At 53.6% G+C, this 71,492-nt stretch overlaps 3 protein-coding genes across 4 annotated transcripts in view; all 3 read left to right on the forward strand.

The window, feature by feature from the left end:
• The first annotated feature begins 1,523 nt into the window (after positions 1-1,523).
• LOC133361128 (inactive phospholipid phosphatase 7-like) lies at positions 1,524-12,717 on the forward strand. The gene is made up of 3 exons (XM_061579994.1): positions 1,524-3,618; positions 8,022-8,203; positions 12,131-12,717. Exons 1-3 carry the CDS (start codon positions 3,299-3,301, stop codon positions 12,715-12,717), a joined length of 1,089 nt encoding a protein of 362 aa, XP_061435978.1. The 5' UTR covers positions 1,524-3,298.
• An 8,848-nt stretch (positions 12,718-21,565) lies between these two features.
• Positions 21,566-60,356, forward strand: LOC133361104 (protein PRRC2A-like). Of its 2 annotated transcripts, none has more exons than XM_061579934.1 (21): positions 21,566-21,889; positions 30,357-30,533; positions 33,220-33,397; positions 34,619-34,754; positions 35,307-35,379; positions 37,458-37,673; positions 38,063-38,460; positions 38,806-38,903; positions 43,307-43,527; positions 44,304-44,388; positions 44,856-45,042; positions 45,799-45,867; positions 46,406-47,259; positions 48,838-49,187; positions 51,026-51,516; positions 52,517-52,838; positions 53,727-53,876; positions 55,486-55,705; positions 57,530-57,788; positions 58,263-58,488; positions 59,677-60,356. In XM_061579934.1, the coding sequence occupies exons 2-21, from the start codon at positions 30,419-30,421 to the stop codon at positions 60,210-60,212; spliced, it is 5,184 nt and encodes a 1,727-aa protein (XP_061435918.1). In that variant the 5' UTR covers positions 21,566-21,889; positions 30,357-30,418; the 3' UTR covers positions 60,213-60,356. The 2 variants fall into 2 exon arrangements, with proteins under 2 accessions (XP_061435918.1, XP_061435919.1); XM_061579935.1 differs by lacking the exon at positions 21,566-21,889 and adding an exon at positions 26,373-26,495.
• A 5,699-nt stretch (positions 60,357-66,055) lies between these two features.
• LOC133361186 (protein PRRC2C-like) overlaps positions 66,056-71,492 on the forward strand; it is a 15,543-nt gene continuing 10,106 nt past the window's right edge. The window contains exons 1-6 of the mRNA XM_061580070.1: positions 66,056-66,061; positions 66,158-66,842; positions 67,031-67,289; positions 67,833-67,911; positions 68,836-69,115; positions 70,555-70,796. Coding sequence (XP_061436054.1) covers positions 66,056-66,061; positions 66,158-66,842; positions 67,031-67,289; positions 67,833-67,911; positions 68,836-69,115; positions 70,555-70,796 — 1,551 coding nt within the window. The remainder of the gene's footprint in view (positions 66,062-66,157; positions 66,843-67,030; positions 67,290-67,832; positions 67,912-68,835; positions 69,116-70,554; positions 70,797-71,492) is intronic.

Genomic DNA, 71,492 nt, shown 5'->3' on the forward strand with positions numbered 1-71,492 from the left:
AATCGGCATTTTACGAACCCCTACTACCACCGTGTAGCAGAATATTATCACGTGGCCAGGGACTCTGTGAGATGATAGCACAATAGTCTGAGTCCATAATTGGCGATAAGTAACGGCAAAGCATTTATACTCTTAGGTTTTTTCGGTAAAGTCACGTAGGTAAAAATTTTTTTTAATAAAAGTTAAATAAAAAATCACGACGTTTCGGAGGCAACACAAGCTTCCGTCTTCAGGTGGAACCGTCACAGCTCGATTGCTGTATCAAGCAAACGTCGTGATTTTTTTATTTTACTTTTATTAATTTTATTTTTTTACCTTCATGACTTTACCGAAAAAACCTAAGAGTATGAATCCTTGCAGTCACGAAAGCTTCAAATCTAAAGCATTTATAAGCGACTCACAGAATTGTTCGCAGTTGCGTATACAGAGTCCACGATTTTCCTGAAGGCATCAACACCTTCAGCGAGCACGATATCGATCACACAACGCGGATCGAATTCGACCCTCGATCAATGGTTGCTGACCAACTCTTCAGCTAACTCTACCTCCTCCCTGTGTTGCTGCTAATCCTACATAATGCACGGGCATAATATGACTTTGAGACCCCCCCCCCTCACCTCCTACGCATTCCACAAGTAGTGACTAATCCCATATCTGCATTTTGCATAAATACGCTAAATTCCTCTGTTGATATGTAAATTTCTTTGTCAAGGCGCCCTTCCTCCCCTAACCCAGCTTAAATATACGCTGCCAAGCTTGGTGGTGTTTCATTCAGACGCTGTCTTTCCGACAGACCTGTTCTTCACCTGAGGACGGCTGCTTGCGTTGTGGCCGAAACGTCGTGAGAATTGTATTTTATTATCTTTTATTTTTTATTATTTTATTATTTCCCTTCTACGTGATGACTTTACCGAAAGAACCAAGAAGATGAATCCCTGCAGTCACGAAAGAAGCTTTAAATCGAAATTTTATTATGTTTTATTTTTATTATTTTATTATTTCCCTTCCACGTGATTTCACCGAAAGAACCAAGAAGATGAATCCCTGCAGTCACGAAAGAAGCTTTAAATCGAAATTTTATTATGTTTTATTTTTATTATTTTATTATTTCCCTTCCACGTGATTTCACCGAAAGAACCAAGAAGATGAATCCCTGCAGTCACGAAAGAAGCTTTAAATCGAAATTTAAGTGGGTGTTGTTGTTGTTGTGACCTGCAGTGTTGGTTGTGGATGTCATGATGCGAATTCCATGGCCATGATTAGAGCCACAGGTTCCAGAAAGGAACTTTAATTGAGATAATTCGACGAAGCTGCAATCGACGCGTTCGATTCCTGGCGCGTGGAATCGATTCCAACATCAACACCAGCTGTTTCATTTGGAGACTCGGGGAGACACTGAGACACGGGGAGAGAGAGACACGCGGAGAGAGAGACACGGGGAGAGAGAGACACGGGGGGAGAGAGACACAGAGAGAGACACGGGGAGAGAGAGACACGGGGGGAGAGAGACACGGGGGGAGAGAGACACGCGGAGAGAGAGACACGGGGGGAGAGACAGAGAGAGAGACACGAGGGGAGAGAGACACGGGGAGAGAGACACAGAGAGAGAGACACAGAGAGAGAGACACGGGGGGAGAGAGAGACACGGAGAGAGAGACACACAGAGAGAGAGACACGGGGAGAGAGACAGGGAGAGAGACACTGCGAGACAGACACTGCGAGACAGAGACAAGGGGAGACACAGAGACACACAAGGATAGGGGAGACACAGAGAGGATAAGGGACAGGCAAGACCATCCAGATATGTAGACTGATAAGAGACAGAGAGACAGAAAAGTGCAGACAGGCAGACGGCATACACCCATTTACACACCCACAAAGACACGAAATTTTGGACAGACACACACACACAGACATCGACATTAATATCACTTGACACACACAGACACCCACACACACCCACAGACACACCTAGCAACACACACAGACACACCTAGACACACACAGACACACCTAGCAACACAGACACACACACCCACAGACACACCTAGACACACAGACAGACACACACAGACACACCTAGCAACACACACACAGACACACCTAGCAACACAGACACACACACACAGACACACCTAGACACACACAGACACACCTAGCAACACAGACACACACAGACACACCTAGCAACACACACACAGACACACCTAGCAACACACACAGACACACACACACAGACACACCTAGCAACACACACAGACACACCTAGACACACACACAGACAGACACACACCTAGATACACACACAGACACACAGACACACCTAGACACACACACAGACACACGCACACCTAGACACACAGACAGACACACAGACACACCTAGCAACACACACAGACACACCTTGCAACACAGACACACACAGACACACCGAGACACACACACAGACACACACACACCTAGACACACAGACAGACACACACACAGACACACACAGACATACAGACACACAGACACACACAGACACACACACAGACACACCTAGACGCACACACACAGACACACCTAGCAACACAGACAGACACACCGAGACACACACACAACCACTCACACACCTAGACACACAGACACACACACACAGACAGACACACACACACAGACACACAGACAGACACACAGACAGACACACACCTAGCCACAGACACACACACAAAGACACACACAGACAGACACACACACCTAGACACACACACAGACAGACACACAGACAGAAACACAGACAGACACACACAAATAGACACACACACAAAGACACACACACAGACAGACACACACACAGACAGACACACACAGACACACACACAGACACACAGACAGACACACACAGACAGACACACACACACAGACAGACACACACACACAGACACACACACATACATACACATACACACACAGACACACACACAGACACACACAGACACACACACAGACACACACACCTAGCCACACACACAGACACACACACACAGACAGACACACACACACCTAGACAGACACACACAGACACACACACACCTAGCCACACACACACAGACACACAGACAGACACAGACACACACAGACACACACCTAGACACATACACACAGACACACACACACACACCTAGACACACACAGACAGACACACACAGACATACACACACCTAGACAGACACACAGACACACACACACAGACATACACACAGACACACACACACACACACCTAGACAGACACACACAGACAGACACGGCCACGCCATGGCCAGCTTCTCGTCTCGCCAGCGGCTGAGACACGGTCGCGCTGTGCCGGAGCTGAGACCCGAGTTCATGTCTCTGCTGGTGCAAGCGACGGCTCGGACCACCACCAGCAACAACAACAACCACAACCACCAGCAGCACCACCACCACCAGCACCACCTCAACCACCTGAACCACCTCCAGCAGCTGAACCAGCAGCAGCAGCAGAAAGGAGCAGCACCACGTGGTACAGAGCATCTGGCAGCGAGGAGAGAGTCAATGAACCTGCCCGAGTCGGACTGCATGAGGCTTAACCCCTCCCTCCGTGGCATCGCCTTCAGGTGACCGTGGTGGTGGTGGTGGTGGAGGTGGTGGTGGAGGTGGAGGTGGTGGTGGAGGTGGTGGTGGTGGAGGTGGTGGTGGAGGTGGTGGTAGTGGAGGTGGTGATGGTGGTGGTGGTGGTGATGGAGGTGGTGGTGGAGGTGGTGGTGGAGGTGGTGATGGTGGTGGTGGAGGTGGTGGTGGAGGTGGTGGTGGTGGAGGTGGTGATGGTGGTGGAGGTGGTAATGGTGGTGGTGGTGGAGGTGGTGGTGGAGGTGGTGATGGTGGTGGTGGAGGTGGTGGTGAGTGGAGGTGGTGGTGGTGAGTGGAGGTGGTGGTGATGTTGGTGGTGATGGAGGTGGTGGTGAGTGGAGGTGGTGGTGATGGTGGTGGTGAGTGGAGGTGGTGGTGATGGTGGTGGTGGTGAGTGGAGGTGGTGGTGGTGGTGGAGGTGATGGAGGTGGAGGTGGTGGAGGTGGTGATCGTGGAGGTGGTGGAGGTGGTGATGGTGGAGGTGGTGGAGGTGGTGATGGAGGTGGTGAAGGTGGTGGTGGTGGAGGTGGTGGTGGTGGTGATGGTGGTGGAGGTGGTGGTGATGTTGGAGGTGGTGGTGATGGTGGTGGTGAGTGGAGGTGGTGGAGGTGGACGTGGTGGTGGAGGTGGTGGTGGTGGAGGTGGTGGTGGTGGTGATGGTGGAGATGGTGGAGGTGGAGGTGGTGGTGGAGGAGGTGGTGGTGGAGGTGGTGGTGGAGGTAGTGGTGGTGGTGGAGGTGGTGGAGGTGGTAGTGGAGGTGGTGGTGGAGGTGGTGGTGGAGGTGATGGTGGTGGAGGTGGTGGTGGTGATGGTGGAGGTGGTGGTGGTGGTGGTGGAGGTGGTGGTGGTGATGGAGGTGGTGGAGGTGGTGGTGATGGTGGAGGTGATGGTGGTGGTGATGGTGGTGGTGGAGGTGGTAGTGGGGGTGGTGGTGGAGGTGGTGATGGTGGAGGTGGTGGTGGTGGAGGTGGTGGTGGAGGTGGTGGAGGTGGAGGTGGTGATGAAGGTGGTGGTGGAGGTGATGGTGGTGGTGATGGTGGAGGTGATGGTTGAGGTGGTGGTGGTGATGGTGGTGGATGTGGTGGTGATGTTGGTGGTGATGGAGGTGGTGGTAAGTGGAGGTGGTGGTGATGGTGGTGAGTGGAGGTGGTGATGGTGGTGGTGGTGGAGGTGGTGGAGGTGGTGATGGTGGTGGTGGAGGTGGTGGTGGTGATGGTGGTGGAGGTGAGTGGAAGTGGTGATGGTGGTGGTGGTGGAGGTGGTGGAGGTGGTGATGGTGGTGGTGGAGGTGGTGGTGATGGTGGAGGTGGTGGAGGTGGTGATGGTGGAGGTGGTGGTGGTGGAGGTGGTGGTGGTAGTGATGGTGGTGGAGGTAGTGGAGGTGGTGGTGGTGGAGGTGGTGGTGGTGGTGAGTGGAGGTGGTGGAGGTGGACGTGGTGATGGAGGTGGTGGTGGTGGTGGTGATGGTGGTGGTGGAGGTGGTGGTGATGGTGGTGGTGGAGGTGGTGGTGGTGGAGGTGGTGGTGGTGATGGTGGTGGTGGAGGTGGTGGTGGTGGAGGTGGTGGTGGTGGTGATGGTGGTGGTGATGGTGGTGGTGGTGGTGATGATGATGGTGGTGGTGGTGGAGGTGGTGGTGGTGAGTGGAGGTGATGGTGGTGGAGGTACTCGTGGTGGTGATGGTGGAGGTGATGGTGGAGGTGGTGGTGGTGGTGGTGATGGTGGAGGTGGTGGAGGTGGTGGAGGTGGTGGAGGTGGTGGTGGTGGAGGTGATGGTGGTGGTGGTGGAGGTGGAGGTGGTGATGGTGATGGTGGTGGTGGTGGAGGTGGTGGTGGTAGTGGTGGAGGTGGTGGTGGTGGTGGTGGTGGAGGTGGTGATGGTGGTAGTGGTGGTGGTGATGGTGGTGGAGGTGGGGGTGATGGTGGTGGTGGTGGAGGTGGTGGTGGAGGTGGAGGTGATGGTGGTGGTGGTGGTGGTAGTGGAGGTGGTGGTGGTGGAGGTGGTGGTGGTGGTCATGGTGGAGGTGGTGGTGGTGGTGGTGGAGGTGGTGGTGGTGGTGGTGGTGGAGGTGATGGTGGTGGTGGTGATGGTGGTGGTGATGGTGGTGGAGGTGGTGGTGGTGGTGGTGGAGGTGATGGTGGTGGTGATGGTGGTGATGGTGGTAGTGGAGGTGGTGGTGGTGATGGTGGTGGTGATGGAGGTGGTGGTGGTGGTGGTGGTGATGGTAGTGGTGGTGGTGGTGGTGATGGTGGTGGAGGTGGTGGTGGAGGTGGTGATGGTAGTGGTGGAGGTGGTGGTGGTGATGGTGGTGGAGGTGACCATGGTGGTGGTGGTGGTGGAGGTGGTGGTGGTGGTGGTGGAGGTGGTGGTGGTGGAGGTGGTGGTGGTGGTGGAGGTGGTGATGGTGGTGGAGGTGGTGGAGGTGGTAGTGGTGGTGGAAATTGTTAATGGTGGAGATGATAAGGAGGTGATTGATGGTGGAGACTGGTGTTGGTGATGGTGAGGAGGGGGTGATGATGGAGGAGGTGGTTGATGGTGGTGGTGATGGTGGTGGAGGTGGTGGTGGAGGTGGTGATGGTAGTGGTGGAGGTGGTGGTGGTGATGGTGGTGGAGGTGACCATGGTGGTGGTGGTGGTGGAGGTGGTGGTGGTGGTGGTGGTGGAGGTGGTGGTGGTGGAGGTGGTGGTGGTGGTGGTGGAGGTGGTGATGGTGGTGGAGGTGGTGGAGGTGGTAGTGGTGGTGGAAATTGTTAATGGTGGAGATGATAAGGAGGTGATTGATGGTGGAGACTGGTGTTGGTGATGGTGAGGAGGGGGTGATGATGGAGGAGGTGGTTGATGGTGGTGGTGGTGGAGGTGATGGTGGTGGTGGAGGTGGTGGTGGAGGTGATTGTGGTGGTGATGGTGGTGGTGATGATGGTGGTGGTGGTGGAAGTGATGGTGGATGATGGTGGTGGTGATGATGGTGGTGGTGGAGGAGGTGATGGTGGTGGTGCAAATTAATGGTGGAGATTGTGAGGAGGTGATGATGATAATGACGGTGGTGGATATAATGAGGTGATTGATGTGTATAATTATTGATTGGTGGACACTGGTGTGGCGTTGGTGATGGTGAGGAGGGGGTGATGATGATGGTGCTGGTGGAGATGATGAGGAAGTGATGATGGTGGTGGTGACAGCGGTGGTGACAGCGGTGGTGGCGAAGGTGTGGAGGTGGTGATGGTGGAAGTGATTGATGTTGGTGATGACGACAGTGATTGTGATAGTGGTACTGTATATGACGGATGGGGTGATGGTTGTGGACGAGATGGTTTGGTGGTGGTTGTGATGGTGGTGATCGGAGTTTGTGGTGGAGGCGATGATGGTTGTGGAGGAGGCGATGGTGATTGGTTGCTTTGAAGACGCCGATCCTCTTGATGTCATCCACATGCAGGTCCCCGATTGCCTCTGTCTGCTTTTCCCCTTCATCATCATCATCATCACCACAGCCCCGATGTATGTGTTTTCCACATGCAGGTCCTTAATGCTTGTGACGTTGCCTCTGATTCCAAGAACACAGGATGAGATGTTACTATCCTTTGTGCAAGCACTTCCAAGAGTTCATGAACAGTGAGCCTGGTGAAATTTGGGGAGCGCATCGTCAGTAGTGAACCTTTGGTTCCTAGGGTGTTTCGGCCTTTCACACTATACACCCTCCCCAAAGGCGGCCAGCGACAGGGTGATCAATCCTACACTTGCGTCCCATTCCCAATTAGTCATAAGAGTTGCCTTGTTGTTGATAGCCAACTTACATAGAGACCCACACAGACTTACACAGACTTACATAGAGACCCACAGAGACTTACACAGAGACCCACAGAGACTTACACAGAGACCCACAGAGACTTACACAGAAACCCACACAGACTTACATAGAGACCCACAGAGACTTACACAGAGACCCACAGAGACTTACACAGAGACCCACACAGACTTACACAGAGACCCACACAGACTTACACAGAGACCCACAAAGACTTACACAGAGACCCACACAGACTTACAGAGACACCCACAGAGACTTACACAGAGACCCACACAGATTCCAAAGAACACAGGATGAGATGTTACTATCCAGTGTGCAAGCACTTCCAAGAGTTCATGAACAGCGAGCCTGGTGAAATTTGGGGAGCGCATCGTCAGTAGTGTACCTTTGGTTCCTAGGGTGTTTCGGCCTTTCACACTATACACCCTCCCCAAAGGCGGCCAGCGACAGGGTGATCAATCCTACGCTTGCGTCCCATTCCCAATTAGTCATAGGAGTTGCCTTGTTGTTGATAGCCAACATCCCCTCTGTCTGCTCTTCCACTTGACATAACCGCAGCCCCGCCGCTTGTGTTTTCCGCATGCAGGTCACTGGTGGCGGTGGACCTGAGCGCATCTCGCGGCCTGGTCGCGTGGTGTGGCTCTCGACAGATGCTTCGGGTGCTGGGGTTGACGGGACACGGAGCGGCCTGGGTCGGGGGGACCGCCTACTGCCTCTGGCAGAGCGACTCAGCGGCCGGGAGGGAAGTCTTGCTCAACCTACTGCTGGGTGAGCTGGTGGCGGCGGTGACGACGGTGATGACGGTGGTGACGACGGTGGTGACGATGGTGACGATGGTGATGACGATGGTGGTGACGACGGTGGTGACGACGGTGGTGACGATGATGATGGTGATGATGACGGTGGTGACGATGGTGGTGACATCGGTGATGACGGTGGTGACGATGGTGGTGACGACGGTGATGACGGTGATGACGACGGTGATGACATCGGTGGTGACGACGGTGGTGATGACGGTGATGACGATGGTGATGACGACGGTCGTGACGATGGTGGTGACGACGGTGATGACGGTGATGACGACGGTGATGACATCGGTGGTGACGACGGTGGTGATGACGGTGATGACGATGGTGATGACGACGGTCGTGACGATGGTGGTGACGACGGTGATGACGACGGTGATGACATCGGTGGTGACGGTGATGACGATGGTGGTGACATCGGTGATGACGGTGATGACGATGGTGGTGACATCGGTGGTGATGGTGATGACGATGGTGGTGACGACGGTGGTGACGACGGTGGTGACGATGATGATGGTGATGATGACGGTGGTGACGATGGTGGTGACATCGGTGATGACGGTGGTGACGATGGTGGTGACGACGGTGATGACGGTGATGACGACGGTGATGACATCGGTGGTGACGACGGTGGTGATGACGGTGATGACGATGGTGATGACGACGGTCGTGACGATGGTGGTGACGACGGTGATGACGGTGATGACGACGGTGATGACATCGGTGGTGACGGTGATGACGATGGTGGTGACATCGGTGATGACGGTGATGACGATGGTGGTGACGACGGTGATGACGACGGTGATGACATCGGTGGTGACGGTGATGACGATGGTGGTGACGACGGTGATGACGACGGTGGTGACATCGGTGGTGATGGAGATGACGATGGTGGTGACGACGGTTACGATGGTGGTGACGGTGATGACGATGGTGGTGACGGTGATGACGATGGTGGTGACGACGGTGATGACGGCGGTGGTGACATCGGTGGTGATGACGGTGGTGGTGACGTTGATGACGACGGTGATGACGATGGTGGTAATGGTGGTGACGACGATGACGGCGGTGGTGACGACGGTGGTGACGATGATGTACAGTGATGATGACGGCGGTGACGGTGATGACGACGGTGGTGATGACGGTGAAGCTGGCAGCCCCTCCCCTTATTATCATGTCCCCGCCCATTTTTACATAAACACACCCACTCAGCCTCTAGCACCTGTATACAGCCATCCCGCCCCCGCAACATAAAGATAGTAGTAGGTTTTTACCCTTTCAACTGGTACAAAAACTGACACCTTTGTACAAGGGATCAATAACCACAACACAAGCAGTCAAATGCAAACAAAAAGAAACAACTCTGATGATGATAATGATATGCACTGCCCTTGAAGTTGATTGGTCCACACCCGAGACAGCTTTTCTTAGAGCCTAGTCTCCATTGGTGTTGGACCAGATGACGCCAAAAGGCGCACAACTCAAAAACAGCGCACTATCAGAGTATGAGAGCTCGAGGTGAAGCATTTACACTATGAGACATCTTTTACCAGTGGCAAAATATAGTGATAGGTTTTTACCCTTTCAACTGGTACAAAAACTGACACCTTTATACAAGGCATCATGTTTGCAATAACCACAACACAAGCAGTCAAATACAAACAAAAAGAAACAACTCTGATGATGATAATGATATGCACTGCCCTTGAAGTTGATTGGTCCACACCTGAGACAGCTTTTCTTAGAGGGCAGTACATATCATTATCATCATCAGAGTTGGTTCTTTTTGTTTGCATTTTACTGCTTGTGTTGTGGTTATTGCAAACATGATGCCTTGTATAAAGGTGTCAGTTTTTGTACCAGTTGAAAGGGTAAAAACCTACTACTATATTTTGCCACTGGTAAAGGAGATGTCTCATAGTAGAACAACATAAATAATCGTAATATAATACCAAAAATACGAATGTGCGCGTGTGTGTGTATATAAAATCGTCACTCAAACAGCAACAGCAGCAGCAGCAGTCATGGTGGCGGCAAAACAACCAGGCCAGAACACCGGGTCCAGGACTGCGTTATTTTCGTCGTCGCCCGTTACGTTTTCGAGAGCTGGGCGGATATTTTTGGGGTTGGCGTTGGCAGTGGGGAGGTGGTGGTGGGTGGTGAGGGTCACGTGGTCACGTGGCCCCGCGGGCCGATTCTAAATAACCTCGCCTGGCGGAGCGAGAGTTTTCGACGCCACCGCCCTCTGTCTGCGTGTGCCTGTCACTAGCACTGCTGCATCACTCCCAGAGCCGCATTCATGGTGACTTGAGACCGGATCTCGGGGTCAGTGACTTGAGACCGGGTCTCAGGGTCGGTGACTTGAGACCGGGTCTCAGGGTCGGTGACTTGAGACCGGGTCTCAGGGGGGTCGGTGACTTGAGACCGGGTCTCAGGGTCAGTGACTTGAGACCGGATCTCGGGGTCAATGTCTTGAGACCGGGTCTCAGGGTCAGTGTCTTGAGACCGGGTCTCAGGGTCAGTGTCTTGAGACCGGGTCTCAGGGTCGGTGACTTGAGACCGGGTCTCAGGGTCGGTGTCTTGAGACCGGGTCTCAGGGTCGGTGTCTTGAGACCGGGTCTCAGGGTCGGTGTCTCGAGACCGGGTCTCAGGGTCGGTGACTTGAGACCGGGTCTCAGGGTCAGTGTCTTGAGAACGGGTCTCGGTCAGTGTCTTGAGACCGGGTCTCAGGGTCGGTGTCTTGAGACCGGGTCTCAGGGTCGGTGACTTGAGACCGGGTCTCGGGGTCAGTGACTTGAGACCAGGTCTCAGGGTCAGTATCTTGAGACCGGGTCTCAGGGGTCGGTGACTTGAGACCAGGTCTCAGGGTCAGTGTCTTGAGACCAGGTCTCAGGGTCGCTGACTTGAGACCGGGTCTCAGGGTCGGTGACTTGAGACCGGGTCTCAGGGTCAGTATCTTGAGACCGGGTCTCAGGGGTCGGTGACTTGAGACCGGGTCTCAGGGTCAGTATCTTGAGACCGGGTCTCAGGGGTCGGTGACTTGAGACCGGGTCTCAGGGTCAGTATCTTGAGACCGGGTCTCAGGGTCGGTGACTTGAGACCGGGTCTTAGGGTCAGTGTCTTGAGACCGGGTCTCAGGGTCAGTGTCTTGAGACCGGGTCTCAGGGTCAGTATCTTGAGACCGGGTCTCAGGGTCAGTGTCTTGAGACCGGGTCTCAGGGTCAGTGTCTTGAGACCGGGTCTCAGGGTCAGTATCTTGAGACCGGGTCTCGGGGTCAGTATCTTGAGACCGGGTCTCAGGGTCAGTATCTTGAGACCGGGTCTCAGGGTCAGTGTCTTGAGACCGGGTCTCAGGGGTCGGTGACTTGAGACCGGGTCTCAGGGTGGGTGACTTGAGACCGGGTCTCAGGGTCGTGACTTGAGACCGGGTCTCAGGGTCGGTGTCTTGAGACCGGGTCTCAGGGGTCGGTGACTTGAGACCGGGTCTCAGGGTCGGTGACTTGAGACCGGGTCTCAGGGTCAGTATCTTGAGACCGGGTCTCAGGGTCGGTGACTTGAGACCGGGTCTCAGGGTCAGTGTCTTGAGACCGGGTCTCGGGGTCAGTGACTTGAGACCAGGTCTCAGGGTCAGTATCTTGAGACCGGGTCTCAGGGTCAGTGTCTTGAGACCGGGTCTCAAGGTCGGTGACTTGAGACCGGGTCTCAGGGTCAGTGTCTTGAGACCGGGTCTCAGGGGTCGGTGTCTTGAGACCGGGTCTCAGGGTCGGTGACTTGAGACCGGGTCTCAGGGTCGGTGTCTCGAGACCGGGTCTCAGGGGTCGGTGTCTCGAGACCGGGTCTCAGAGTCCGCGTCTTCTCCCCGCTCCTGCCCTTGCCCCTGCGCTCCCAGCGCTGATCTTCGACATCGTCGTCGCCGTCACCATCAAGGGCCTGGTGCGCCGCAAGGGCCCCTCCTACTGCGACCCAGCCGCCCCTCACCACCCTCCGCAGCGCGGCGCGCCATCCTCGCCCTTCGCCTCCTCCTCCCCCTTCTCGAGCGCCGTCTCCCTCGCCGCCTCCGCCCCGCCCGCCCCCTACTACTCCTCGTCAGCCTCCCCGACGTTCTACGCCGGCGCCGGCGGCAGGAACCCCGCCGGCGCCGCCGCCCCGTCCGCCCCGTCCCGCCTGCTCCCGCCGCTGCTCCGCCGGGCCCTGGAGGCTTCGGCCTTCTCGTTCCCCGCCAACCAGGCGACGCGCGCCGCCCTGCTGGTGCTCTTCTTGCCGCGCCACCTGGTGCTGGGCTTCCCGCTGCGCGTGCTGCTGCTGCTGTGGGCGCTGCTGGTGGGGCTGCTGCGCGTCGCGCTGGGCCACCACTACGTCACCGACGTGCTGTGCGGATTCGCCGTCGGCTGCGCGGAGGCTCGCCTCGTCGAGGCCCTCTGGGTGTCGGCCGCTGGCTTCCAGGCGCTCGCCAGGGCCGTGGGGCTGCCGGTGTGAGTGGCGGTGGTTGGTGGTGGTGGTGGGGAGGGGGGGTGAGGGGTGGTTTGGTTTATGGGTAGGGTGGTGGTGGTGGTGGTGGGTGGGGAGGGGGGGTGTGCGGTGGTGTGGTGAGGGTGAGGGGTAGTGTGGTTGATGGGTAGTGTGGTGGTGGTGGGTGGGGAGGGGGGGGTGGGCGGTGGTGTGGTGAGGGTGAGGGGTGATGTGGTTGATGGGTAGGGTGGTGGTGGGTGGGGAGGGGGGTGTGAGGTGGTGTGGTGGGGGTGAGGTTGATGGGTAGGGTGGTGGTGGTGGGTGGGTGGCGAGGGGGGAGGGGGGTGTGCGGTGGTGTGGTGAGGGTGAGGGGTGGTTTGGTTGATGGGTAGGGTGGTGGTGGTGGGTGGGGAGGGGGTGTGCGGTGGTGTGGTAAACGGTAATGTGGTTAACGTTGAGGGTGGTAGTGTCAAGGCCCTCGCCAGGGCTGTAGACCTGCTGCCGTGAGTGGGTGATGGGGGCTAAATGGCGCGGCACGGGCTGGAGAAGAGATTGAAACTGATGCGGTACGGGAGGACGTGGAGCTGAGCGGACTTGCCGGTGACCGGTACCAGCGGTGTCAAGATCGCCCTCCGTGGAGGAGGAGGAGGAGGCTGTCGGGCACTTTGAGGCCTCCAGCAGCAGCGGAGGGCTGAGCAACGGCGCTCACAACAACGAGCGGAGCGCCGGGTGGATAAAACGGAGCGAGTTTACAAAGCACGGGCGGTGGTCCATTTGCCGGTCATCTCATGCCGGTCGACCCATCGCACCGCCTGGGTCTGTCCGGTGACCTCCGGCCGGCGGCAGCCTTCGACGTTACCATCTGGGACGGCACAAGCGCCGGCGGTGACGTCACCGCCGCTTAGCGGTGAACGGCGGTCGTTGTTTTTGTCGGTGTCGTCGCTGCGTCTGGTTGGACGTGGGTTTCTTTGAAATGTCATTTTTTTCGAGCGGATAGAATGGGAGGGAGGGAGGTTGGGATATTTGGTTGTGTGGGCTTCGTGAAATCCTAGAAGTTTGTAATACTTTTACACGAAATTTCGTATTCAACCCGCCACGACCACAATGGGGTTTTTTTGAACGATTTAATATTTTTGCGGAAATGGTTTTGACGTCGGCGTTTATCTCCAAGCGGATCAGTGCCTACCTTATTACAAACCAATTCAGACCTCACTGGTCATCCCGTGCCACTTATAAACTCAATGTTCATCCGACAAAGTTCCATCAGCAAGGGAGAAACACACCGTATAGACCTGAAAACTCAATTTCCCCTCTACAAGAATACGGCGTAAATCGTATGGGTTGACAGCTATTCACTACACAGTGTCTCACTACCAGTGTCTCACCATCTGTGTCTCACCACCAGTGTTTCACTACCCAGTGTCTCACTACCAGTGTCTCACTACCCAGTGTTTCACTACCCAGTGTCTCACTACCCAGTGTCTCACTACCCAGTGTCTCACTACCCAGTGTCTCACTAGCAGTGTCTCACTACCAGTGTCTCACTACCCAGTGTCTCACTACCCAGTGTCTCACTACCCAGTGTCTCACTACCCAGTGTCTCACTACCCAGTGTCTCACTACCCAGTGTCTCACCATCTGTGTCTCACCACCAGTGTTTCACTACCCAGTGTCTCACTACCAGTGTCTCACTACCCAGTGTTTCACTACCCAGTGTCTCACTACCCAGTGTCTCACTACCCAGTGTCTCACTACCCAGTGTCTCACTACCCAGTGTCTCACCACCAGTGTCTCACTACCCAGTGTCTCACCACCCAGTGTCTCACTAGCAGTGTATCACAACCCAGTGTCTCACCACCCAGTGTCTCACCACCCAGTGTCTCTCTACCCAGTGTATCACTACCCAGTGTCTCACCACCCAGTGTCTCTCTACCCAGTGTCTCACTACCCAGTGTCTCACTACCCAGTGTTTCACTACCCAGTGTCTCACAACCCAGTGTCTCACCACCCAGTGTCTCACTACCCAGTGTCTCACCACCAGTGTCTCACTGCCAGTGTCTCTGTACCAGTGGTTCACGACCATACCTGTCAACCCTCCCTCATTACAGACCACTCCGTGACCTGATGAATCTTCAACATTCACCCTACAAAGTCCGATCGCAAGGGAGCAACACAAACAAATACCCAATAACAATATACTCGCATTGAAACGGCTGTACACCGTATGAATCTAAAAGGAAAATTTCCCCCGTACAAGAATACGGGGTGAACGGGATGGGTTGACACGGTATGAAGGTTAAACCGCTTGGGGGGGGAGGGGGGAAAAAATAAAAACCCGTTTAGATAGTAATCGTGGATGAATTACACGCACATATTTATATCCGTTTTGCGTTCGCGATCACTGTTACGATTCACAATCCGATCCTTTCCGGGTCCCGATTGCGTCGGTAATTTCATGATCCCTCTCGCCAAGAAAAAGAAACGGAGCGTCGTTGCGAATCGTCGAATCGCGGGAAAGTCACAAGTTCGGCGAGATTTTCAATCGCCGCAAAGCGCAAACGGAACCGTCGACGGCCGATGGGATGTGTTTTAGTAAAAAGTAATATTTAAAAATAATTTTAAAAATTCTAGATTTGAAGCTTTCGTGACTGCAAGGATTTCATACTCTTAGGTTTTTTTTCGGTAAAGTCACGTAGGTAGAAAATAATGAAAATAAAATAATAATAAATGAAAATAAATCAATTAAATCACGACGTTTCGGAGGCAACAGCTGTGACGGTCCCACCTGAAGACGGAGACTTGTGTTGCCTCCGAAACGTCGTGATTTAATTGATTTATCTTCAAGAAGATGAATCCCTGCAGTCACGAAAGCTTTAAATCGAAAATTAATTGATTTATTTTCATTTATTATTATTTTATTTTTATTATTTTTCCCTACGTGACTTTACCGAAAAAAATCTAAGAGTATAATTTAAAAAAACACGCTTTTATGAAATGTACCAGTAATGGCAGAACTCCACGACTCCATGAGGTGGCCCCGAAGCTTGCCACAACGTAAGGGGGCCGTGGTGATGTACATCCAACGTCAGTTGAGCGTTGACAATTAGACCCAAGCCGAAACATAACATGTAAAACATGTAAAAAAATGTTTTTTTACATTTTTATGATAGAATATAGTACTGTCATCAGTATGACATAAGTATACCAAATTTGCAGTCGATGCCACATTGGGAAGTGGGTTAAAATGGAGTTACAAGATTTGAAGATACGACAACAACAACAGACAGAGTGAGTTACATAAAAGCGTGTAATAAAAAAAATCAAACAACACTTCTCGACAAAAACGTCGGTCCAACTTTGGCACGAGGTTGCGACTGAACGTCAGTTCAACGTCGATCCAACTTTGGCACGCGGTTGCAACTGAACGTCAGTTCAACGTCGGTCCAACTTTGGCACGCGGTTGTGAGTGAACGTTAGTTCAACGTCGGTCCAACTTTGGCACGCGGTTGCGACTGAACGTCAGTTCAACGTCGGTCCAACTTTGGCACGCGGTTGCGACTGAACGTCAGTTCAACGTCGGTCCAACTTTGGCACGCGGTTGCGACTGAACGTCAGTTCAACGTCGGTCCAACTTTGGCACGAGGTTGCGACTGAACGTCAGTTCAACGTCGATCCAACTTTGGCACGCGGTTGCAACTGAACGTCAGTTCAACGTCGGTCCAACTTTGGCACGCGGTTGTGAGTGAACGTTAGTTCAACGTCGGTCCAACTTTGGCACGCGGTTGCGACTGAACGTCAGTTCAACGTCGGTCCAACTTTGGCACGCGGTTGCGACTGAACGTCAGTTCAACGTCGGTCCAACTTTGGCACGCGGTTGCGACTGAACGTCAGTTCAACGTCGGTCCAACTTTGGCACGAGGTTGCGACTGAACGTCAGTTCAACGTCGGTCCAACTTTGGCACGCGGTTGCGAGTGAACGTTAGTTCAACGTCGGTCCAACTTTGGCACGCGGTTGCGACTGAACGTCAGTTCAACGTCGGTCCAACTTTGGCACGCGGTTGCGACTGAACGTCAGTTCAACGTCGGTCCAACGTCGCCACGCGGTTGTGACTGAACGTCAGTTCAACGTCGGTCCAACTTTGGCACGTGGTTGTGACTGAACGTCAGTTCAACGTCGGTCCAACTTTGGCACGCGGTTGCGACTGAACGTCAGTTCAACGTCGGTCCAACTTTGGCACGCGGTTGCGATTGAACGTCAGTTCAACGTCGGTCCAACTTTGGCACGCGGTTGCGACTGAACGTCAGTTCAACGTCGGTCCAACTTTGGCACGCGGTTGCGACTGAACGTCAGTTCAACGTCGGTCCAACTTTGGCACGAGGTTGTGACTGAACGTCAGTTCAACGTCGGTCCAACTTTGGCACGCGGTTGCGACTGAACGTCAGTTCAACGTTGGTCCAACTTTGGCACGCGGTTGCGATTGAACGTCGGCCCAACGTCGGCCCAACGTCGGCACGCGGACGTTGTCGCCGCTGAACGGTGACGCGTTCGCGATGGCGTTTCCTTTCGTCGGGGAGAGACGGGGAGAGAGGGGGTGAGAGAGATTTGACTTTGAAAAATATTTTTCTGGGGATTGATGCCCTTTCAGAGTTCACAGGTTGACAACGGTGTTTGAAGGTTGGTTGCTGCATTTAGCCGGGAAGGTGCGGGGGGGGGGGGGGGCGTTAGTTTGGTGTTTTTAGATTTAGATTTGCGCATGTTGTGTTTGTGGAAAGTTTTGCACAGAAATAAACAAGAGATGGTTTATCCGCGTTCTCAAATTCATTGCGTTGGGCTTTCATATGCTATATCCACTGTTTATTGTGGATGGCTTCCTTTATTTAACCATGCCCCATTGAGATTATCTGTGTCTTGTTGCTGGCTTCCATTATTTAACCATGAATTTTGATAAAACTGGTCAACACACTTTTTCTGGCATAAGGTATTCCAACGGTTTTAAGGTAATTTTGGGGTGCTGATTCCAAATCTGGCATCAGTTTTTGTCTATCACATCAGGTTTTTGAGATATCAAATATTGCATTTTCAATAAAAACTGCAGAAGAAAAATATTAAATAAATGTGGATATCTACATAAAATGATATTATAAAGACGTCGTGATTTAATTGAGTTATTTTCATTTATTATGAATTTATTTGTATTACTTTTTCCCTACGTGACTTTACCGAAAAAACCTGGGAGTATAATTAAAAAAAAATCGCGTGACGTCACCGCCAGACGGGTTGGAGGATGCTCACACTTAGCAGGTGAGTGAGTGGGTGGGTGAGTGGGTGAGTGAGTGGGTGAGTGAGTGAGTGGGTGAGTGAGTGAATGGGTGAGTGAGTGGGTGAGTGGGTGAGTGGGTGAGTGGATGAGTGAGTGGGTGAGTGAGTGAATGGGTGAGTGAGTGGGTGAGTGGGTGAGTGAGTGGGTGAGTGAGTGAGTGGGTGGGTGAGTGGGTGAGTGAGTGAGTGGGTGGGTGAGTGAGTGAGTGAGTGATGGATGAGCGAGTGGGTGAGTGAGTGAGTGAGTGGGTGATTGAGGGTGGGTGAGTGAGTGAGTGAGTGAGTGGGTGGGTGAGTGAGTGAGTGGGTGGGTGAGTGAGTGGATGGATGAGTGGGTGAGTGAGTGGGTGGGTGAATGAGTGAGTGGGTGGGTGAGTGGGTGAGTGGGTGAGTGGGTGAGTGAGTGAGTGTGTGGGTGAGTGAGTGAGTGGGTGGGTGGGTGGGTGAGTGAGTGGGTGGGTGAGTGAGTGGATGGATGAGTGGGTGAGTGAGTGAGTGGGTGAGTGAGTGAGTGGGTGAGTGAGTGAGTGAGTGGGTGAGTGAGTGAGTGGGTGAGTGAGTGAGTGGGTGGGTGAGTGGGTGAGTGAGTGGGTAGGTGGGTGAGTGAGTGGGTGAGTGAGTGAGTGAGTGGGTGAGTGAGTGAGTGAGTGGGTGAGTGAGTGGGTGAGTGAGTGAGTGGGTGAGTGAGTGAGTGGGTGTGTGAGTGAGTGGGTGAGTGAGTGGGTGGGTGAGTGAGTGGGTGAGTGAGTGCGGGAGTGAGTAGACCCTAGGCACAGTAATAGAGCACTTGCTCTATTACCATAGTACTATATCGCCTTGAACTTTTATGAACGACCGGGTGTTTAAGGTTAGCGATTTGTTGTATTATCTGGCCGTATAGCAAATGAAATTAACCCGTAAAAACAAAGTTTTTCACTTTAAATCCTTTATATGCGTGGCATCGGGGCGGCTAGAGTCCTCTCGTCCTCTGGCTTGAGATGGCTGCTACCTATGGGTCAGATTGTGTGCCAGCATTAACCAATTGTTAAATAAATATTTAAATATTTTTTCCCTAAACAGTGTAAAATTTTGGAAAAAAATTTCACGAAAATTCATTGTCACGCACAACGAGTCTGTGTGCAAAATGTCAGCTCGACTGGATCACGGGAAGTGGGTTAAAAAACGACCGAAAGATTTGCACGGTCCTAAGCAAGCAAGCGAACTTAATATAAATGATTTAAAAATACAATTACTTTACAATGCAACTTAAAATTTAGGTGTTTTAACATTTATGTTTAAAAATAAATACATGTAGGGCCCCTGTAAAACATCTGCTACAAGCCCTGCACTCGCTCCATCCTGCACTGGCTCTTACCCGACCCATATTAGGAAAGCTACTGGAACTTCGCTGCACTTTTAAATCATCATCATCATCAAATAGATTGACAAACTCATCTCTTCCGAACCGCTTATTCCTGCTGAGACATCTCCTTTACCAGTGGCAAAATATAGTGATAGGTTTTTACCCTTTCAAAGACAATGCACCATTACTGGTAAATGAGGTTCCCATAGTGTAGATGCTTGCCCCGAGCTCTCATACTCTGATGGTGCATTGTCTTTGAGCTGTGCGCCTTTTGGCGTCATCTGGTCCAACCCATGTGAGACTAGGCTCTAAGGAAAGCTGTCTCGGGTGTGGACCAATCAACTTCAAGGACAGTGCACATTATCAGAGTTATGTCTTTTGTTTGTATTATGACTACAGGTATTGCGGTCTATGCAAACATGACTCCTTGTAAAAAGGTGTCAGTTTTGTTGCCAAATAGAAGGGTAAAAAACCAATTATTATAGTGATAGGTTTTTACCCTTTCAACTGGTACAAAAACTGACACCTTTATACAAGGCATCATGTTTGCAATAACCACAACACAAGCAGTCAAAATGCTAAATATAGTAATAGGTTTTTACCATTTCAACTGGTACAAAAACTGACATTTTTATACAAGGCATCATGTTTGCAATAACCACAACACAAGCAGTCAAAATGCAAACAAAAAGAAACTTCTCTGATGATGATGATAATGGATATGCACTGTCCTTGACGTTGATTGGTCCACACCCGAGACAGCTTTGGTCTGCTGTGATTCCCCCGCATCTCCCATTATAAGCGCGGTTTGGATTACGTACGGCGCGAAAGAAGTTCGCACGTGCACGTGCAGAATGAGCTTTGATGTGAATAATTAACATAATTTATGTCGACAGCAGCGTGACGTCACCGCTAGACGGTCGGAGCGCGCTAATAATTAACATAATTAATGTCACCTCCGGACAGGTTGGAGTCTGCCGGATGATTAACATAACTTATCATACTCTTCTAGATTTGAAGCTTTCGTGACTGCAAGGATTCATACTCGTAGTTCTTTCGGTGAAGTCACTATGTAGGTAAAAAATGAAATAAAAATTAATAAAAATAAAACAATAAAAATAGAAATCATAAAAAAAAATTGATTTTTATTTTTTATTGTTTTACAATGCAATAAAGTCACGTAGGTAAAAAAATGAAATTAAAATTAATAAAAAATTAAAACAATAAAATCACGACGTTTCGGAGGCAACACAAGCTTCCATCTTCAGGTGAAACTGTCACAGCAAAAAATCTGTATCAAGTTTTATTGTTTTTATTTTTTTATTAATTTTAATTTCATTTTTTTACCTACGCGACTTTACCGAAACACCTATAATTTATTATTTTATTTTATTTCCATTATTACTTTTATTAACTTTTAATTTTATTTTTACCTACGTGACTTTACCGAAAAACCTATAATTTATTATTTTATTTTATTTCCATTATTACTTTTATTAACTTTTAATTTTATTTTTACCTACGTGACTTTACCGAAAAACCTATAATTTATTATTTTATTTTATTTCCATTATTACTTTTATTAACTTTTAATTTTATTTTTACCTACGTGACTTTACCGAAAAACCTATAATTTATTATTTTATTTTATTTCCATTATTACTTTTATTAACTTTTAATTTAATTTTTACCTACGTGACTTTACCGAAAAACCTATAATTCATTATTTTATTTTATTTCCATTATTACTGTTATTAACTTGCAGTCACGAAAGCTTCAAATCTAGAAAATAACTTATCATAATTTATGTCGACACTCGCGTGACGTCACCTCCAGACGGGTTGGAGGATGTGGACGATTAACATAAATTAACATAATTTATGTCGACGATCCGTGCCGTCACCTCCAGACGGGTTGGAGGATGCCGGACGATTAACATAAATTAACATAATTTATGTCGACACTCGCGTGACGTCACCTGCAGACGGGTTGGAGGATGCCGGACGATCAACATAAATTAACATAATTTATGTCGACAATCGCGTGACGTCACCAATCGCGTGACGTCACCTGCAGACGGGTTGGGAGGATGCGGACGATTAACATAAATTAACATAATTTATGTCGACACTCGCGTGACGTCACCTCCAGACGGGTTGGAGGATGCTCACATATAGCATAAATTAGCATAATTTATGCGAAAGCGGCGGCGGCTGCTGCTTGCGCGCGGGCATCTGTGGGGACCGCAATAGTCGGCCGCATTCCACGCGGGGGCCCGCTTTGCAAAGAGAAAATAAATACATTTGTGGCAAAATAGCAAAGTAAAACACGCAAAAAAAAAAGAACGCCGATCCACCTGCAGTTATTTCACAGCGAAACATTAACGCGTGTTGGTGGTGTTGGGTTGGGTTGGTTGGGGGGGGGAGAAAAAAAAAGCAAGTTTAAAGACATTTAATTGGCAATTGATTACAATCGGCTTAAACGTCAACCACCGCCTCTGTGCCGTCAACTCCCGCGTCTAAGAATAACACTAAAAGGTGAGCGCACCGTCACGTTTGCTATTTTCTTGTAATTTTCTCCCCCCCCCGTCTTAACGCGGCGCGCCTTTCTCTCGTCGGATTACGATTCGGCACTCTTCACCGTTGCTCGCTATATTTTTTGTTTTTTTTCCCTGCCTAATTCGAGTTTGTATTTCCACGTCGCGAAGGGGGTTTTTGTGTGTGTTGTTAACGGGGGTGGAGAGACACCCGTAGCAGCGGCCGCCATCTTAAACCAACGGATGCCGCACAGATTTCCCTCGGCCTGACTCTTCTTTTAAACGGTGAATTTCTAAACAAACCACCCCCCGTGTGTCGATCTATATCTACCCTTGTCGGACATTCACGTCGTTAAAAAAAAGTAGCGAAAAAAATTAACCCCACGATTGCGCCGACTACCTCTCAACCCCCGGGGGCCGGGTGGGGGGTGTGCGGGGGGACCCCCCACGCGGGCAGGCAGCCGATTCAGGCGAGAGCCTAGGGCCCGTATGCGGCCTGGTGTGATATTAATTTACAAAAAAAAGTGACGCATACCAAATTGATAAAGGTGCGATCGCCGCGCTATTAATTTTGCATCGTGCAACTAAAAACGCCGCGTGTGACGGCGCTATTGGGAGACGCGTGAAAACTGAGCGCGTTCAGATGCAGTTGTAATAAGTTGCAATTGTGTTGCTTTTAATTCATTAGCGGTTGTGGGGGGTAGGGGGGTGTCAAAATGGCGACTGCAGACAGTGACTTGAAATTAACGAGAAAAACACATTTTTGTTTACATTTAAACGTCCCAACTCGTAACAACAACAACTATTCGCGTACGAAGAGGCGCTTAGGCGTTGACTTTATTGTAATCGCGGCTGTAAAACGACGCTGGCTGCAGCTTTTAAAACGTGTGCGGTGGCTGAAGCTGACTTAACCGGGCGGCCTTTGTCATTTTTCTCGTGCGCAGGTTAATAGAACTATTGATGCAATCGGCGTTGTTGTTGTTGATTGTTGTTGCTTGCTCCTGCTGTTGTTGTCGTCTTCGCATTACGGTACCGCTGTCGCTTTCACGCGTGATGCGTGGCCGTCAAAACGTCAACGCGATGTGGGATGAAACCCGTGCAGTCACCCCACCACGTTTCTCCCTCCATCCACATTTGCTGCTCTTTCGTTTCGTCTCGTCTGCCGATTTATGTGTGGTCAACATGCACAGCACCACTACCACCACTACCACCCCATCGGCTTTGTCCACTGCTGGATGAGATTGGGGGTGGAGGAGAGATGGGGGGGGTGAGGTGGGTCATCTCCATCATCACGCCCGTATGTATGTCTCATGATGGTGATGATGGTGGTGGTTGTTGTAGGGAGGGGATCTTTAAACATACTTCACCACGCCGGTCATTGCCGATTTAAACGAAGGCGCCTTGGGGCAAGTACGGAATGTGGACTTCTTTCGCGCCGTACGTAGCCGACGAGTGCGGGCGAAGGGCTGCAAACGAAACACAGCCATGCGGTTCTAAAGAAACGCGTTAAAGCCATTTAATAGAGGGAACAACGGTACCGTGTGTGTGTATATATTACGTATCTATGCGCTGCTGTACACTAACGCAAACAAAAAATAAGTATAACCCGTAAAAACAGAGTTTTTCACTATAAATCCTTTATATGCGTGGCGGCTAGAGTCCTCTCGTCCTCTGGCTTGAGATGGCTGCCACCTATGGGTCAGATGATTGCATGGCAGCATTAAGCAATTGGTAATTAAATATAATATTTTTGTCCTAAAAAGTGTAAAATTTTGGAAAAAAATTTTTCACGAACATTAATTGTCACGCACAATGAGTCTGTGTGCAAAATGTCAGCTCGATTGGATCACGGGAAGTGGGTTAAAAAACGACCGAAAGATTTGCACGGTCCTAAGCAAGCAAGTGAACTTAATATATAGGATTTAAAAACAAATGCCCACTCATTTTCCGAGCTCGCAGAACGCATCCAGTGCGAGTGAGATTTGCACCACCACCCCTCCCCAACCAAACCTTTGTGTCACGCGGCCTCTTTGGCGCACCTAGCCTGGCACGACCGCTGCGGCCCAATGGGGTTGTGAGCATAGTGAGTGAGCGTGTGTCGATTCTGCACCCCCCCCCCTGAATTTCGTCGAAAGATGCATCTGGTTGAGTCTAGGAGTGCTGAAATTAACGTTTATCTGGTGACAACCCCCTCGCTTTGGCACAAAATACCATTAACGCAAACGCGTTAGTCGAGAAATGCCTTTTAAAAAGAAGATAAATGTGACGTGTCCCATACCTGTCAACCCCTCATCAGTTGCCGTACCTTATTACAGACCAATACAGACCTTATTGGTGGTCACCCTGTGCCCTCATAAATGTCAACGTTCATCCAATACACTACACTATACACTACACTATACACTACACTACGCTATACACGACACTATACACTCCACTACACACTACACTATATACTCCACTTTACACTCCACTACACTATACACTACACTATACACTACACTATACACTCCACTACGCTATACACGACACTATACACTCCACTACATACTACACTATATACTCCACTTTACACTCCACTACACTATACACTACACTATACACTACACTATACACACTACTATATACACTCCACTACACGATACACTCCACTACACGATACACTCCACTACACGATACACTATACACTACTACACCATACACTACACTATACACCACACTATACACTACACTATACACTACACTATACACTACCCTATACACTCCACTTTACACTCCACTACACTATACACTACGCTATACACTCCACTATACACTACACTATACACTCCACTATACACTACACTATACACTACACTTTACACTCTACTTTACACTATACACTACACACTACACTATATACTACACTGTATACTACACTATACACTACACTACACACTACACTACTACATACTTGTCAACCCCTTATCAGTTGTCCTACCTTATTACAGACCTATTTAGACATTTTTGGCCACCCCGCGTGCCCATATAAACCTCACCGTTCATCCTACAAACTCCCATCACAAGGGAGGACCTCAAACAAATTGACAAACACATTTTTTTTGCCTGGATTCAAACGGCTGTACGTATGGGCCTGAAAAACTCAATTTCCCGGTTCAAGAATATGGGCTAAACCGCGTGTGGGTTGACAGGTATGCGTTTCGGACAAATGGCATCACTTAACAGCACTTTCCCCAAAGGTTTGCTCAGTCTATACAGAGTGAGGGGGGGAATCTTTGTCTATACATACAATGTATATGCACATCTTGTGTGGAAATATCTATCAATATATCTGCATATCAAATGTAGCTCGAGCATTTGATGGGGGAAAGAGCCTTTCTCAGCCTTTGCGTCATCACCCTCTGGTGTCCTCTTTATTTTGTGGAACCAGACGTTTTGACTGAACTAAACTACATATTTCGATTTAAAGCTTTCGTGACTGCAGGGATTCATCTTCTTGGTTCTTTCGGTAAAGTCACGTCGTAGAATGGAAATAATAAAATAATAAAAAATAAAACAGAAGACAGTCAGACTCTGTCTTCTCGACAGACCTGCTCTCCACCTGAGGACGGCTGCTTGTCTTGTGGCCGAAACGTCGTGAGAATTGTATTTTATTATGTTTTATTTTTATTATTTTATTACTTCCCTTCTACGTGACTTTACCGAAAGAACCAAGAAGATAAACTACATATTTTTGTTTCACCATGTAAGGCCCCACTGAACAACGTAGCCTCTTTTTCAGAAGCGAGCTGGATATCACAAATGATAACTCAACGAAGTCGCTCATCATCATCATCACATGGGGATTTAGAGCAGCAGGCAATTCATATTAATGCATAGAGACCCATAGAGGCCCATAGAGACACAGAGGTGCATAGAGACCCATACAGATGCAAAGAGACCCATACGGATACATCGAGACCCACACACTACCTTTAACTGTTTTGATTTACCAGGGAAGGCTCCACTGAGATACGTAGCCTCTTTTTCAGAAGCAACCTGGGTATCACAAATTATAGCTCAATAAAGTGTTTTTTTAAATCCTTTATATTAAGTTCGCTTGCTTGCGTGCTTGCTTGCTTGCTTACGACCGTGCAAACCTTTCGGTCGTTTTTTAACCCACTTCCCGTGATCCAATCGAGCTGACATTTTGCACACAGACTCGTTGTGCGAGACAATTAATGTTCGTGAAAATTTTTTTCCAAAATTTTACACTGTTTAGGGAAAACAAATTAAATATTTAATTACCAATTGCTTAATGGTGGCAGACAATCATCTGACCCATAGGTGGCAGCCATCTCAAGCCAGAGGACGAGAGGACTCTAGCCGCCACGCATATAAAGGATTTAGAGTGAAAAACTTTGTTTTTACGGGTTATACTTGTTTTCACGTGGAAATGTATCGCAAGCCAAATACGCGTGTTGTTGATTTTAAATGTGGAAGGAAAAACCGGAGGACCCGGAGAAAGATCCACGCGACCACGGGGAGAACACGCAAACTCTACATATACAGCAGGAGCAGGCGTCAGGGTCGAGATCGAACCCACGACCTCCTGTATACCAAGCGAGGTAGTTAACATCTCCTAGTGACCGTGGCGAGATGTTAGCTGCCTATGATATATTTCTCATTTTAAGATCAGAATGTTTTTGATGAACTTGATGAGTTTGTTTGGTATTGCCTATAAAGTAATTGTTTTTAGAGGCACCACATAATTTATTCTCCCTGAAAACTGCTATTTGCATGACGGTCAAATTGGTGTCCTTAATTCTCGTAGCTGTGATTTGGTGATATTGAGTGCAAAAACCAACCACATTTACACTGGAGAAGCCAATTGAAGAATGACTGTTGTCTACGAGACGATATAATTCCCTAATGCAAGACTGTGGGTAACCAACCTGCTAGTCTATGTGTCTGTGTTTGAATCTTATGGGGTAAAGCGAGTCTACGGGTCTCTGTGTGAGTTTACATGTCTCTGTAAGCCACTTGTCACCGGGCTGAAACCATCAACTTACTACGCATGAGAATCCAGTTTAATCACATCTCTACGTGACGACATGGGTTTCGATGCAAGACTGTGGTCGTACCTGTATAGTCTATGTGTCTGTGTTTGAATCTGTGGGTTAGTTAGTCTACGGGTCGCTGTGTGGCTGCCGCTGCCTTTCCGCTGGTTTGTGGTTCTTTGTCCACACTTTCTCAGTCGTCATCCTCTCTCTCCGAATCGTCCTCTCTCTCTGCGTTGTCCTATTTCTCTTGTGCAGCGCTGTATCACATGTTGACTTAGTTGTAATTTTATTAACCCGGCAGGGATGATTTGGACCCCCAAGAGGTTGCTTGCCTCCTGTGCGCGCTTGGATTTTGCGCCCGTCAATTATGCACATCGTCGTCATAGTTGTCATGATTTCCATGGTGAATAAAATAGGTACCACTCGCATCAGAGAAATGAAAGCCAGCTGCTGCTGCTGCTGCTTCTGTTTTCCTTGATCAGTGATGGGTAACCTTGGCCCTGTCACAGAAATGTGGACAGCGCCGGATTATCCTCGTAGCAAAAGTAGCAGTAGCCTCGGGCGCCGCACTTTCAAGGGCCCCGCGTTAAACGCTTTCAAGCTATCAATTCCAGTTCAGCGATTCTGCACTTGCTCTATTACTATAGTACTATACCGCCTTAAACTTTTATGAACGACCGGGTGTTTAATGTTAGCGATTAGTCGTATTATCTGGCTGTATAGCAAATGGAAAAATATTATGCAAGTAAAAAATGTGTTTTCATATTTGTGTTTTTGTTTAATTTAGGGCCCCTTTTTAAATCCTTTATATTAAGTTCGCATGCTTGCTTGCTTGCGTGCTTGCGTGCTTGCTTGCTTACGACCGTGCAAACCTTTCGGTCGTTTTTTAACCCACTTCCCGTGATCCAATCGAGCTGACATTTTGCACACAGACTCGTTGTGCGAGACAATTAATGTTCGTGAAAATTTTTTTCCAAAATTTTACACTGTTTAGGGAAAACAAATTAAATATTTAATTACCAATTGCTTAATGGTGGCAGACAATCATCTGACCCATAGGTGGCAGCCATCTCAAGCCAGAGGATGAGAGGACTCTAGCCGCCACGCATATAAAGGATTTAGAGTGAAAAACTTTGTTTTTACGGGTTATACTTATTAACATGTGCTACAGGCCCCGCACTCGCTTAATCCGGCACTGGATGCGGAATTGACCGTGTACACGCGTGCATTGTACGAGACGGCAAGCGGCACGTGCAGCTCAAGCGACTGTTGCGTCTGTCTCTTCTCCCGTGCTTCTGCTGCTTCAACTGCTGCCTCCTCTACTCCTCCTGCTTCACTTTACCTTCCCTGCTTCCGTTCCACTTCACCGCACGCCAGAGGTCGCAAACGGGTTTTGATTCCTTACCCGTACCCGGCCACACCAGGGTCGCAAACGGGTACCCGTACCCGGCCGGGTACGGGTACCCGTTCCGTACCCGTACCCTACCCGAGATGAGTGACAAACGGTTACTCACCAGTGACTCACGGCCTACCCATACCGGTACCCGGCCGCACCAGGGTCGCAAACGGGTACCCGTACCCGGCCGGGTAGCCGGGTATCGGGTAGGGTACGGGTATCGGGTACCCGGTTGCGACCTCTGCCACACGCTCCGACCGCTTCACCTCCTGCTGCTCTTTCTCCCCCTCCAGCTTCCGCTGACGCCTCTCGTTTTTGCTTTTGCGGCTGCCTCTGTTGTCGTTGCTTGTCGCTCGCTTCTTCTCAATCCTCCTGCTGCTGCTGCTGCTCCCATGCTCTCATTACGCACGCGCAAAGTGCTTGCCGCAAATAAAGCACAATATCTTCTTGGTTCTTTCGGTAAAGTCACGTAGAAGGGAAGTAATAAAATAATAAAAATAAAACATAATAAAATACAATTTTCACGACGTTTCGGCCACAACGCAAGCAGCCGTCCTCAGGTGAAGAACACAGACATGCTCTTCACCTGAGGACGGCTACTTGCGTTGTGGCCGAAACGTCGTGAGAATTATTTTATTATGTTTTATTTTTATTATTTTATTACTTCCCTTCTACGTGATGACTTTACCGAAAGAACCAAGAAGATAATCTCTGCAGTCACGAAAGCTTTAAATCGAAAAGCACAAAATCTTGCCGATCTCATCAAGGAATATAAACCATCGCTGTAACTACGTTTGAAGCTTTCGTGACTGCAAGGATTCATACTCTTAGGTTTTTTCGGTAAAGTCACGTAGGTAAAAAAATAAAATTAAAAGTTAATAAAAGTAATAGTGGAAATAAAATAAAAAATCACGACGTTTCGGAGGCAACACAAGTCTCCGTCATCAGGTGGGACTGTCACAGCTAAAAAAAAAACCTTGATGCAGTAATTTTAGCTGTGACGTTCCCACCTGATGACGGAGACTTGTGTTGCCTCCGAAACGTCGTGATTTATTATTTTATTTCCATGATTACTTTTATTAACTTTTAATTGTATTTTTTACCTACGTGACTTTACCGAAAAAACCTACGCGTACTGTAACTACGGTCATCCTCGCAGCGGCTTTTGGCTCGCCGTCGAACAAAGACGGTCACCACGTCGCACGATTTCAGATGTGCTTCTTTGGCCGTCTGGAACGCTCTTCTTCCGATATTTGGAAGCCACTGGAGCTACACATTTTAAAATACAAATAGAACATTCATTTATTTAGAACTCCTTTACGTGTTTAGTTTGTTGTCCTTCTTCCGCACCTCCGATTAGTACCGTTGGCTACGTACGGCGCGAAAGAAGTTCAACACACACACGTACTGGTGCTTCTCATTCTGTTGCTGCTGCTGCTGCCTCTAGAAATTTCTGCCGTTACGTTTTGCGTCTCATTGTACTCCGATTCTTACGAAGGGACTGTGTGTTATCTTGCCGCGGTTCTTGCTGCTTCGCCCGAGCTTGGGAATTGATGTGCCCGTGGCAATTTTAACCTTGCAACAATCCACCTCGCCAACCGCCCTGATAACCGCCGTGGTTGACAAAACCGCCAAGGCATTATGGGAAATGTAGGGGGTTAGGGCAAGCCACGGTCGCACTCGTCAAAAGCCGAACTAAATTGCCGGTTCCTTCGCTAAGCACAAATAAAAACACAAGTGATGTTATAAAAAGCAGCGCGTGTTCAAATCGCCGAATTAACAACGATAACATCATGCGAGTTACCTTTAACTGCTGAGGATTGAGGTCCGCGGTGATGACGTTATTGATGAGGTGACGTGGGAGGAGGTGGTTATCAGAAGGAATAGTGGTTCTGGCCACCCCCTACCTCCACCTGGTGGGGATAAGAGAGTGGTGGTGGGAGCTGCTGCTGCTGCTGCCGCTGCCCCTCCTGCTGCTTCCCCTGCTTACTGCCGTCGCCACTTCACGCTTCCCGTTTGTCGCCGCGCAGGTTGGGGCCGCGTCCTGGGAGCGACGCCGTGAGCCACCCGTACTCAATGATCGCTCTGAGCCATGTCCGAGCGTGCGGGGCAGAGCGCAAAGGGAAAGGACGGCAAGACCAAGTACGCATCGCTCAGCCTCTATAACACCTACAAGGGCAAGAGCATCGAGACCCACAAGACTACCAGTACGTTGGGTGGGGAGTGGGGGGGGGGGGGCGCACATGGGGACACGCACGGGGAGACACGGGTAAAGTGCGGCGAGACACGGGGAGATACGGGGAAACACGGGGAAACACGGGGAAACACGGGGAGACACGGGGAGACACGGGGAGACACGGGGAGACACGGGGAGACACGGGGAGACACGGGGAGACACGGGGAGACACGGGGAACGTGTGGGGAGACGTGGGGACATTCGGGGAGACACGGGGAGATACGGCGAACGTGGGGAGACACGAGGTATACACAGAGAGACACGGGAAGACAAGGGGGGACATACTGGGAGACATGGGGGACATACAGGGGAGAGATGCAGGGAGACACGGGCAACGTGTGGGGAGACACTGGCAACTTGTGGAGAGATGGTGACATGCGGTGAGACACGTAGAGACATGGCAAACGTGTGGGGGGTCATAGGGACATCCGGGGAGACACGGGGAGACATGAGGAACGTGTGGGGAGACGTGGGGACATTCGAGGAGACACGGGGAGACACGGCGAACGTGGGGAGACACGAGGTATACACAGAGAGACACGGGAAGACAAGGGGGGGGACACGGGGAGACATGGGGGACATACAGGGGAGACACGGGGAGACACGGCGAACGTGGGGAGACACGAGGTATACACAGAGAGACACGGGAAGACAAGGGGGGGGACACGGGGAGACATGGGGGACATACAGGGGAGACACGGGGAGACACGGCGAACGTGGGGAGACACGAGGTATACACAGAGAGACACGGGAAGACAAGGGGGGGGACACGGGGAGACATGGGGGACATACAGGGGAGACACGGGGAGACACGGCGAACGTGGGGAGACACGAGGTATACACAGAGAGACACGGGAAGACAAGGGGGGGGACACGGGGAGACATGGGGGACATACAGGGGAGACACGGGGAGACACGGCGAACGTGGGGAGACGCGTGGTATACACAGAGAGACACGGGAAGACAAGGGGGGAGACACGGCCAGACGAGGGGGACACTCGGGCAGACCAACCTGGTTTTTTGTGCAAGTCGCAGGACCAGAGACATCTCCACCACCAGAGGCCCACTGAGCTCCGCTACGGAGCTCTAGTTCAGAAGCGGCTCAGCCACCACAAATGATAGCTCAACGAAGTGAGTGGCACATCATCATAGTGTGGACATTTATAGCAGCAGCAGCAGTAGGAGCCAAATACTCTAAAACCATTAGTCTTAGGTTGTTTGGGTAAAGTCACGTAGGTAAAAAATAAAATTAAAAGTTAATAAAAGTAATAATGGTTGAGAACCAATGGTTTTAGATTCTAGATTTGAAGCTTTCGTGAGTGCAAGGATTCATATTCTTAGGTTTTTTCGGTAAAGTCACGTAGGTAAAAAATGTAATTAAAAGTTAATAATGGAAATGAAATAAAATAATTATAATTTATTCTTTTATTTTATTTCCATTATTACTTTTATTAACTCTAAATAAAATTTTTATCTACGTGACTTTAAAATAAAATAATTATAACTTTTTATTTTATTTTTACCTACGTGACTTTAAAATAATATAATTAAAATGTATTCTTTTATTTTATTTCCATTATTACTTTTATTAACTTTTAATTTTATTTTTTACCTACGTGACTTTACCGAAAACCTAAGAGCATGAATCCTTGCAGTCACGAAAGCTTCAAATCTAGAATTAATACCCTCCTACGGGGAGGAATTTCACCTATTATTTATTTTTCGCCCACGTGACTTTACCGAAAAACCTAAGAGTATGAATCCTTGCAGTCACGAAAACTTCAAATCTAGAATCTAAAACCATTGGTTCTCAACCTGGGGTACGCAGACTCCTGGGGGTGTACGTGGAAATGTCCCAGAGGGTACGCGAGTGTGTTTATAAACGTGTTAAATGATGCACACGAGAGCCCATTGGTGAATTATCGTGTATGAATTTGCCAAGATAAGGTAACTATGATAACAAATTCACGTGGTTACCGAGAACGATATGAAAGACCTTTCTACTAAACTCATTGATCTTAAACAATGCAGGTTTCCAAGGGTAACCGGCAAGCGCGAACAGATGACATCACACTATGGGAACCTCATTTGCCAGTAAAAATATGATAATTGGTTTTTTACCCTTTTATCTGGCAACAAAACTGACACCTTTTTACAAGGAGTCATGTTTGCATAGACCATAATACCTGCAGTCATAATACAAACAAAAAACATAACTCTGATAATGTGCACTGTCCTTGAAAGGCGTCATCTGGTCCAACCCATGTGAGACTAGGCTCTAAGGAAAGCTGTCTCGGGTTCGATTTAAAGCTTTCGTGACTGCAGGGATTCATCTTCTTGGTTCTTTCGGTAAAATCACGTAGAATGGAAGCAATAAAAATAATAAAATAAAACATAAAACATAACGTAAAAAACGTCGTGAGAATTATTTTATTACGTTTTATTGTTTCCATTCTACGTGACGACTTTACCGAAAGAACCAAGAAGGTGATCTTTCGGGCCGTGAACAGCAAATGGAATTGTTATTTGCCCCGGAGAAATCTTGTGAGCTGTGAAGCTCTTTTGAACCAACTGGCAAACCCGACTGCGAGAGCTCGACCCTAACCCCCGACAAACCGGGGATGCTCGTGTGCCGATGGCGTGTGATGGTGATGCAGTCGCTACGAGACATGGCCTGCAGAGCCTGGGGAAGGTGGCCACGGCGAGGCGCATGCCACCCCCTGCCAACCTGCCGAGCCTGAAGGCGGAGAACAAAGGCAACGACCCCAACGTGACGCTGGTGCCCAAGGACGGATCGGGATGGGCGAGCAAGCAGGAGCCTCGCGACGACAAGACGTACGCACACAAGTCCCTCGCCCGCTCACCCGCTCGTTCATCCACTCGCTCGCTCACCCACTCGCTCATTCGCTCGCTCGCTCACCCACTCGCTCATCCGCTCGCTCGCTCACCCACTCGCTCATCCGCTCGCTCGCTCACCCACTCGCTCTCCCACTCAGTTCTCTCGCTCACCCACTTGCTCGCTCACCCACTCGCTCACTCGCTCACCCACTCGCTCATCCGCTCAGTTCACTCGCCCACCCACTCGCTCGCCCATTCGTTCGCTCACCCACTCGCTCGCTCACCCACTCACTCATCCGCTCAGTTCGCTCGCCCACCCACTGGCTCATCCACTCGCTCGCTCACCCACTCACTCATCCGCTCAGTTCGCTCGCCCACCCACTCGCTCATCCACTCGCTCGCTCACCCACTCGCTCATCCGCTCAGTTTGCTCGCTCACCTACTCGCTCATCCACTCGCTCCCTCACCCACTCGCTCATCTGCTCAGTTTGCTCGCTCACCCACTCGCTCATCCACTCGCTCCCTCACCCACTTGCTCGCTCACCCACTCGCTCACCCACTCAGTTTGCTCGCTCACCCACTCGCTCGCTCACCCACTCGCTCGCTCACCCACTCGCTCGCTCACCCACTCGCTAATCCACCCGCTCGCTCATCCACTCGCTCGCTCACCCACTCGCTCGCTCACCCACTCAGTTTGCTCGCTCACCCACTCGCTCACCCATTCGTTCGCTCACCCACTCACTCGCTCACCCACTCACTCATCCGCTCAGTTCGCTCGCTCGCCCACTCGCTCGCCCACTCGTTCGCTCACCCACTCGCTCGCTCACCCACTCGCTCACCCATTCAGTTTGCTCGCTCACCCACTCGCTCCCTCACCCACTTACGTGCATGGTATCTGCGTGTATGTATATCTTCGTGTGTGTGTTTTTGGGGAGCGGTCGTGTAACGGTTAGCGCTACGCTGCGCTATGAACCCGGTGACCTGAGTTCGATTCCCGCTCACGGCCAACACCAGTGACGATTATCTGAACCGGTCCTGGGCCTCGCCTAGGTCGACTCGGCCTCATACGAGTACCTGGCACTGTGTGTAGTAAACATCGCCACTGGGGAGACAAAGGCGGCCGGGCGTGGTGCTGGCCACCCACCCCCTCGGGGGAACGTTGTTGTTGTCGTTGTTGTTGTTGTTTGTGTCTGCGCGTGTCGCCGTTCGTGTTGACAGGCCTCGGGCGCCGCCTCCACTGCAGCCAGAGTCGCTGCCGCCGCCGGCTACGCCGAGCTGCGCCGTCTCCTCCGCCCCCTCGCCCCCCTCGGCCAACGCCAGCGCCACCACAACTACCACCACCACCACCACAGAGGTGCGGGCACACACAACAACAACAACAACAACCGCAACCGCCATTCGCCACTAAGTGGCGGTGACGTCACCACGACGCTTGTGCCAGGCACACGCACGCACGCGTACATACGTGTGCACGCGCGCATGTACATGGACCGTCCTCGTGGTCTGTGGAATTGTAACCTCCCCCACCCCCCCAGCGGGTCGCAATGCCGCCAATGACGACGCCGATTGTAACGCTGAGCGCCGCCCATCACCTCCCGTCCAGCGGCAATGTCCAGTGCCACCGGGGCCATTTCCTAGATAAGTCGGCTGTATCCCAGCTCTGGTTTTTATAAATTACCGTCATAATTTTATCATCGCCCCGTAGACGACCGCGCGACGATCGCTGCCGGTAATTTGCGAGCTGCTGCATCGCGCCAATCGCAAGCCGGCTTCTCCCGCGGGCGCTGAAGTTGCCGTGGGTTATCGCGTTTGTCCGGCGTGACGCCCCCTCTCCCCAGCCCCCGCCCACCCCGCCCCTTCCCTCCCCTCTGACTCGTGTGTTTCTTTGCTCGTGTTTGGGTGGCAGAGTGCGACCTGCAAGACGAATGTCACCTCCTGGGCTCCACCTGCTCCCAGGGGCACCAAGGTTCACGTAGAAGGTGAGTGGCCCACATCCGTGGGGTTTGACTCCCTGGTCTGGGTTGCGGTGGTGGCGGCGATGGGTGCGTTGTGGCGGTGGATGTGGTGGTGGCGGTGTTGATGGCGGCGGTGGTGGCGGCGCTGGCGGCGCTGGCGGCGCTGGCGACGCTGGCGGCGCTGGCGGTGCTGGCGCTACTGATGCTGCTGATGTTGCTGATGCTGGTGATGCTGGTGGTGGTGCTGGTGGTGCTGGTGGTGCTGGTGCTGATGGTGCTGGTGGTGTTGGTGGTGCTGGTGGTGCTGATGCTGGTGATGCTGGTGATGGTGGTGCTGGTGCTGGTGGTGCTGGTGCTGGTGGTGCTGGTGGTGCTGATGCATGTGATGCTGGTGATGGTGGTGCTGCTGGTGGTGGTGCTGGTGGTGCTGGTGGTGTTGGTGATGCTGGTGCTGCTGATGCTGCTGATGCTGCTGATGCTGCTGATGCTGGTGGTGCTGGCGGTGTTGGTGATGCTGGTGGTGTTGGTGATGCTGCTGATGCTGATGATGCTGGTGATGCTGGAGGCGCTGGTGGTGGTGCTGGAGGCGGTGGTGGCGGTGCTGGTGGTGGTGGCGGTGGTGACTAAGCTGCTGCTGCAGCTGCTGCTGCACATGGCTGCCTGTAGATCCAGCTCTGTGCAGGCAGCAGCAGTAGCAGCGAGGGCTTGGTGGATCACTCACAGGTGGGGTGTGAAACTCCCTTCTACACGGGGGTGGGCCAGAAGTAGGCAGTACAGCAGCGAAGTGTGTGGACTAATCTCCATCTGTTCCATCTCATGTCATTCTAACCCGTGGGTGAGCGTCATGGAGGAGCTGTACCCCTGGTTTTGCCAGGAGAATGCAGTACGGCAAAGTGCGGATACATCTCCATCCGAGATAGTGTTGCCCCTGGCACAAGGCCTGCGTTCTATTCCTGGTGTTCCATCCCACGTGAATGATAGCGTAGCCAGTTACCCAGCTATGCTTTTGGTGGAAACGAGAAGCAGGGGGCGGATGGGGCGGCAAGATGTCGGGGGGTGGTTGCGTGTTCATAATGTCCTTGCCAAAGTACAGTGATCCCTCGTTTATCGCGGTTAATGGGGACCGGAACCCGTCGCGATAGGTGAATATCCGCCAAGTAGGATTGGCCCCCTAGGAATTTCCGTATATGTGTGTGTGGGTACCAGAATGTTTAAAATATGTATATTTATACTTTATATATATATTTTACTTAAATCTATTTAATTATCAAACCTTAATATTATACATTCTCTCTCTCTCATACGATACGTATTATGGTGTTCTACACTCACCAATGACAGTAGTATCTTGAGACTTGACTCCAGTAATGACGACGATGACAATGACGACGATGACAGACCTGTGCAGTTCGATGAATGTGATGATGAATGATGATGATGATGGTGTTACTGCACAGGTATAATGAGGCCTTTAAATCAGTTCGAAAAATCCGCGATGCACTGAGGCCGCGAAACTTGAACCACGAAGTGGCGAGGGATTACTGTACCACGATCGGGATTTTTGCCAGTGCAGCTGCCATGCTTTGGCATGCGTTGCCTTTGCGATCAAGACATTCAGAGTCGTGAGCGCTGTTTAAGTCTCGTCTTGAAAACTCGCCTACTTAAATTGACTCTCTGTTGTATTACATTACATTTCTACGTATACTAGATTTGTGTTTCTATTTCATTTATACCTGATGATGATCGCTTGTGTTGCAATCGAAACGTCGTATGCTAGTATTTAATTTGTTATTTTGTCTTTATACGTGACTTTACCGAAAGAACCAAAGAGTAATTGGTGATGTTTATGGTCCTGGTAACTCGAACCCATTGCAACAACATCATCATCCTCACAACCACCATGTCCATGTCGGCAGGTTCTGATTATCTCCTGGCTTTCCACACACGCTGGCTCATTGGTGGGATGTACGGATACAACGCGCGTCACTTGACAAACGTAAATTATTATGATTGCGAGGCCTCCGCCCTCCATCCCGCCACTCTGTGTGACTTCTCCTTCTGCCCCCTTGCCCCCCCCCCCACCCACCTTGCCCCCACCACAGTAGTGGCTGCTCCGAGCCAGCGCTCGCGGCTTTCTCAGCAGGAGTTCCCCAGTCTGCAGGCGGCCGGGGAGCAGCAGCAGCAACAGCAGCAACAGCAGCAGCAACAGCAACAACAGCAGCAGCAACAGCAGCAGCAGCAGGCGGAGCAACGCGGGGATGCTGTCCACGACGGTGCCGTGCCAGCGTACGGACCAGGGCCCAGCCTGCGCCCACAGAGTGAGTGGGAGTCCATAATGCCTTGCCCCAACAGGCTGTTAAAGGCTATATGGAGGATCTTTGTCTGTGGGGAGGTTAAGGCGGCCGGGAATGGTGCTGAACGATGGTACCTACAGCGGCGATGATGCCGATGATGATGACGACAATAGTACGTACACCGATGATGCTGATGGTGATCGTGACGATGGCACCTACACCGATGATGGTACCTACACTGATGATGATGGCACCTACACCAACGATGGTACCTACACCGATGATGATGATGATGATGATCATGACGATGGCATCTACACCGACGATGTATGACGATGTTACCGATGTCGATGATGACGATGGCACCCACACCGATGTGGCAATATCTCCTGTCCCCCTCCCCCCCGTCACAGACGTGGCAAGCTGGCGGGAGGGCGGAGGGCGCATCGCAAGCGCAGCTGCAGCGTCGGCTGGAGGAAACGCAGCGGCGGCGGCGGCATCATCATCATCGTCGTCGGCAGCCGGCGCCGGCTCGGCGGGGTCCGTAGGCGCTGGCGTCCCCCCTGGCGCCAGCCTCGGCGACCCCGAGCCCCCCAGAGGCGCAAACGGCGTCGGCCCCCGAGGGGGAGGGGTGCCGGGGGGGGTGGGGGCGGGGGGGGCGCCGGCGCACGAGACGAGCAGCCCGGGACTGCTGGCGACGCCGCAGATGATGGCGCCCGGTTCCTCCTCTTCCTCCTCTTCAGCTGCTGCTGGCGCCGTCGGCAATGCGTTCTCGCCGGCGCCCTTCCGTGGCCCGGGGGGGCCTCCTTTTGTAAGCGTGGTGACATCGTGTCCCGGTCGTGGGATTGCGCGGCGTTGCGGTTGTTGTGGTTAGGGGTTGTGGTTGTTGTGCTGTTGTTGTTGTTGACGGGTGGAGAACAAATACACCCCTTCTTAGAGCGCCCGCTAGCGGATGCCCTTTGGCCAGCGTTTGCGTGAGCGAGCAGAGCGATTGCAGGGCTGCACCCTCGCCGTTTGAACCGAGACGCTATCACCGGTTCACCACCACAAATTAAACCGTGCTTTGTATTTTCGTCCCCGTTTTCCCCTGACCCCCCCCACCACCACCACCCCCCCCGCTCCCCCTCCTTTGCCTATGGGGGGCTGCTTACCACAGATGGGGTACCCCTCGGGGTCTCTGCGAGGGATGGCATTCGCCCCGGCTTTTGGTCCCACGAAATTCCGCTTCCCGTTCACGCCGGCTGAGGCGGCCAAGTGAGTGTGCCGAGCCCGCCGCGTCCACCCTGCGCCCAGTCCCACTGACGCTCCTTCACGCTCATCGCCACCCCTCCACTGGAATCAGCTCCCCCTGTACATTGAGCAACACTCCACCATAGACTCAACACTGCACCATAGACTCAACACTGCCCATAGACTCAACACTGCTCCATAGACTCAACACTGCACCATAGACTCAACACTGCACCATAGACTCAACACTGCTCCATAGACTCAACACTGCACCATAGACTCAACACTGCACCATAGACTCAACACTGCTCCATAGACTCAACACTGCACCATAGACTCAACACTGCTCCATAGACTCAACACTGCTCCATAGACTCAACACTGCACCATAGACTCAACACTGCACCATAGACTCAACACTGCCCGTAGACTCAACACTGCCCGTAGACTCAGCACTGCACCATAGACTCAACACTGCCCGTAGACTCTGCACTGCACCGTAGACTCAACACTGCACCATAGACTCAGCACTGCCCGTAGACTCAACACTGCACCATAGACTCAACACTGCCCGTAGACTCAACACTGCACCATAGACTCAACACTGCCCGTAGACTCAACACTGCCCGTAGACTCAACACTGCACCATAGACTCAACACTGCCCGTAGACTCTGCACTGCACCGTAGACTCAGCACTGCCCGTAGACTCAACACTGCCCGTAGACTCTGCACTGCACCGTAGACTCAACACTGCCCATACACTCAGCACTGCCCATAGACTCGACACTGCACCATAGACTCAACACTGCCCGTAGACTCAACACTGCCCATAAACTCAGCACTGCCCGTAGACTCAGCACTGCACCATAGACTCAACACTGCACCATAGACTCAACACTGCTCATAGACTCAACACTGCCCATAGACTCAACACTGCCCATAGACTAAACACTGCCCGTAGACTCAACACTGCCCCGTAGACTCAACACTGCCCATAGACTCAACACTGCACCATAGACTCAACACTGCCCATAGACTCAACACTGCACCATAGACTCAACACTGCCCGTACACTCAGCACTGCCCGTAGACTCAGCACTGCACCATAGACTCAACACTGCACCATAGACTCAACACTGCCCATAGACTCAACACTGCCCATAGACTCAACACTGCCCATAGACTCAGCACTACCCATAGACTCAACACTGCCCATAGACTCAACACTACCCGTAGACTCAACACTCCACCACAGACTCAACACTGCCCGTAGACTCAGCACTGCACCACAGACTCAACATTGCCTGTAGGTCAACACTGCCTGTAGACTCGGCACTGCCCGTAGACTCAGCACTGCCCATAGACTCAACACTGCCCGTACACTCAGCACTGCCCGTAGACTCGGCACTGCCCATAGACTCAACACTGCCCGTAGACTCAACACTGCCCATAGACTCAACATTGCCCATAGACTCAACACTGCCCATAGACTCAACACTGCCCATAGACTCAACACTGCCCATAGAATCAACACTGCACCATAAACTCAACACTGCCCGTAGACTCAACACTGCCCATAGACTCCACACTACCCATAGACTCCACACTACCCATAGACTCAACACTGCACCATAGACTCAACACTGCACCATAGACTCAACACTGCCCATAGACTCAACACTGCACCATAGACTCAACACTGCACCATAGACTCAACACTGCCCATAGACTCAACACTGCCCGTACACTCAACACTGCCCGTAGACTCGGCACTGCCCATAGACTCAACACTGCCCATAGACTCAACACTGCCCATAGACTCAACACTGCCCGTAGACTCAACACTGCCCGTAGACTCAACACTGCCCATAGACTCAACATTGCCAATAGACCCAACACTGCACCATAGACTCAGCACTGCCCATAGACACAACACTGCCATAGACTCAACACTGCCCATAGACTCAGCACTGCCCATAGACACAACACTGCCATAGACTCAACACTGCCCGTACACTCAGCACTGCCCGTACACTCAGCACTGCCCCTACACTCAACACTACCCGTAGACTCAACACTGCCCGTAGACTCAACACTGCACCATAGACTCAACACTGCCCATAGACTCAACACTGCCATAGACTCAGCACTGCCCATAGACTCAGCACTGCCCATAGACTCAACACTGCCCATAGACTCAGCACTGCCCATAGACTCAACACTGCCCATAGACTCAACACTGCCATAGACTCAGCACTGCCCATAGACTCAGCACTGCCCATAGACTCAACACTGCCCATAGACTCAGCACTGCCCATAGACTCAACACTGCCCATAGACTCAGCACTGCCCATAGACTCAACACTGCACCATAGACTCAACACTGCCCGTTGACTCAACACTGCACGTAGACTCAGCACTGCCCATAGACTCAACACTGCACCATAGACTCAACACTGCCCATAGACTCAACACTGCCCCGTGGACTCAGCACTGCCGTACACTCAACACTGCACCATAGACTCAACACTGCACCATAGACTCAACACTGCCCGTACACTCAGCACTGCCCGTAGACTCAACACTGCACCATAGACTCAACACTACCCATAGACTCAACACTGCTCATAGACTCAACACTGCCCATAGACTCAACACTGCCCATAGACTCAACACTGCCCATAGACTCAACACTGCCCATAGACTCAACACTGCTCATAGACTCAACACTGCACCATAGACTCAACATTGCCCATAGACTCAACACTGCCCATAGACTCAACACTGCCCGTACACTCAGCACTGCCCATAGACTCAACACTGCCCATAGACTCAACACTGCCCATAGACTCAACACTGCACCATAGACTCAACATTGCCCATAGACTCAACACTGCCCATAGACTCAACACTGCCCATAGACTCAACACTGCACCATAGACTCAACACTGCCAATAGACCCAACACTGCCCGTAGACTCAGCACTGCCCGTACACTCGGCACTACCCGTACACTCGGCACTGCCCGTACACTCAACACTGCCCATAGACTCAACACTGCCCATAGACTCAACACTGCACCATAGACTCAACACTGCCCCTAGACTCAGCACTCCCCATAGACTCAACACTGCCCATAGAATCAATACTGCCCATAGACTCAACACTGCCCATAGACTCAACACTGCCCGTTGACTCAACACTGCCCATAGACTCAACACTGCCCGTTGACTCAGCACTGCACATAGACTCAGCACTGCCCATAGACTCAACACTGCCCATAGACTCAACACTGCACCATAGACTCAACACTGCCCATAGACTCAACACTGCACCATAGACTCAACACTGCCCATAGACTCAACACTGCCCATAGACTCAACACTGCACCATAGACTCAACACTGCCCATAGACTCAACACTGCCCATAGACTCAACACTGCACCATAGACTCAACACTGCCCATAGACTCAACACTGCACCATAGACTCAGCACTGCCATAGACTCAACACTGCCCATAGACTCAACACTGCCCCGTAGACTCAACACTGCCCATAGAATCAACACTGCACCATAAACTCAACACTGCCCATAGACTCAACACTGCCCATAGACTCAACACTGCCCGTAGACTCAACACTGCCCCATAGACTCAACACTGCCCATAGAATCAACACTGCACCATAAACTCAACACTGCCCATAGACTCAACACTGCCCATAGACTCAACACTGCCCGTAGACTCAACACTGCCCATAGACTCCACACTACCCATAGACTCAACACTGCACCATAGACTCAACACTGCACCATAGACTCAACACTGCCCATAGACTCAACACTGCACCATAGACTCAGCACTGCCCGTAGACTCAACACTGCACCATAGACTCAACACTGCCCATAGACTCAACACTGCCCATAGACTCAACACTGCCCGTACACTCGGCACTGCCCGTAGACTCGGCACTGCCCATAGACTCAACACTGCACCATAGACTCAGCACTGCCCATAGACTCAACACTGCCCATAGACTCAACACTGCCCATAGACTCAACACTGCCCATAGACTCAACACTGCCCATAGACTCAACACTGCCCGTAGACTCAACACTGCACCATAGACTCAGCACTGCCCATAGACTCAACACTGCCCGTACACTCAACACTGCACCATAGACTCAGCACTGCCCATAGACTCAACACTACCCATAGACTCAACACTGCACCATAGACTCAGCACTACCCATAGACTCAACACTGCCCGTACACTCAACACTGCACCATAGACTCAGCACTGCCCATAGACTCAACACTGCCCGTACACTCAACACTGCACCATAGACTCAGCACTGCCCGTACACTCAACACTGCCCGTAGACTCAGCCCGATGACGACGACGATGTCACGCCCCCCGCCCCCCAGGTTTGCCCAGGGAGCTGGCCGCGCCGTACCACGCGGCCCAGGCTTGGTGGGAGGCCTGTCCGTGATCACGGCGTCTTCGGCAGCCGCGGCCTTGTCGTCGGGCGGCGGCGCCACGCCGCCAGCGGGCGGCGAGCAACCGCTGGAGCGTCCCTGCATCGTCAACGTCAACGACCTGAAGGAGTTCGACACGCTAGAAAGCGAGGCCGACGACGGATGGGCCGGTGCGTAAAGACACGCATCTCATCGTGTCCCACCAACCCTGGCCCCCGCCCGATTGTAGATTTGGATGCGGCCGGGTGGTGGCTTGTCAGTTGAGCGGCGGGCGGCTTGCAGTCAGAAGGTCAGAGTTCAATTCCCGCTTGATTGGGGTGGGAGGCGGGGGTAGTGGTTGACCTGGCCCATCATCATCATCATCCCTCCTGGGTTGATAGAATGAGTACCACTTTTTTCTTCTTGGTTCTTTCGGTAAAGTCACGTTGACCCGGCCCATCATCATCATCATCCCTCCTGGGTTGATAGAATGAGTACCACTTTTTTCTTCTTGGTTCTTTCGGTAAAGTCGTCACGTAGAAGGGAAATAATAAAATAATCAAAACAAAACATAATAAAATAATTCTCACGACATTTCGGCCACAACGCAAGCAGCCGTTCTCAGGTGGAGAACAGGTCTGTCCAGAGGACAGAGTCTGAATGGCAAGCCCCAGGCTTGGAGCGACTATTTATGCTGGGATGGCGGTGGGGATGGAGTAAGTCAACAGCTAGGGGTACCTATGGATGTACTGCCACCCCCGCCTCAGCCATAGGGCCGTGGAATGTCCACCACTGGCTCCGCGCAGGAGATTGGTCGCCAATGTCTCGATGCTCATTTGAGCGGCAGGAAGCTGCTCCCACTCGTGACTCTTCCGTTGGACTATTCCGTCGGACCGGCGGGCTGTTCCATTATTGACGTGCGTGGCGCTTGCCGTTTAATCTCCTCCCCGCCCCCCCGCCCCCCCAGGCGTTCAGGACGAGGTGGACTACTCGGAGAAGCTCAACTTCAGTGACGACGACGAACCCAACGGCTCCAAGGAGAAGAAGCTTTGGTACGATTTCGATTTAAAGCTTCTTTCGTGACTGCAGGGATTCATCTTCTTGGTTCTTTCGGTAAAGTCGTCACGTAGAAGGGAAATAATAAAATAATGAAAATAAAACATAATAAAATTTCGATTTAAAGCTTTCGTGACTGCAGGGATTCATCTTCTTGGTTCTTTCGGTAAAGTCACGTAGAATGGAAATAATAAAATAATAAACATAAAACATAATAAAATACAATTCTCACGACGTTTCGGCCACAACGCAAGCAGCCGTCCTGAGGACTTCCCTTCTACGTGACTTTACCGAAAGAACCAAGAAGATGAAGCTTTGGTACGGCACGTGATCAAGAGTCGCACGGCCATTCTGAGCCAGCCCCTCTCTGGGCAGGAGGCACACCACGTTTTTCGGGTTTCTCTGATTTGCCGGCTCAGCGGGCCCCTTGAGAGTCCGTGTATCCCCCTCTCTCTCTCTCCAGGGTGGCCCAACAGCGAGCGGATGCCTCTTCGGAGCTATCCATCAAGGCATCTCCACTGATGCAGTCTTCGCAAGCTGGGCCGTATCAGCAGCAACATCAGCATCAGCAGCAGCTCCATCACCATCAGCAGCAGCAGCAGCTCCATCATCAGCAGCAGCAGCAACAGCAGCAGCAGCAGCATCAGCAGGCAAGTTAGGATGCACCCCGACCCAAGGACTGGGACCCGGGAACTTGGCAGTGCAGACGCATCTTCTTGGTTCTTTCGGTAAAGTCACGTAGAAGGGAAATAAAAAAATAATAAAAATTAAACATAATAAAATAATTCTCACGACGTTTCGGCCACAACGTAAGCAGCTGTCCTCAGGTGAAGAACAGGTCTGTCGGAAAGACAGCATCCTTCAGACGCTGTCTTTCCGACAGACCTGTTCATCAGACGCTGTCTTTCCGACAGACCTGTTCTTCACCTGAGGACGGCTGCTTGCGTTGTGGCCGAAACGTCGTGAGAATAATTTTATGATGTTTTATTTTTATTATTTTATTATTTCCCTTCTACGTGACTTTACCGGAAGAACCAAGAAGATGAATCCCTGCAGTCACGAAAGAAGCTTTAAATCGAAAAGTGCAGACGCAGTGAAACCGACACGGCCGTTATGAACTCGGACCCAGGCCTTGAACCAGAGCCAGCATGTGGGCCTTTTGAAATGAGGTCGTGGGCCGTGTGAAACAAAGTAACCGGGCCGCGTCTGGCCCATGGGTCGTGTGAAACAAAGTAACCGGGCCGTGTCTTGCCCATGGGTCGTGTGAAACAAAGTAACCGGGCCGCGTCTTGCCCATGGGTCGTGTGAAACAGAGTAACCGGGCCGTGTCTTGCCCATGGGCAGCAGGCAGGCGTTGTGTGACCGCTTCGTATCTCTCTCTCTCGCCCTCTCTCGCTGTGCCGCAGAGCTGGAAGGTGCCCGGCCGCCCCGGCTTCGAGCGCCGTCTCGCCCCGCCGGAACTCCCCTGCCCCGTGGTAGCGCTCGCAGCTTCACCACCGCCACCACCAGCGGCACTCACGCCGGCACTAGCAGCAGCGGCGCACGCAGAGGGAAAGCAGCGCTAGCAGCAGTAACACTGGTAGCACCAGCAGTAGCAGCACTGTCAGTACCAGCAGCAGCAGCACTATCAGCAGTAATACCGGCAGCGTTTGCAACAGCACAAGCAGTCCACGCACGATTACTGGCGGCAGTGGCGGTTGCATTGACAGCGCTGTCGGTTGTAATTAACACTGACGGTGCTAGAAGCAGCACTAGCATTGGCAGCACCAATCGGCGGTAATACCGGCAGCACTGGCAACAGCACCGCCATCGCTGGTGCACGTACTACCACTCGCAGTAATAACAGCAGTACTAGTGCTAGCGGGTACAAGCAGCGCTGAGGGAGGAAGTGTTAACACTTCCAGCGGGAGAAGTCATCAACACCAGCAGCCTTGGCACTAGCAGATGTGACCGCTCCGCCCTCACCCACCCACCGCCGTCATTCCTAACACACCGTGCCCGTCTCGTCCACAGGGGCAGCGAGTGCAGTCGCCACTCTTGGGCTCGCAGCCTGCGCCCCATCACCTACACCAGCACCACCTTCACCAGCAGCAGCAGCAGCACCAGCAGCAGCAGCACCACCTAATACAGCAGCAGCAGCAGCACCAACAACAGCAGCACCACCTCCACCAGCTCCACCCGCAGCAGCAGCAGCATCCGCAGCAGCACCACCCGCACCAACAACAGCACCACCACCTCCCTCAGCAGCAGCAGCAGCTCCACCACCAGCAACAGCTGCAGCTGCCGCTGGCGCTCATGCCGGGACGTCCCGGCCTGCAGGCGCCGTCGTCCATGCCGCCCGCCGTCGCCGTCGTCGTTGCGGCCGCCGCCGTGGCGGCAGCGGCGGCCGCGGCGTCCGCTGCCGGCGGCGGCGGTGGCATAGCGGGCGGGGGCATCCTCCCCGCCCCCGGAGGAGGGGGGCCCTTGCCGGTGCCGCCACCACCGGCGCCGGGCTCGCCCGTGGCTCCCGCGCCGGGAGCCAAGGCGCCGTCGGAGGAGGCGGAGGACGAGGCGTGGCGGCAGCGCCGGCAGCAGGCGAGCGGCGGCGTGTCGGCCGCGGTGGAGCGGGCGCGGCGCCGGCGCGGGGCGGAGGAGCGGCGCATGGAGGAGGAGCGCCTGGCTGCTTGCGCCGAGAAGCTGAAGCGCCTCGACGAGAAGATGATGCTGATGACGCAGGCGACGGCGCTAGCCGGCGGAGGGCAGCAGCAGCAGGCGGCGGTGGCGGCGGCGGTGGGGACCGGGCAGGCGCGCGCCGGCTCTGCCGAACTGCGCGACGGAGGAGCCGCGGTGACGGCGCCGGCGGCGGCGGCGGCGACGGAATTGGCGATGTGAGTGGATGCTGGCGGGGGGAGGGTGGAGTTTGTGTGTCGTGCGCGTGTGCTGCTGTGTGTGCGTGTGCTGTGTGTGCGCGTGTGCTGCTGTGTGTGTGTGTGTGGTGTCCTCTGCACAGCGGTAGTGTAGTGGGTAGCGCTACGCTGGCCACGACCCCCTCGTGTGCCACAGTGCCGGCCTTCATAGGCGGTCGCTAACGGCACTTGCCCCAGCGGTCTGTTAAAGGCTACACGGGGGATCTTTGTGTGGGGAGCAGTAGTGTAGCGGTTAGCGCGCCGCGCTATGAACCCGGCGACCCGAGTTCGATTTCCGCTCACGGCCAACACCAGTGTGACGATTATATGAACCGGTGCTGGGCGTGGTGCTGGCCAACATCACCCCCATCGTGTACCGTTCCGGCCTTCATAGGTGCTTGCTCTAAACAGCACTTGTCTCTACAATCTGTTAAGGCTATACAAGGGATCTTTGTATTTTTGGTTCTTTCGGTAAAGTCACGTAAATAGAATAAAATAAAAAATAGAATGAAAATAAATTTAAAATAATAAAAGCAAAAAACCCACGACGTTTCGATCGCAACACAAGGGGTCTTCATCAGGCGATCGAAACGTCGTGAGGTTTTTAAGCTTTTATTATTCTCAATTGATTTTATTTTCTATCTACGTGACTTTACCGAAAGAAACCAAGAATATGAATTCCTGCAGTCACGAAAGTTTTCGGTCAAAATTTCGGGGATCTTTGTATTTGGTGTCCTCTTGTCCCATGTATTGTGCACTGCGTGTTATTGGCGCGGTGTTTGTGCGCTCCGTACGTGTGCCGTGCGTTGGTTTGTGCACCGCTCTGTGTGAGTGGAGCTCTGTGTAATTGGACTCGCAAGTGACTCTCTGTTTCCCCTGCATCTCCCCCCCCCCACCCCAACTCTTCCTCTCTCATCGTTTCGCTCTCTCTCTACTAATTTCCCTCTTCCCGCTCTCTCACCTGCATCACTCTCTCCACTTCTCTTCTCTTCATACCCTCCCATCTCCTCCTGTTCCCTTCTCACTCCTCTCCTTTTCCCCTATCTCTGTTTTGTGCCTCCTATCGGGCTTACTCCTCTCCTCCACCCTTTTCCCTCCATTCCCTCGTCATTGTCATCCTCACGATCGTCATCATTGTCTTTGTCGTCATCGTCATCATTGTCTTCGTCATCATCGTCATCCTCACCTTCGTCATCATCATCTTACTCGTCATCATCATCATCCTCATGGTCGTCATCATCGTCATCCTCATGATCGTCATCATTGTCTTCGTCGTCATCGTCATCATCGTCATCCTCACGATCATCATTGTCTTCGTCGTCATCGTCATCCTCACCTTCGTCATCATCTTCCTCGTCGTCGTCGTCGTCATCATCGTCATCATTGTCTTCGTCGTCATCATCATCATCCTCACCTTCGTCATCATCATCTTCTTCTTCATCGTCGTCATCATTGTCATCCTCACGATCGCCATCATCGTCGTCATCGTCATCCTCACGATCATCATCATCCTCACCTTCGCCATCATCGTCATCATCATCCCCATCTTCTCTCTCACAGTCGAACTCCCCGATCCGACTCGGAGCTCAAAGTGGCTCCCGCCGCTCCTCCTCTTCCCGCCGCCGCTGCTGCCGCTGCTGCTACATCGTCCTCCACCACCACCACCACCTCGCCCGCCCCCCCCTCCTCTTCCTCCTCTTCCTCCTCTTCCTCCTCCACGCCCCTCCCCTCGGGCACCACCTGCTCCGCCCCGCCCCTCCCCCCGCTGAAGCCGGCTCCCGCGCTGGCGCCAAAGAAAGAAGCGGAGGCTGCGGCGGTCGGCGTCCCCGGCGGCACCGGCGGCACCGGCGCGTGCCGGATCCGGATCGGCGCGGAGAGCGGAGCCGGCAATCGAAGTATCGGAGCACACGGTACGGAGATGGGGTGGTGGGTGCACGAATCTCTAAATGGCCGGGGTTGGAGACTGTGTAGCCGCTCGCTCACTCACCAACTCACCAAGCTACCCACCCACTCATCTGTCCGCTCACCGGCTGATACCCTCGCTCACCCGCTCACGAACTCGCACACCTACCCACCCACTGTCACGTCTCCCTGCGCGCTCGCTCGCTCACTCACTCGCTCACCCGCTCACATGCTCACCCACCCACTCGCTCATCTACCTGCTCGCTCTCTCACACGCTCACAAACTCACCCATCCACTCGTCTACCTGCTCACTCTCTCACTCACCCGCTCACAAACTCACCCATCCACTCGTCTACCTGCTCGCTCACACGCTCGCAAACTCACCCACCCACTCGTCTACCTGTTCACTCACCCGCTCACAAACTCACCCATCCACTCGTCTACCTGCTCGCTCACACGCTCGCAAACTCACCCACCCACTCGTCTACCTGCTCACTCTCTCACTCGCTCACAAACTCACCCATCCACTCATCTACCTGCTCACTCTCTCACTCGCTCACAAACTCACCCACCCACTCGTCTACCTGCTCACTCTCTCACTCGCTCACAAACTCACCCATCCACTCGTCTACCTGCTCACTCTCTCACTCGCTCACAAACTCACCCATCCACTCATCTACCTGCTCACTCACCCGCTCACAAACTCACCCACCCACTCGCTCGTCTACCTGCTCGCTCTCTCACTCGCTCACAAACTCACCCATCCACTCGTCTACCTGCTCGCTCACACGCTCGCAAACTCACCCACCCACTCGTCTACCTGCTCACTCTCTCACTCGCTCACAAACTCACCCATCCACTCGTCTACCTGCTTGCTCACACGCTCGCAAACTCACCCACCCAATCGTCTACCTGCTCACTCTCTCACTCGCTCACAAACTCACCCATCCACTCATCTACCTGCTCACTCTCTCACTCGCTCACAAACTCACCCACCCACTCGTCTACCTGCTCACTCTCTCACTCGCTCACAAACTCACCCATCCACTCGTCTACCTGCTCACTCTCTCACTCGCTCACAAACTCACCCATCCACTCGTCTACCTGCTCACTCTCTCACTCGCTCACAAACTCACCCATCCACTCATCTACCTGCTCACTCTCTCACTCGCTCACAAACTCACCCATCCACTCATCTACCTGCTCACTCACCCGCTCACAAACTCACCCACCCACTCGCTCGTCTACCTGCTCGCTCTCTCACTCGCTCACAAACTCACCCATCCACTCGTCTACCTGCTCACTCTCTCACTCGCTCACCCACTCACCCATCCACTCGTCTACCTGCTCACTCTTTCACTCGCTCACCCGCTCACAAACTCACCCACCCACTCGCTCATCTACCTGCTCGCTCTCTCACGCTCACAAACTCACCCATCCACTCGTCTACCTGCTCACTCTCTCACTCGCTCACCCGCTCACAAACTCACCCACCCACTCGCTCATCTACCTGCTCGCTCTCTCACAAGCTCACAAACTCACCCATCCACTCGTCTACCTGCTCACTCTCTCACTCGCTCACCTGCTCACAAACTCACCCACCCACTCCCTCATCTACCTGCTCACTCTCTCACTCGCTCACAAACTCACCCACCCACTCCCTCACCTACCTGCTCACTCTCTCACTCACTCACCCGCTCACAAACTCACCCACCCACTCCCTCATCTACCTGCTCACTCTCTCACTCGCTCACAAACTCACCCACCCACTCGCTCATCTACCTGCTCGCTCACTCACCCGCTCGCTCTCTGCCACCGCGCGGGTGCGCGCCTGTGCCTTCACAGATCCCCCTCTGGCGCCGGCGGGCTGGAAAGAAGGCGCGGGCCGCGTGTCCCTCCCCGTCTCCACCTCCCTCTCCGCTAGCGCCACCGCCAACATCGGCAACAACAACAGCAGCAGCAGCAGCAGCAGCAGCAGCAGCAGCATGAGCTCCATCAAGAACGCAGCAGCAGCAGCAGCTTCCGCGCAACCGCCACCAACCCCGACTCCGACACCGCCACCTCAGAAGCCGGCGCCGGCGGCGGCGCCAGCCCCTGTCGCTGCGCTGACGGCGGCAGCGTTGGCGCCAGCCTTGGCGCCGCAGCCGCCGCCGCCGCCACCGCCCGCGGACGAGGAGAGGGGGGCGGGGGAATCGGTGGGGGGGGAGGGCGGCATGGGGGGGCCGCCGAGGGAGCGGGCTGGGGCGATGGTGGCGCAGCAAGCGGCGCCAGCGCACGCCTACTCCCGCCACTTCCAGAAGACGCTGCCGCCGAGATTCCAGCGCCAGCAGCAGCAGGTGGGTGGGTGGGTGGGCTGACGGGCGGGTGGGTGGATGGGGATGGGGGGGGCGTGCGTGGTGAGTGGGTTTGGGTCGGTTGATGGGTGTGGGTGGATGGGTGTAGGTGGGTGGGTGTGCGTGGGTCGGTGGATGGGTATGGGTTGGCTGGGCGAGTGTGGTTCGGTGGGCGGGTGGGCGGGTGTGGGTGGGTCGGTGTGGGTGGGTGTGGGTCGGTGGATGGGTGTGGGCGGATGGGTGGGTTTGGGTTGGTGGGCGGGTGTTGGTGGGTGGGTGTGGGTGGGTGTGGGTCGGTGGATGGGTGTGGGTCGGTGGATGGGTGTGGGCGGATGGGTGGGTTTGGGTTGGTGGGCGGGTGTTGGTGGGTGGGTGTGGGTGGGTTTGGTGGGTGGGTGGGTGTGAGTTGGCAGTGTGGTCAGTAGGAGGGCAGTGCTGGTAATTCTGCGTGCGGTGTTTGCGCCGCGCCCACTGCTCGCGAGTGAAGCACACGTCCCTCCGTGCCGCTGTGGCCTCAAACGGAAAATAAATGTCGTCGGTGTGACGCTCTCGTATACACAACAACAACACCAGCAGCCGCCATTCGCCACTGAGCGGCGGTGACGTCACCACGGCACTTGCGCCAGGCCAGGTGCGCTCTGGCGGTCACGAAGACAAAGATCCCCCGTATAACCTATTCACAGACTTGGGGCAAGTGCTGTTTGCGAGCAACACCTATGCAGGCCAGCACGGCACACGAGGGTTGGGTGGCCAGCACCACGCCCGGCTTTCTCTGTTGGTGATGTTTACACACACTGCACTCGTTGGAGGCCGAATCGACCTAGGGGAGGCCCAGGACCTGTTGAGATAATCGGCGTTGTTGGTGTTGGTGGTCGTGAGTGGGACGTCACCACGGCGCCTGTGCCAGGCCAGGTGCACGTTGAGGCCACGCACTACGCACACACACACACGCACACACGGCGAGAGCACTAACGTCCTGAAACATCTCTCTGCCCAACCACAGGAGCAGATGTTGAAGCACCACTGGCAGCAGCACCAGCATCAGCAGCAACCGCAGCAACAACAGCAGCAGCAGCAGCTGTCGCACTCGGGGCTGACACCGCCACCGCAGCAGCAACAGCAGCAGCAGCAGCAACAGCAGCAGCAGCAACGGACTCAGTACCAGGGCGGGATGGTGCCCGGGCCTCCTCTGCCATCGCTGTCCATCAGCTACGACCCGCGCTGGATGATGATGCCCACCTACATGGACCCGCGGATGATGCAGGCGGGGGGGAGGCACGGCTCCTCGTCCACGCAGGCGGCCGCAGGGATGCATCATCCTTCAGGTGGCGCTAGGCGGCGCGGCGCAAACTCACCAGTCAAGTCTCGCTCGTGTGTGTGTGCGTGTCTCGCTTGTGTGTGCGTGTCCGTGTGTGTGTCTCGCTCGTGCGTGTCCGTCCGTGTGTCTCGTGCGTGAGTGCGTGTCCGTGCGTGTGTCTCGCTTGTGTGTGCGTGTCCGTGTGTGCGTCTCGCTCGTGCGTGCGTGTCCGTGTGTGTGTCTCGCTCGTGAGTGTGTATCCGTGTGTGTCTCGCTTTTGAGTGTGTATCCGTGTGTGTGTCTCGCTCGTGAGTGCGTGTCCGTGTGTGTGTCTCGTGCGTGAGTGCGTGTCCGTGTGTGTGTGTCTCGCTCGTGTGTGCGTGTCCGTGTGCGTGTCCGTACGTGCGTGTCCGTGTGTGTGTCTGGAGAGCGGTGGTGTAGCGCTACGCTGCGCTACAGACCCGGCATCCCGAGTTCGATTCCCGCTTGCGGCCAACACCTGTGACGATTATCTGTACCGCTCCTGGGCCTCCCCTAGGGTGACTCAGCCTCAAATTATTACCTGGTGCGATGTGTAGTAAGCGTCACCACTGTGGAGACAAAGGCGGCCGGGCGTGCCGCCGGCCACCCACCCCCTCGCGCGCCGTGCCGGCCTTCGTAGGTGCTCGCTAACAGCACTTGCCCCAACGGTCTGTGAAGGCTACACGGGGGATCTTTGTCTTTGGAGACAAAGTCGGCTGGTCGTGCCGCCGGCCACCCACCCCCTCGCGCGCCGTGCCGGCCTTCGTAGGTGCTCGCTAACAGCACTTGCCCCAACGGTCTGTGAAGGCTACACGGGGGATCTTTGTCTTTTGGAACCTCAACGGGATCTGCTTGTCCCCTCCCTCTCTCCCCGCCCCCCTCGCCGCTACCGCAGCCGGCCTGCTAGCGCCAAAGCAAGCCCTGCGCCGGGAACACCCGGACGGCGCTCCTGCCTCTGCGCTGGAGTCTTATCTCCAGCACGGCGGCGGCGGCGGCGGTGGCGTCACGTCCACCAACGCACAGCCGCTCTCTCAAGGTCACGGGGGTGAGTTCGCTCGCTCCTCTGTCATCCAGCAGCGGTACCAGCAGCAGCACCAGCAGCAGCACCAGCAGCAGCACCAGCAGCAGCACCAGCAGCAGTACCAGCAGCAGTACCAGCAGCAGTGCCAGCAGCTGTACCAGCAGCAGTACCAGCAGCTGTACCAGCAGCAGCACCAGCAGCAGCACCAGCAGCAGCACCAGCAGCAGCACCAGCAGCTGTACCAGCAGCAGTACCAGCAGCAGTACCAGCAGCAGTACCAGCAGCAGTACCAGCAGCAGTGCCACCATCATCACCATCCGCCTAATGCACCAACAGCACCATCACCCATTTTTTTTGTTATTTTCACATGAACATAGCCACCTCCGCTGCTTTGAACGTGGCTTTACCGAAAGACCCGCAGAATATGAATTCCTGCAGTCACGAAAGCTGTAAGTCGAGGTTTAACCGCCTCTACGGGGACGGTTTCCACACAACTATTAGATCTTTTAACAGACTTCGAGACAAGAAGGCTATAAACCTTTAAAACAGTCTGCCTCGGCCGCTTTGCCCCTCTTACTTTTTCTTTTCCTTATGACGAACGCTTGTGTTGCGATCGAAACGTCATCGTTTTTTTATTTGTATTATTTAGTATTATTTTTATATAAAAAAAATATATTTTTGTATTTTTTGTTTGTTATTTTCACATTAACATAGCCACCTCCGCGCATTGAACCTACGTACGCGACTTTACCGAAAGACCCAAAGAATATCACCCATCTAACCCACCAGCAGCACCAGCATCAATGCAACCATCATCACCATCACCACCATCAATCACCACCATCACCACCATCACCCACCTAATGCACCATCACCACCATCACCACCATCACCATCATCACCCACCTAATGCACCAGCGGCAATGCAACCATCACCACCATCATCACCATCACCACCATCCATCACCACCATCACCCACCTAATGCACCAGCATCAATGCCACCATCACCACCATCACCACCATCACCACCATCACCACCATCACCCACCTAATGCACCATCACCACCATCACCCACCTAATGCACCAGCATCAATGCCACCATCACCACCATCACCACCATCACCCACCTAATGCACCAGCAGCAGCAACAGCGCCACCCTTGCCCACCTCCGCCAACGGCGGCGCTGACCGCCAGATCCACCCAAACGTTGCCTCTCCCCCCCCTCAACCCCACCAATTGTTTCCAGATTTGAAGCTTTCGTGACTGCAAGGATTCATATTCTTAGGTTTTTTCCGGTCAAGTCACGTAGGTAAAAAATAAAAATTAATAAAAGTAAAATAAAAATAAAATAAAAATCAAGATATTTACTTGATACAGCTTTCATGCTGTGAGGGGTCCACCTGAAGACGGAAGCTTGTGTTGCCTCCGAAACGTCGTGATTTTTATTTTATTTTAATAAAAATTTTATTAACTTAATTTTTTACCTATGTGACTTTACCGAAAAAACCTATTGTGCCACCTTGCCGTGCATTCACCCGCCCGGCGCCCCCGGCCCATCGTCGCCGGCGCTGCCGCGGCTCGTCGTATGACCGTTTGCCTGCGCCCGTCTCCCCCGTCCGTCCCCGCTAGCGCCGGCAGGACTCCTGCTGCGGGAGCGAGCGACGCCCCCCGCGGACCCGCCACCCCCTCCCCGCGCCGTCTGGGGTTCGGCGGAACCGTCGGAGCCAACGCGCCGCGTCTCCCCTTCCTCCACCGCCGTCACCCCCACCTCGCCGCCACCGCAGCAGCACCAGCAGCAGCAGCATCATCAGCAGCAGCAGCAGCCTCCCCGCTTCCTTCAAGACTCTCGGTAACGGGAGAGTCGTCCGCGGCTACGGGTCGTCCCGCAGGGCGCAACGGGACTCGGCATCGTTAATTATTACTGCGGGAGGGATCCGATGAGCCGCAAAAACTCCTTAGCACGTTCTAGATTTGAAGCTTTCGTGACTGCAAGGATTCATACTGTTAGGTTTTTTCGGTAAAGTCACGTAGGTAAAGAATTTAAATTAATAAAAGTAAAATAAAACAAATTAGCACGGACGTACGGCAGGGGCACGGGTGTCAGGGGTCGGCAGGGTTTGCCGGGCGTGGTGGCTCTGGCCACCCGCTGCCCCCCGCTCAGGCGCTGCTGCTGCTGCTGCTGCTGCTGCTCGCCGCTCGCAGCGTTTGCCCCAACAGCCGGCGAACCCTTCCCCGTTCTGAGACGAACGCAAATTGCAGGGCGGTTGGGGTGTTCCGTTCGTCGTTGAATCTCGGAACGCGCGAGCGACTCGGCCGTTAATTGTTGTTTCGAGAGGCGTTGGTAGTAGGTCAACGCGTAGGCTCTCTCGCGACCAATGTTTTGTTGGGTTATATCGCGTAAATGTAAATGCTGTGTCGTTAAACCCGCCACCACCCGACACGGCCAATTAGTAAGGTGAACAGAACGGGGCCATCTTCTTGGTTCTTTCGGTAAAGTCACGTAGAAGGGAAATAATAAAATAATAAAAATAAAAACGTAATAAAATACAATTCTCACGACGTTTCGGCCACAACGCAAGCAGCCGTCCTCAGGTGAAGAAACAGGTCTGTCGGAAAGACAGCGTCTGAATTTCAGACGCTTCACCTGAGGACGGCTGCTTGCGTTGTGGCCGAAACGTCGTGAGAATTATTTTATTATGTTTTATTTTTATTTATTATTTCTCTTCTACGTGACTTTACCGAAAGAACCAAGAAGATGAATCCCTGCAGTCACGAAAGCTTTAAATCGAAAACTAGAACGTGGCCAATTCGTTTACTTGTACAGCACACCCGGTGTTTTGGAGAGTAAACCCACAACGGGTACGATTCGTGTACGCCGTTGTTGGAGGCCGTAGTCTCAGCAGCGCCGCTGCGTTTGAAGACGTCGTTGCTGACCACAGAGAAGCGTAGCGGCACGACCGCCGGCACTCGACCGATATCCGGCGCCGACACGGCGCGACACGCACACCCCCTGCCCGCCGCATGGCCTTGTGGGAGCCTCGGTACGTCTCCCGACCTTGAAGACGTACTGGCAAAGGGTTGAGAGGCTACGGCAGTGCGCGGGGAGATTCTTTGTAAAGAAACTTGCGGCCCGCCAGCGAGCAAAACTTTTTTTTAAATCCTTTATATTAAGTTCACTTGCTTGCTTGCTTGCGCGCTTACGACCGTGCAAATCTTTCGGTCGTTTTTTAACCCACTTCCCGTGATCCAATCGAGCTGACATTTTGCACACAGACTCGTTGTGCGTGACAATTTATTTTCGTGAAAAAACAATTCCCTAAATTTTACACTTTTTAGGAGAAATTTTTTTTTCATATTTAATTTAAAATACCAATGTGATAAAAATGAAACTCTTACTCAAGAAAAACAGAAATGAATAATAAAATAAAACCGATGCTACGCATATAAAGGATTTATAGTGAAAAACTTTGTTTTTACGGGTTAATTTTTTTATCGAATGTCGTACGATAATGGTTTACAGCAACGCGCCCATCCACTGCTGGATGAAGGGCCTACCTCCCACGGCGCCGCCGCGAGCGGGTCGTGGGACGTTGAGGGCGGGTGTCATCCGAGCGTGTGTACATTGCGACGAATGCGTACGTGCATGCGTTTAACGCGTTTGTTTTCGGCGCAGGCGTGACCTCGTGCTGGGCTCGCGCTCCGAGCAGCAGCACCAGCAGCACCACCTCTTCGACACGGACGACGTGTCCCCGCACCACCACGTCCCGGCGATGTACCGCGACCTGTTTGATGACGGTGGCGGCGGCGGCGGTGGCGGCATTCGATCGGCCCCGCGGTCTTACCGGGACAAGCAGATGTTCCAGCAGCAGCAACAGCAGCAACAGCAACAACAGCAGCAGCAGCAGCAGCACCACTTGCCTCACTACGAGAAGGTAGTGCGACTGCGACGGGAAATGCGATCACGGCGCACACCATCGACCATTCGCGGCGAGCCGCACCGGCTGACGATTAAACGGGGGATCGGTCTCAAGCACGTGCCGCGTTTGGTCCGCGCACACAGAATCAGGATGGTGATTTATACTCGCAGGAGGAATCCGATGAGCTATGAAGCTCTTTCTCAGATGTCTAGTCAGGGGTACGGTGTAAGAACGTCGTGCCAATGGGAGGTGCGGGAAATCGTCACCGGTGTTGGCCGTGAACTCGGGTCACCGGGTTCCGTAGGGCAGCGCGCTAACCGCCGCACTACCGCCCCCCCCCATCGCCGCCGCGCCCATCGCGTTCCTCCGCCCGCACCGGAATTAACGCCGGCGCGGCCATTGTGTGCCTTGGTCGTTACCGCTCCCCCCTCACCCTCCCGCCCTCCCCACTAACCCACCCACCCACCCCACCGCCCCTTCCGCCCACAGCTGTACCGGCACGCCGAGCTCGCGTCGCCCGACGACTCGCCTCGCTCCCCACTGCCGCGGAGGATCGGCGGAGAATCGTCGTGCGGCACCAGGAAGGAAGCTGGCGGTGGCGGTGGCGGCGGAGGCGTTTCGGCATCGCGTGGTGACGAGAGGGAGAGAGAACCCGAAGCCGGAGCCGTAGTGGGCGGATTGGCGGCGCGGGGAGACACCCGGCAGAGGGGAGAGGGTGAGTGGCGCGCCGGTGTTGAAGTGGTTGCCGTTGCCGAGGGCTGTCTGAACCGGTCCTTTGGCGATCCCCTAGGTCGACCCGGCCTCAAATGAGTATCTGGTGTGGTGTGTAGCGAACATCGCACCAAAGGCGGCCGGGCGTGGTGTTGGCCACTCACCCGCTCGTGTGCCGTGCCGGCCTTCATAGGTGCCGCTGCTTGCTAACAGCACTTGCCCCGGCAGTCTGTTAATAGGCTCGTGGTGTTTGTGGTATTTTAACAACAGGGTGTCTTTCACGCTAATAGTATCCCACAACGCTGTACAGCAAGGTCTCAGGGTATGCGGCGGGGGGGGGTGGGTCAGTGTACGTGCACGAGCTGGCGTGGTGGCGGGCTGCGTGACTTCCTCGCCTTGGCTTCCGTGCGTGCGAACGAAAGTACGAGTTGCACAAAGCGTGTAACCGAGCCAGTCGCGTACTCCGAGACCTGACCTTTACATTCATTATATATGAGGACCAAATTTCCATGTGGAGCCACTACCAAGCAATTGGAAACCCTGTTACCAAGCAAAATCTAAAATGAATAGACAAATGAATTAAAAGTATTGTCGTTCAAGGGATGGTGTTGCGAGGTTTTAGTTGCAGTGAAAGTGTGGTGGTGATTGTGGTGGCGGTGGTTTTGCAATTGAGTAGCTGGTGCTGCCAGCTCTAGTTGCGTGGATGGTGGTGCTTGTGTTGATGAAGCTGGCGCTGGTACCTGTCACGGCGATGGCAAATCGGGCTGGTTAATGACGACGGTGTTGCCGATAATCCACCCACCGCCACCTCCCGCAACAACCTCACGGTTTAACACGTAGCAGGCTTTCGCGACCAATATTCATAATCAACGTTTTTGGATTTAGATCGCGTTATTTATAAATGTGTCGTAACCCTCCATCACCCGACACGGCCAATCGGTAAAAAAAAGTGTCACGTTGACCAAAGACAAATAGTTCACTGCTTTAGCCCACCGGTGTGTTGAAGCGTGAAACCACAACATTTACAATTTGAGTAGCACGACGCTTCGCTGGTAATTGTATCCAGCATCATCGGGCAATTCGCCAGAATGGTGAGGCTCTGCTGTCTCTCCCGTTCTTATATAGAGCAGCAGCAGCAGGGTGACCTCACGGTCCGGGCCCCCCCCCTCTCATCCTCCCCCGCCTCCCGCAGGCAAGGCCAGCGCCAAGGCCGCCACTCCGCCCAGCGCCGGCAGCACCAGCGGCAGCAGCACCGCCTCTGGTGGCGCTGGCGAATTTGCGAAGCCGCCGCACTGGAAGGACGGCAAGCTGGAGACCCGCTGGGGGCCCAAGCCGGGTTCCAGCGGCGGCGCCGCCTCCGCAGGCAACGCCAGCAGCAACTCTGCTCCGCTCCAACAGCAGCAGCAGCAGCACCAGCAGCAGCAGCACCAGCAGCAGCCTCCTCGGCGCACCGGCCCCATCAAGAAGCCGGTGCTCAAGGACCTCAAGACGGCCGACCGGGACGACAAATCGGCCGGCTTCTCCGACGGCAAGGCGGCGGGCGGCGACGCCGGCACGGATGGCAAGGAGCCTGGCGCCAGGGGGGGGGCGGCGGCGGCGGGGGGGGGGCGGGAGGGACGCGCGCCCCGACCGCTCGCTCCCCCCGCCCGACGGCGGCGGCGGCAAGGACGGCGGCGCCGGCGGGGTGTTGCCATCGAGGCCTCTGCGCCGTCGCGACCCGGCCTTTGAGCAGCGCGTCTTCCGCGGCCGCGGCGGGGCGACCGTCGGCGGCGTCGGCGGCGGGCTAGCCGCCAACCCCGGCGGCGGCGTCGGCACGAGAGTGTCGAGAGGGGGCGGCGCCGTCGGCTCGCTTGCGGCGGCGTCGCGTGGGACGTGTGCCGGCGGCGGCGGCGCCGGTCCCGGTTGCTCACCGGCGACACGGGGCAGAACCGGCGCCGGGCACCACCGCGAATTCCCAGTTTACCGCGACCCGCGCTTCCGCTACGGCGGCGCCAGCGGCGGGCAGTGGGGCGCGGAGGACGACAGCGAGAATTCCGATGCCGGCGGCGGCGCCGGCGTGGAACTGGCCAAGCGGCGGCGCCAGCAGCGGGCGTCGGTGAGCGACGCCGAGAGCGACGCGCTGGACGGTTGCGGCAGCACCGGCAAGAGAGAGGCGTCCGGCACCACCAGCAACAACAACGGCAGCGGCGGGGGCGGCAACCGTGGGCAGCAGCAGCAGCTGTTGGCGCCAGCTCGGCTGCTCGGGCTAGACCAGCAGCAGCCGCAGCAGCAGCAGCAGCAGCAGCAGGCGGGGTTTGGAGCGGTGAGGGCCGCCGTGGCGCCAGCGGCGGCGTCGGCATCGGCGCCAGCGCCGGCCGCAGGCGAAGAGAAGCAGGACCGGCCGTTTGCGCCGAGGGGGGAGCCGAGTCGCCGGGGCCGTGGGGGGGCGCTGTCGCGGGGCGTGGCGCGCGCCAGCATGGTGCTGTCGGCACGGCACCAGCAGCTGCACCAGCAGCAGCAGCAGCAGCGGCAGCACCAGCACGGTGAGACGTGGAGAGGACCGCAAGACCCGCAGAGACGAACGGGTCTTGTGTTGTGAGTGCTTAAGCGGTGGTGGTGGTAGTGTGATGATGGTGATGGCTTTTGGGGGTGGTGATTGTTTTTGTGGTGGTGTGAGTGATGATGATGATGATGGTGGTAGTGGTGATGGCGGTGATTGTGGTAGTATGTATGTTGGGGGAACGGTCGTGGACCCGGCCACCCGAGTTCGATTCCCGGTCACGGCCACCACCGGTGACGATTATCTGAACCGGTCCTGGGCCCTCCCCTAAGTTGACTCGGCCTCAAATGAGTACCTAGTGCGGTGTGTAAACTTCGCTACTGGGGAGACAAAGGCAGCCGGGCGTGGTGCTGGCCACCCACCCTGGTGGTGCCGGTATTGGATTCTCGGCCGTGATTTATAATAAAAACAACAACCCCCCAGCTCTCCTCCTCCGCAAAATCATCGCCATTCACAATCCGTAGTCCGGTCGGAGAAGTCGACCGCCTCGTCCATGTTCTTAGGTTTTTTCGGTAAAGTCACGTAGGTAAAACATTTAAATGAATAAAAGTAAAATACAAATAAAATAAAAATCACGACGTTTCGGAGGCAACACAAGCTTCCGTCTTCAGTTGGAACCGTCACAGCACGATAGCTGTATCAAGTGAGAGAAATTACAGGAAAACCGTGTTTTTATATTTACTGGTTGAGGGTGGGAGGAGCCAAGGTAGGCTCTGGATATTATTTTTGTGAGGTTCGGTGCGGCTGAAGCACGCTGCTAGGAATGAGCCTTTGTTGTGTAAACAAGGTGCGGATGATGTAAAGGTGCGTGTAAAAGTGACTGAGCCTTTTTGTTATGTGGAGGTGATGCGGCTGAAATCGCTGCCAGGAAATGAGTCTTTGTTGTGTAGAATGGTTGACTGAGCCTTTTGTTATGTAGAGGTGGTGCGGCTGAAATCGCTGCCAGAAAATGAGTCTTTGTTGTGTAGAATGGTTGACTGAGCCTTTTGTTATGTAGAGGTGGTGCGGCTGAAATCGCTGCCAGGAATGCTCGTAGCTTTGTACCTTGACGTTGCCCCCCTCCCGTCCCCTTGTATCCCATCAAACATCTGTCACTGTCCCATTTGTACGGTTTCTCTCGCAGCCATTTGCGTACAAAATAAAACCATTGTCACGCGCACCACGCTTTGCCTGTATTCTGAGCGTAAGAAACCGTTGCAATTGAAGCCGACGAATTTTGTTCAGGGCACTCGGCCGAGGTTGGCGCGGTTACAATCCAGGAAGGAGGGGGGCAGTAGCCCCCCCCTCCCGGTCAATACCGCAGGTGGCTTTGAGATGTTGGTGACTACCTCGCCTGGTATACAGGAGGTCGTGAGTTCCATCCTGACCCTGACAATGCCTGCTGCTGTATATTTAGAGTTTGCATGTGGCTAGGAGATGTTAACTACCTCACCTGGTGTACAGGAGGTCGTGAGTTCGATCCCAACCCTGACGCCTGATGTATATTTGGAGTTTGCATGTGGCTAGGAGATGTTAACTACCTCGCCTGGTATACAGGAGGTTGTGGGTTCCATCTTGACCCTGACAATGCCTGCAGTATATTTGGAGTTTGCGTGTGGCTAGGAGATGTTAACTACCTCACCTGGTATACATGAGGTCGTGGGTTCGATCCTGACCCTGACAACGCCTGCTGTATATTTGGAGTTATAATATGACGAGATGTTAACTACCTTGCCTGGTATACAGGAGGTCGTGGGTTCTATCCCGACCTTGACAATGCCTGCTGTATATTTGGAGTTATAATATGACGAGATGTTAACTACCTTGCCTGGTATACAGGAGGTCGTGGGTTCTATCCCGACCTTGACAATGCCTGCTGCTGTATATTTGGAGTTTGCATGTTCTCCCCGTGGTCGTGTGGATTTTTCTCCGGGTCCTCCGGTTCCCCCCCCCCCCCCAAATTTAGAATCATCGCATGTTTAGAGTAGTTGGCCGCTGTAAATCTCCACGTGATAAGCCACTTCGTTTAGCTATCATCGTTTGTGGCCGGGTCACTTTTGAAAAAGGAGCTAGTTCTATAGTTTAAGTGCTGTTGTACGGTGACAGGAGGACAGACGGAAAGTGGTGAAGGAGGGTTTGGGGTAAGCCTGGTTTTAGCTGGGGACCAGGGCAGGGATTAGTGGTAGGGATGGCAATAGGGGGTTGGGATAATGATAGGGGTAGTGATTGGGGTAGTGATTACGATAGGGGTAGTGATAGGGATAGTGATTGTGGTAGGTAGTGATAGGGGTAGTGATTGTGGTAGGTAGTGATAGGGGTAGTGATTGAGGTAGTGATAGGGATAGTGATTGTGGTAGGTAGTGATTGGGGTAGTGATTGTGGTAGGTAGTGATAGGGGTAGTGATTGAGGTAGTGATAGGGATAGTGATTGTGGTAGGTAGTGATTGGGGTAGTGATTGTGGTAGGTAGTGATAGGGGTAGTGAGGTCAAACTGCCGCCGGGCAATGGCTGGTGACGGTGGTGGGTATGTGGGATGTGTGCGAGGCGCGTTGAGGTGCTTAACGCGTTTTAGCGTGGATTCCCGCAGTCGCGAAAGCTTGAAATCAAGACGAATATATTGTTGACGTAATCTTGGGAATAGCTTTTCTCCTTTTTTCTGCCGACAAAACAGGTGTCAAGATGTCAAAACACCAAACTGAAACCTTTCACGAGGAATCGTGTCCGCATTCATACGTAACCTTGGTTCACACGTACAATTTTTGTTCGGTATGGCAAGGGGCTCTTGAGTACCCTGACCCCCCGATTCGCGCTTGCACACACGACGCGCACTTTCGCTCGCACGCACGGGGCAGCGGGCAGCCGAGGCGAGTCACGCCGCCCGCCCATCTCGACCGGCTCGTGCACGTGAACCGTGACCCTACGTCGTTAACCCCTCTTCACCACCCCCCGTGGAACACGAGGTCACGGGGAGAGCTCCCTCCGTCTTGTCGTTGGCCGGAGGTTCGTCCGACCACGTTCTTCGGTGACGGCGTTTAACCCGCATCGCCCCCCCCCCCCCCCCCCCCCCCGCGCGCGAGAAACAGGTCTCACCAAAGCGCTCGCATCTTTCGCATTTATAACATACGAGCTTTACTACCCGGCTTTGCCCGGGACTTGCATTCACCGCCTTTGTCCCCCCAGTAGCGATGTTCACACAGCAGACCAGTTACTCGTTTGAGGCTGAGGTGGTGGCCGTGAGCGGGAATCGAACTCGGGTCGCCGGGTTTCGTAGCGCGGCGTAGCGCTAACCGCTACGCTACAATGCGTTACGCTTCCACGTGCGCGGGTCACGTGACAGATGTGACGTCACAGCTCACTTGCCGTGCAAAAAAAATCGATGCATTATTGAGCTCCCCCCCCCCCCCCCCAAAAAAAAACACAAGTGTATTTTTATAAGTACCCACATGGCAAATATGAAGTTTGTTGCATGTCGGGAAGTACGCTAAACATTTTGAACAGACACACATCATCACAAGTTTGCCTTTTATACATATGGAGACAGACGATTAGTGAATCATTTACAGTACATTTTATATACACTTACTTTTTACATCTACACTCGTAAAGTTATATATAGTAATCTAGTGGAGTATATAGTAGTGATTTACTAGTATATAGCAGTAATATAGTAGTATATAGTCGTGTGTGTATATACATTCTTATGGGCGAACCCCAACTTACGCAAATTCACGCTTTACATGGATCCCAACCACCCCACGTACCTTGATATATATTATAATATTACTGGTAGGAACGAAGTGAACCAGCCTACAATAGATTATATCGTCCGTCCGTCCAATGTCCGATTAGGTGTAGCAACATCGCCCCCTACTGCAAACACTTGGCAGGACCCTACAAAAACCTTTAGACTCAGTGAGGCTTTTCTGGCTAAACAAGTGTAACATTCCCTTATAATTCCCTGAGATAATTTTAATTAAAACATTTAAGTTAAAAATTAACTCACAGCGGCCTAAAGCCTACAGCTAGGCCTAAAGCCTAGAACTAGGCCTCAAACTCTCCCTTCGTATCGTACCCCCGCCATTTCATTTTATTATAGCCATTCATTTGTTCGTTCCTACATCATCTTCTTGGTTCTTTTGGTAAAGTCACGTAGAAGGGAAATAATAAAAGAATAAAAATTAAACATTTAATAATTCTCACGACGTTTCGGCCACAACGCAAGCAGCCGTCCTCAGGTGAAGAACAGGTCTGTCGGAAAGACAGCGTCTGAATGAACACCACCAAGCTTGGCAGCGTATATTTATGCTGGGTTGGAGGGGGAAGAGCGCCTTGACAAAGGAATAAATATACGCTGCCAAGCATGGTGGTGCTCATTCAGACGCTGTCTTCTCGACAGACCTGTTCTTCACCCGAGGACGGCTGCTTGGGTTGTGGCCGAAACGTCGTGAGAATTATTTTTTATGTTTTATTTTTAAATCCTTTATATTAAGTTCGCTTGCTTGCTTGCTTGCGTGCTTGCTTGCTTGCTTACGACCGTGCAAACCTTTCGGTCGTTTTTTAACCAACTTCCCGTGATCCAATCGAGCTGACATTTTGCACACAGACTCGTTGTGCGTGACAATTGATTTTTGTGAAAAAAGATTCCATAACTTTACACTTTTTAGGATTTTTTTTATATTTAATTACCAATTGCTTAATGGTGCAATGCAATCATCTGACCCATAGGTGGCAGCCATCTCAAGCCAGAGGACGAGACGACTCGAGCCGCCACGCATATAAAGGATTTATAGTGAAAAACTTAGTTTTTACGGGTTAATTTTTTATTTATGTGCTTATTGGTGATTGGGCGGGGGGGGTGTTGGGTGTGTAGGGGGGGTGTCTAAGATCATCATTCGGCTCAACTAAACCCACGGCGTCGCACGCCGGGGGGGTGAACGTATCGATAGCCCTGGCCCTGCTTGGCCCCCCACCCCGAGCCAACGCCGCGCGTTGCGCGAGGCCGCTGCATGCCAGCGGGGAAAGCGGGGGAGGTGGTTGGGGGGGCGGGGGTACGATGTGCGTAACCCCCAACAGCCGGTGCCCTTTCCCAGACCGTGGGTTCGATCCCCCGGTACCTCACCGCCACCCCCCTCCCCCCCCTTGCTCCCTACGGCAGATTGCGTCGATTGCCCTGCCGGCCCCGACGGCTGCTGCTGCTGCCCACTGTCGGCGTCTTCGCCGGCGGCGGCGGGGGGGGGGGCCGCCGGCGGCGGACGGCGCCGGGCGGCCCGGCTTCAACGAGCGCTGCCGGGCGGAGCGACCGCCTCGGCGCCAGCGCCCGGCGCGGCCGCCCCGCCAGGACAAACCGCCGCGTTTCCGGCGCCTCAAGCAGGAGCGCGAAGCCGCTGCGGCCGCGGCGGCGGTGGCCGCGGCGGCGGCTGCCGTCGCCGCTTCGGGCAGCGCCGGCTCGGTGGAGACTCTGTCGCCGCTGTCGTCGCCGACGCCGGCGGGCGCCGGCAACGACGACGACGACTGCGGCGGCTGCTGCGGCGGCGGCAACGACAACAACAACAACGCGGCCGCGGTTTCGTGCGACGCGCCGGCGCAACTCAACTCGGCGGCGGTGGCCGCCGCCGGAGCAAACGGCGCCGGTGGTGCCGGCGGCAGCGCCGTGGCGTCGGGGAGCAAGTCGCCGGACCTGTCCAATCAGAACTCGTCGGACCAGGCCAACGAGGAGTGGGAGACGGCGTCGGAGAGCAGCGACTTCAACGACCGGCGGGAGCGCGACGAGCGCGACGACGCGCTGCAGGCCGCCCTGGCGCTGGCGCCCGCGCCGGCGCAGGAGGGGGCGGCGGCCGACGGTGAGTGGACGCGAAGGCGGCAGAGTTTCCCCCGGCGAAGCCTTTCGGCAAGTGCTGTCGGCGAGTAACGATCCACGCACTTGATCGGCAAGCCGCGGCCGCAGTTGATCTCGAGTAATTCCTGAACTGCTCGTGATCAACCTTGCTGCCTGCGCCCCCCCTCCCCGCTCCCGCTCCCCCCCCAGCAGATCTGGCGGAGTCCGGGGGGGGTGGCCGCAAGGACGGCGCTCCGGGGTCGTCGTCGTCGTCAGCCAAGCGTAGCTTCTCGAGCCAGCGGCCCCTCGACCGCCAGAATCGTCGCCCGGTGGGCAACGGCGCCGGCCAGGGCCAGGGCTACGCGGGCGGAGGGGGAGGAGGAGGGGGGGGGCGGCACCAGCGGGCCAGCCCCGCGGGCAACGCGCGGGCAGACAAGAGGAACGGCCCGGGGTCTAAAGGCAGGAGGCGCAGGTGAGGCGCTGGGGGGTATGGTATGGGAAGGAGAGGGGGGTGATGGGAGTAGGGGGGGTGTGGGGGCGGGAGAGACGGGGAGTCGTGGAAATGGAGACACGGGGGGAGACACGGGGGAGACACGGGGGGGGACACGGGGGGAGACACGGGGGGAGACACGGGGGAGACACGGGGGTAGACACGGGAGAGACGCGGGGGGAGACGCGGGGGGGGACACGGGGGGAGACACGGGGGGAGACACGGGGGGACACACGGGGGGAGACACACGGGGGGAGACACACGGGGGGAGACACACGGGGGGAGACACCACGGGGGGAGACACACGGGGGGAGACACACGGGGGGAGACACACGGGGGGAGACACACGGGGGGAGACACACGGGGAGACACACGGGGGGAGACACACGGGGGGAGACACGGGGGGGAGACACGGGGGGAGACACGGGTGGAGGCAGGAGGACAGAGACGGGGAAGGGAGGGTGGGGACACGGGGTAATGGAGAGGCAGGGAGACACCAATCTCCGTGTCTCTGTGGTGTCTCAGCTCTGTGGAGGACGCGCTGGGAGACACGGGGACACGAGCCATCTCCCCGGCTCCGGACGGCGCCGACGCCCGCGACCCGGTGAGAGGCGGCGCGTCGTCATCGTCATCAAAGTCGTCGTCGTCGTCGTCATCACCAACATCGCCTCCAACACCATCGTCAACATCATCATCACGGCCGTCGCCAACACGATCATCTCCGTCAACATCGTCACTTCCGTGGCCACCGTTGTCATTATCACCACCGTTGTCAACACCACCACCACCGCTATCAATATCATCACTACCATCATCAGCATCATCGCCACCGTCAACAACACCATCACCACCGTCAACACCGTCAACATCATCACTTCACCATCATCATCACCTCCACTATCAATATCATCACTACCATGACCATCACCACCGCTATCAATATCATCGCTACCATCATCAGCATCATCGCCACAGTCAACAACATCACTTCCGTGACCACCGTTGTCATTATCACCACTGTTAACAACACCACCACCACCACCACTCTTAATATCATCACTACCATCATCAGCATCATCGCTGCCGTCAACAACACCATCACCACCGTCAACATCATCACTTCACCATCATCACCTCCACTATCCATATCACTACCATGACCATCAACACCATCATCACTATCAATACCATCATTACCATGACCAACACCACCACTATCAATACCATCACTACCATGACCATCAACACCATCACCACCACTATCAATACCATCACTACCATGACCATCAACACCATCACCACCGTCAACATCATCACTTCACCATCATCATCACCTCCACTATCAATATCATCACTACCATGACCATCAACACCATCACCACCGTCAACATCATCACTTCACCATCATCATCACCTCCACTATCAATATCATCACTACCATAACCTTCAACACCAACACCACCACTTTCACGGAACCGTAGAGTTGACCAGCCCCCCCCCCCAACCCCCCCCCCCCCCATCTCGGAAGCCGCCCACGGCGGGATCGGCCGCGGTGGCGCCGTCCGTCTCCCCGTTTGCCGCCGTGTTCCGCGTCGACCGCGTCATCCCCAGCGACCCGGGCGCCATCGCTCGCGCCGTCACCAACGCCGCCAGCGCCGCACGGAGGCTCGGTGACGGCTCCGGGGGGCGGCAGCAGCAGCAGCAGCGCCAGCAAGGGCAGCAGCAGCAGCATCAGGGGAGAGTGGGCGCTAGCAGGAGGTCGGCGAAGACTGACGCGCTGGCGCAGTTCGACCTCAACAACTACGCCGGTGAGAGGGTGGTGGTGGTTGGTGTGGTGCTGATGGCGGTGGTGGTTGCCCGGTGCTGGTGCGGTGTGTGTGTGTGTGGAGAGAGGTGGCGCTGTTGGAGATGTCGGCTGTGGTTGTGATGATGGTGGTTGATAATTGTTTTTTTACCCTTCTATCTGGCAACAAAACTGACACCTTTTTTACAATGAGTCATGTTTGCATAGACCGCAATACCTGCAGTCGTAATGCAAACAAAAAACACAACTCTGATAATGTATGTGCACTGTCCTTGAAGTTGATTGGTCCACACCCGAGACAGCTTTCCTTAGAGCCTAGTCTCACATGGTGTAGTGTATAGTGTAGTTGTAGGCGCACAACTCAAAGACAACGCACCATCAGAGTGAGAGCTCGGGGTAAAGCATTTACACCATTGGAACCTCTTTTACTGGCAAATGAGGTTCCAATGGTGTAAATGATGGTGGTTGCTTAGTGGTGGTGAGCGTGTGGTGTGGGTGTCTGTGTGTGTGCGTTGGAGTTGTTTAGCACGAAGCCAACCGCTCTAATCAGAGCTGCAGTTCCGTCGAAATTAGTTTTCAGTTTAGTATTGTGGTGTCCGTGTATCGTGGTGTAGTGTGTGGTCTATTGTAGTGTATAGTGTAGTGTATATTAGTGTGTAGTGAGTGTATAGCATTGTGTGTAGTGTATAGTGTAGTACGTAATTATGTTAAACTTCTTTCGCACCGTACGTAGCCAACCACGCTAATGGGAGGACAACAAACTTAACACAAAAAGCTGTTTTTTTTAGTTTATTTTTGTGTTTAGATTTGTGTTTAGTTTGTGATGGCGGTTCTGGTGGTGCTGATAGCGGCGGTGGTGACCAAGGGAATTTCACCAAGTTCTGTTCGTGAGTAGTAGCAGCAGCAGCGCCCCTACGAAGGCCGACACGGCACACGAGAGAGGGGGGGGCGAGTGGCCAGCACCGCGCCCCGGCCGTCTTTGTCTCCCCCAGCTCACCAGCTACTCGATTGAGACCAGAGGTCGCAACCGGGTACCCGATACCCGTACCCTACCCGATACCCTGCTACCCGTACCCGGACGGATACGGGTACCCGTTTGCGACCCTGGTGCGGCCGGGTACGGGTAGGCCGTGAGTCACTGGTGAGTAACAGTTTGTCACTCATTTCCCAACGTCTTGTCTCTTCTCACAATTCAAGTTCCTAGAATCAACCCAACCGCGCCTGCAACATGGCTTCATCCCAGAGGTCGCAATCGGGTACCCGTACCCGATACCCGGCCGGGTACGGGTAGCCGGGTATCGGGTAGGGTACGGGTACCCGTTTGCGACCCTGGTGCGGCCGGGTACGGGTACGGAATCAAAACCCGTTTGCGGACCTCTGTTTGAGACCCAGACCTCTCCACCTCCCCACGCTCTCCCGCCCCCCCCCCCCCACCACCGCTAGGCGTGGTGGTGATCGACCACCGCCCGAAGGGGGACGATGAAGACAACGAAGATCACGAGGACGAGGAGGAGGAGGTGGCCGGGTGTGCGGGAGATGAAGAGGAGGAGGATGGAGAGGCGGTCCCGGTGCTGTCGCGTGGCGGCGGCGGTGGCGGCGGTGGCGGCGCTGCGGCCTCCGTGGACGGCTTCACCCCGGTGGTTTCGCGACGTCAGCGCCGGCAACACGAGGACAGAGGCCTCTCCGTGAGCACGAGCGAGCGCGCGCCCCGCGGCCTTGCCCCCGCTCGGGGTTTTCGTACCAGCCAGGGGCATTCGTTTGGCTCGGCCATCGACTCGAATTCACGACGGCGTGGTGTTCCGTTAGCCTACGGCCTTCGCCCGCTACGCGAGGGCTTGTGCCTTGGGGGGCGGGGGGGGTTTCGCTACGCCTGGAGCTAGGGTCTGGGGCAGAGGTCGCAAACGGGTTTTGATAATTGTTTTTTTACCCTTTTATCTGGCAACAAAACTGACAAAAAGGTGTAATTTCTAGATTTGAAGCTTTCGTGACTGCAAGGATTCATACTCTTAGGTTCTTTCGTAGGTAAAAAAATGAAATAAAAATAAATTTTTATTAATTTTAATTTCATTTTTTACCTACGTGACTTTACCGAAAGAACTAAGAGTATACAAAGGTGTCAGTTTTGTTGCCAGATAAAAGAGTAAAAAAAACAATTATCATATTTTTTACTGGCAAATGAGGTACCAATGGTGGGGTTTTGATTCCTTACCCGTACCCGGCCGCACCAGGGTCGCAAACGGGTACCCGTACCCTACCCGATACCCAGCCGGGTACGGGTAGCCGGGTATCGGGTAGGGTACGGGTATCGGGTACCCGGTTGCGACCACGGGCAGCGGCCGGGGCGGGGGCCGGGTGAGTCTCAGATCGGAATCTTGATTATT

The sequence above is a fragment of the Lethenteron reissneri genome, chromosome 71 (assembly GCF_015708825.2).
Source record: "Lethenteron reissneri isolate LAM-NWPU_2019-01 chromosome 71, ASM1570882v1, whole genome shotgun sequence".
Taxonomy (NCBI): Eukaryota; Metazoa; Chordata; class Hyperoartia; order Petromyzontiformes; family Petromyzontidae; genus Lethenteron; species Lethenteron reissneri.

Bases quoted from the DNA above. Each gene is read 5' to 3' on its own strand.
- LOC133361128 (XM_061579994.1), top strand. From the start codon at position 3,299: ATGGCCAGCTTCTCGTCTCGCCAGCGGCTGAGACACGGTCGCGCTGTG. The intron at 3,619-8,021 runs GTGACCGTGGTG...TTCCGCATGCAG, and splicing joins CTCCGTGGCATCGCCTTCAG to GTCACTGGTGGCGGTGGACC. The intron at 8,204-12,130 runs GTGAGCTGGTGG...CTGCGCTCCCAG, and splicing joins CTTGCTCAACCTACTGCTGG to CGCTGATCTTCGACATCGTC.
- LOC133361104 (XM_061579934.1), top strand. From the start codon at position 30,419: ATGTCCGAGCGTGCGGGGCAGAGCGCAAAGGGAAAGGACGGCAAGACC. The intron at 33,398-34,618 runs GTACGCACACAA...TCGTGTTGACAG, and splicing joins GAGCCTCGCGACGACAAGAC to GCCTCGGGCGCCGCCTCCAC. The intron at 52,839-53,726 runs GTGGCGCTAGGC...CCGCTACCGCAG, and splicing joins AGGGATGCATCATCCTTCAG to CCGGCCTGCTAGCGCCAAAG.